We start from the raw sequence: 72089 nt of genomic DNA on the forward strand, positions 1-72089 counted from the left end.
ACCTCGACGGGATTGTCCCTGCCCGACTGGGCACTGAGGACACAATAGCATAAAGACTCCAGTCTTCATTCAGCCGTTGTCTTTCTAATTTACGTCAGGCAAATGCCGGGATGCTTTCTACTATAAGACCACGGGCGGTTACCAGTCTCATCCTTGACACACTAGACCTTTAAGTCTGCAAATGTCTGTATATGTGAATCACTTTATTTATGTTGTTCTTAGATTGCATTAGCAAGACATGTCAAGTATCTTTGTGAAAGAGATCTGCCGTTGAATAAAATTACTACTACTACCGTTTCTACTGTCTTTTGCGTTATCACATTAAAAACCATTTCCCCTACTTGTAAGCTCGGGTTCCGTTCTTTGGGCCAGTTCCACTGCCATTACATTAACTCCAGACTGTACAGAAATGGGTCACTTGAAGAGAACAGTGATCTTGCTTCGTATTTATACGAACGGCTCACAGTCTAGATTATTTAATTGGAATGATCGTTCCGTTCGAGGTAAGACATCACATTTATGAAATATGGCAGGATGAGCTATGCGCTATTGGCTTCTGTCTAGGAATCTTCGGCCGATGTTTCTTAAGCGATTTTTTTGACTTCTGCCAGCACGACTGGTTGATATTGTGAAGGGTCAGCTGGTAGACATCAACAATGCGGAGTGAGCCTTTGACAATTCCAGCCACACGTGCTCGCGAAACATTTGATAAATCTGTAAACAAAATCTGTCGCAGATCGTGAGACAGGAACCAACAGGCCATAGGTCGATAAGGAGACACGAAATTGTCAATAATTTTACATGGAGAGGATGTTTTCTCTCACCGGTGAAAGCTATTAGCCTTTACTTATCTTAATACATACATTGCTATAACAATACGTGAACTACACTGTACTTTGTTCATACACCCGACTATGTGCTTGCCATAGCTTAAAGTCAGCAAGTAACTGTCAGTATGACAGTAAAGTTTGTCTGACAGACAGGTACTCGTTTTTATACAGTCAGGTCGTTGTAGAAACATACCAAGGCTCGACAGAATAACGAGTTGTTACAATGAAATAAACAGAGAGCAAAAAGTGGCATTTATTTGGACTTTGACATGTAATTTTAGTAACATGACAAATTTAGCATCAGCTTCAGCTGTTAGAGTAAGGGTTGCAGGAGATGTACTTACAATAAATAAGAATTTTTAAGATTAAGACAGATGGGCTCTTGCGTAACCTGATACAGAAAGACACTTAGAGTCTAGATCTTCGACTGTTGAACAGAGAGTCGTCCGCATCAAACGCTGTGTTCACAACGCCCTTGTCATTCTTCGCTGTGGCTTCGTTCTCTGGAACAAAAATAGAAAATATTTGAGTACGTTAACTACTGTTTGTCGTTGAATACAAATTACTCACAGTTAACTGGAGAGCTTTATTTGAATTGCATTACAAATGTGATCAGTGTTGTGGTGTACAACCTTTAAGCGAATAAAGTGAATAATACTACTGTAATAAATTTCTTAGGACCATCCTATACATTAATTTATGTGGCGATGGATTTATTATGCTAACCTGCTAGAGACGTTTATTTACACTAATTTAATTTATTGGCTCAACAAACTGCATTCGAGTGTGACATTTGCAACTAATACCAAACAAAAGGGTTAGATACATCAGCTGCATGAAGATAATCGAAATATAATTGCTCTTACTGTTATAAAAATTATCTTATTCTGCACCACAGCTAAATTCAGTGTAGATGCCCTTTACATAACTTCCACAGAAACAGCTACGTCTTTCCATCACACATAAAGTTCGAAAAAAAAAATAAACTGTAAGCTCACTCAGTTAATTATCATCTTAGACACTTTTTCCTTGGTGTTAGTTACTACTTTGAGACAAACAAACATTGGCAAATGCACTTTTTTGGTACTGCAGGACTACAGTCCATTACCATTAATAGATTCTCCTAGAAACCGTAAGTGTTGAAACGTCTAGAAGTTGAGTGAGGATATATAAAAGGACGCGTAACCTGCGGAACATTTTTGTTCTACATCATTATCCCCCTATCTGTTACGTGACAATAAAAAGTATACATAGCAAAATTGAAATTTTCAATTTTTAATTCAGCTTTTATTGGAAAACTGTTGATTTGTAAAGTGAAACACGGGACAAAGAAAAAATACAGATCTACCATATAGCGCTAAAGAAAGCGATATTCTCAGAAAAAGATAAAAAAAATACGAAACAAAAATACATCAAACATCGCTTCAGTACTTCGCCGAACTTATACACGAGTAAAACATATTTCTGTTATTCATAAACAACTTTCGCATTTATCAATAATAACACGAAACTCTTGTCTCTCATCATAATGAAGAAAATTATATTGAGTGAAAATAACAAAAATAATTACCCAATTTTTTTATATCTGTGCATGTATACTGTACTTGCATAAAAATTAATTGCTTTAGTTACTTAAAATGGCCATTGATACGTGATCAACTAATTTTTATTCCTAATAAAATGCAATTTATGTTCAGTAAGGATATGAAATACACTAACACTGAATGATGGCGGTTCTAATTATGGCCGGCCGCGGTGATCTCGCGGTTCTAGGCGCGCAGTCCGGAACCGTGCGACTGCTACGGTCGCAGGTTCGAATCCTGCCTCGGGCATGGATGTGTGTGATGTCCTTAGGTTAGTTAGGTTTAAGTAGTTCTAAGTTCTAGGGGACCGATGACCACAGCAGTTGAGTCCCATAGTGCTCAGAGCCATTTTTTTCTAATTATGTGTAAAACAAACAACTAAAGAAACAAAAAAAAACAAAGACAAGTCATCAGCTCCGAGCTTCTCTTTTACACTTTCATTAAGGTATCTTTCCTTGCCAATGCTAACACTGCCACCGTTAATCCTGCCATTTACTAAGTATTTATGTACAGCACCACAACTACCGAACCGCAGCTTTGGTACAGCGCAACGCTAGCTATGATACATATCAGCAAAGGTGTCCTAGTAGGAATACCACTGAGACTCCTCTCTGCAATGGTGTTCTCGAAAATTTACCCGGATCGTTTTCTTTCACGCATACTTGACATCCTGAGGCCAGATGGCCATCCTCCTATATTGGGTGACGCCACCTGGCCATCCTCCTACTCTAGGTGACCAAGTGGCATTTAACAACCCGGATCAATACGCTACTGTCTAAATGTAGTACTGTAGAGCACGGGATAGTGCTGCTTGTGTGCACTGTTCACTTTGTTAACTTGTCTTGAAGGACTGTTTGTGGCTTAGGCCGGTCCCAAGTGCCACTTTACGGTAAGAATGGCTATCAACACGAGAAGTGGCATACACCACAGCGAGGTTAGCCTGACATTCAAGTGCACTCGTGAGACACAAAACGATGAAGACTTTGTTCTTACAAATATCCCGTGGTGAACTATACCAATTTTATCTCTACTTACAAATTATGTTTTGTAGATACCCCTAGAAGAACGCAAATAGAGCAATGACTGCCTTCTTGGGGGCAACTAGGAGGCCTGTGTAGAACTGACAATACGTAACTGTCTCAACGCGTTTAATTTGGCCTCTAAGTATCCAACAATAGAGAAATTAAGAACTCCATTCCCTCTCCCCCCCTTCCAATAGAACTGGGGTGTGCGGAGAAGCAAACACGTGTATCAGTGTAATTGGGTTCTCTTCACCGACGAGTGCACGATTTGTCAGTCTCTTGATGATGGTCGTAAAAGAACGTGGCGGCGGCTAGGTACCATAGCAGGTCTTAGGCTTACAGTCCCATGTTAGGTAGGTGGATCAGTCATGTTTCTGGCCTGTATACGTCCAAGTATGTGCAGTCTCTTGAAAGGATCCTGCATCCTATTCCTCATGCCTACATTCAACAATTCGGCGACCAGTCAGTCTTTCAATACAAGCACACCTCATCCAACTCATGTACGTATTTTCAGGGCGCAGGAATCTAAACAGAAACGGTTAGCGGAAGCTGCTAAAATGAGCGTGCCTGGGACCAGTTGAAACTTTCAATGTGTCATCGTAGGAACTCTCCTGACACACAATTTGACATCTGCAGGGCCGGCACAGAAGAGTGAAACAAGCTTATATAGCCTTCAGATCCGAGGCAGAGAGATCAAGCAGTGTGACGGCCAGCAGTGACGCGCTCTGATGTGGACTGCTAAGGTAGCCAGTCCACAGTGACGGGTAGCCGAAAGAAAGGTACGCATACACACACGCCGACTGGCGTGAAGTCTGGAACAGGATAACTATTGAATGTTAATAAGAAAAGTATGCAGCTCCTCGAATACTTAACTTTAATTCTTTGTTGGTTTACAACGTTCTTCTTGAGACATTTATACGATAATTATCAAACTATGTAAGGCGAATGGCGCCTTGCTAGGTCGTAGCCATGGACTTAGCAGAAGGCTATTCTAACTGTCTCTCGGCAAATGAGAGGAAGGCTTCGTCCGTATAGTCGCTAGCAATGTCGTCCGTACAACTGGGGTCGAGTGCTCTATCGTATCTCCAGACCTACCTTGTGGTGGCGCTCGGTCTGCGATCACACAGTGGCGACACGCGGGTCCGACATGTACTAAATGGACCGCGGCCGATTTAAGCTACCACCTAGCAAGTGTGGTGTCTGGCTGTGACACCACACGCTCTGTCGGTTGAGGCGGCGGAAAGCAGCCTCAAGCCCTCACCTGTGGATGGGACGTCCCAAGGCTGCTCCTCGGCGGTGGTGAAGACGGCGTAGAGGACGTAGCCGGCCGCCGCCACCGCTGCCGTCATGTAGAACACCAAGTTCCACGACGCCCGCGTCGGCTGTTGACATGAGAGAAGAATTCACATACTGATATCCAGTAGCTTTCATATATTGAGAGAAAACAAATCACGAAACCAAGAAGGAGTTGGGCCACATGAACGAAAGTTGGTAGGCTTGTTTCTACATCTAAAAGATGATGTCCACTCAAATTTTGCAACAGTTGCATAAGAGAGGCGGTAGTAGCGTCCAGATCAGATTTGCTTGAAATACTAGCTGGAACGGTCATGAAAGTATTTATCTTTGAGACAGGAATGGTAAGTTGATGTGAGTTTAAGGTGACGAAGACGCCATTATCAGGACTGAAATTAAGCGAGGTCGTTTACTAGAGCTCCGAGACGTTGGATGTTGTACTTGCTATGTTGCAGCAAGAGCTGGCAGGAACAGATCCATTGTACGTGATTGTTGGCAACGGTGGTCACGGGTGACTACGATCGCAAGAAGACCGGACTCCGGACGGTCACGTGGCACCACTAAGAGGGAAGATCATCGTGTTCGGCGCATCGTACTGCATTTCCAGCAGCAATCTGAACATCAATTGGCACCACAGTCAGACAACGAACTGGTGAAAATCGGTTACTTCATGGACAGCTCCCATACAGGCGATCTGTAGCGTGCTTTCCACTGAGCCCAAACTGTCGCTACCGTTAGCGACTTCACTGATGTCAAGCGAGAGCTCATTGGAGGCCAGGATGGTCGTCTGTTTGTTTTCTGATGAAAACTGGTTCTGCCTCGGTACCAGTGACTTGCACTCATTGGTTAGAAGGAGAGCGCTTTGGTTAGGAGGCCGGTTAAGGGCCTGCAAACAACCTGTCTGCGTGCTAGGAACACTGGACGTACACCTGCAGTTATGGTCTTGGGTGCGATTTCGTATGACAGGAGAAGAGCTCTCGTGGTTATCCCATGCGCCCTGCCTGCAGAATTGTACGTCAGTCTGGTGAATCGATCTGTTATGCTGCCATTCACTAACAGAATTCCAGTGGGTGTTTTCTAACGATAACGCTCGCCCACAAACCGCTGTTGTATCCGAACTTGCTCTACAAAGTCTCGAAAAGTTGCCTTAGCCTGCCCGATCAGCATATCTGTCTCCAATCGAGCACATATGGGACATCATCGAACGACACCTACAGTGCCACCCACAAATAGCATTAAACGTTCCTGCGTTGACCGACCAAGAGCCACAGTAGTAGAACTCCTTCCCACAAACGCATCCGACATCTGTAAAACGCAATGTATGCACGTTTGCATGCTTGCATTCAACTTTCTGGTAGTTACACGGGTTATTAATGTACCAGTATTTCACATTTGCAATGCCTTATCTCGTGCTTACATTAACCTGTGATCTTGCAACGTTAATCACATAAATCTGTTACCAAAACCAATGTATTGCCTCGAAATTAAATATTTTTTGAGGTTGCGATTTTTCTTTCAATGTATTCTCACCAGTCTTCAAGGCAAGAATTAAAAATCGTCTGTTGTCTTGACTGTAATCTCAGCTAAGGAATTGCAGATACAAAAATTTACTTATTTGCAGGAGCTTTGAAAATTTAATGTATTGCGCTGTCTTCACACCAAATGGTTCGGCTTCACTGCATTGTTAACGCTTGTCCACAAAGAAGAGAAGAAAGAAAATAGTAGCAGTTTAGTTGTGACAGGCTAAATGGATTTACTTTGTAATGTCACTCCGGCAGCTGCCTTCAAGCATCGGTATGTGGCTCTGAGCACTATGGGACTCAACTGCTGAGGTCATAAGTCCCCTAGAACTTAGAACTACTTAAACCCAACTAACCTAAGGACATCACACACTTCCATGCCCGAGGCAGGATTCGAACCTCCGACCGTAGCGGTCGCGCGGTTCCGGACTGTAGCGCCTAGAACCGCTTGGTCACTCCGGCCGCATCGGTATGTATTTATTATCGGCTGTTGAAACATTTATCAGCGAAATCTTCTAACAAGATCAAAGTAATCTAACAAGGAAATTTACGACATTCTTTTATCATTCACATCTTAGTAATTATTGAGGGAGTGTCCCATTTACAGCGGAGGAGATGTTAGCCGTGAAATAACGTGTGTGAAAATTGTAATGGTTAAAATACACTCCTGGAAATGGAAAAAAGAACACATTGACACCGGTGTGTCAGACCCACCATACTTGCTCCGGACACTGCGAGAGGGCTGTACAAGCAATGATCACACGCACGGCACAGCGGACACACCAGGAACCGCGGTGTTGGCCGTCGAATGGCGCTAGCTGCGCAGCATTTGTGCACCGCCGCCGTCAGTGTCAGCCAGTTTGCCGTGGCATACGGAGTTCCATCGCAGTCTTTAACACTGGTAGCATGCCGCGACAGCGTGGACGTGAACCGTATGTGCAGTTGATGGACTTTGAGCGAAGGCGTATAGTGGGCATGCGGGAGGCCGGGTGGACGTACCGCCGAATTGCTCAACACGTGGGGCGTGAGGTCTCCACAGTACATCGATGTTGTCGCCAGTGGTCGGCGGAAGGTGCACGTGCCCGTCGACCTGGGACCGGACCGCAGCGACGCACGGATGCACGCCAAGACCGTAGGATCCTACGCAGTGCCGTAGGGGACCGCACCGCCACTTCCCAGCAAATTAGGGACACTGTTGCTCCTGGGGTATCGGCGAGGACCATTCGCAACCGTCTCCATGAAGCTGGGCTACGGTCCCGCACACCGTTAGGCCGTCTTCCGCTCACGCCCCAACATCGTGCAGCCCGCCTCCAGTGGTGTCGCGACAGGCGTGAATGGAGGGACGAATGGAGACGTGTCGTCTTCAGCGATGAGAGTCGATTCTGCCTTGGTGCCAATGATGGTCGTATGCGTGTTTGGCGCCGTGCAGGTGAGCGCCACAATCAGGACTGCATACGACCGTGGCACACAGGGCCAACAGACGGCATCATGGTGTGGGGAGCGATCTCCTACACTGGCCGTACACCACTGGTGATCGTCGAGGGGACACTGAATAGTGCACGGTACATCCAAACCGTCATCGAACCCATCGTTCTACCATTCCTAGACCGGCAAGGGAACTTGCTGTTCCAACAGGACAATGGACGTCCGCATGTATCCCGTGCCACCCAACGTGCTCTAGAAGGTGTAAGTCAACTACCCTGGCCAGCAAGATCTCCGGATCTGTCCCCCATTGAGCATGTTTGGGACTGGATGAAGCGTCGTCTCACGCGGTCTGCACGTCCAGCACGAACGCTGGTCCAACTGAGGCGCCAGGTGGAAATGGCATGGCAATCCGTTCCACAGGACTACATCCAGCATCTCTACGATCGACTCCATGGGAGAATAGCAGCCTGCATTGCTGCGAAAGGTGGATATACACTGTACTAGTGCCGACATTGTGCATGCTCTGTTGCCTGTGTCTATGTGCCTGTGGTTCTGTCAGTGTGATCATGTGATGTATCTGACCCCAGGAATGTGTCAATAAAGTTTCCCCTTCCTGGGACAATGAATTCACGGTGTTCTTATTTCAATTTACAGGAGTGTAGTTCAGACGGCTCTGAGCACTATGGGACTTAACATCTGAGGTCATCAGTCCCCTAGACTAATTAAACGTAAATAACCTAAGGACATCACACACATCCATGCTCGAGGCAGGATTCGAACCTGCGACCGTAGCAGCAGCGCGGTTCCGGATTGAAGCGCCTAGAACCGCTCACCCACAACGGCCGGCGCCGAAAATTGTAAAACCCAGAAACAATGGCATGAGTGAATTCAGATTAACAGGATGTGTGGAAAAGTGAATGAATGATTAAGTTTGCAGAGAGAAGAGGTACATATTCTTTAAGGATTCACCTTTCTATTGGTCGCCTTTAATATTGAATGTTTTACCCATGTAATGAAGTTAAATAGCGATGAACGAAGCGCAGATGTCAAAAAGTGTGCCTGTATCAATCGTCAATGACGCAGTCCCTACGTATGAGTTACAACGTGACAGAATGTTCTGTCTGTGCGAAGTAGGTTGGTTCATTCTGACATTCCACCTCATTTAGTTCAGGAAATGCTGTTGTGCCAAACCAGGAACTTCAGACTCCTATGTCTCTAGGTAGACTTGGTACAGAAGACGAATAGCTCTCCATCTGTAGCGTCACTATGAGAATAATATTAATATACCATGCTTCATTTAGAACATATACAGGTTGATTATAGCCCGCATCTCGTGGTCGTGCGGTAGCGTTCTCGCTTCCCACGCTCGGGTTCCCGGGTTCGATTCCCGGCGGGGTCAGGGATTTTCTCTGCCTCGTGATGGCTGGGTGTTGTGTGCTGTCCTTAGGTTAGTTAGGTTTAAGTAGTTCTAAGTTCTAGGGGACTTATGACCACAGCAGTTGAGTCCCATAGTGCTCAGAGCCAGCCAGGTTGATTATAATTAAACTTTCGGCATTGTGGGTTTCCTGTACACTTTGGAGGCATGCGTACCACTTGCTTCGTGATGTTTAGATCAAAGGGTTGCACTTCATCGTTTCCTTTCTGTTCGACTGCGAGCTCAATTTTATCGTGTAAATCATTAAATTTACTTACAATTATCGTGACTTTCCCGACCTCTCTATCCGCCAAAAGCCCGAGGCGCTTGTAGTACAAGCTTTTTACCTACGGAGTATTAATGAGTATTTTTCTTTCTAGATGATAACCGCACGTCATATACAGAATTTTGAGTAAAAGTATTCCATATTTTGAGAGGTGGTAGTACGGACCAAAACAGGAAAGAAATGGCCAGTAAACATGGGCTCTAAAATGAATGCTTGATGATCTGTGAGCCCTTGTTCATTTGCGCTACTGTGAAACACTTCTCTTCCATTGCAAGCTCTTTGCTATTACGAACTACAGAATGCAGTAAACGCATGAGTAAACATATGAAAACATCTAATTCTCTTATCGTGAAACAGCAGAACTTCTGTCACAATTTGTTTGCTGCTTCATACGACCTGCACTTGTGAGACAACGATGAAGGATGTACTCAATTCTTTATCCATTCATTGTAAGGCATGCTTCTGTCCGACGTCTTAGGGAATCACATACTGTCTGGAAAATTCAAGATATGATGACGCTTTTCTGTAGTGTCTGAACGTCATCTTTTGGGCTTGCATACACCAAAGATTTCAAGTGGCTCAGCAACCAAAAAACCCAGGGATTAAGATCGGGTAGAACCATCTGCCGAACGTACTAAAACTCCCCGACCAATCCATTAAAATGTCCGAGGTGTTCTCAGACAATTCGGAGAAAATAGACTACTGCTCCATCACGTACGAGCCACATCTCCAGCCGTTGTTGTAATGGTACTACCTGTAGCAGGACAGCGAAGGCTTTTGACAGGAGCTGAACATATGTTCAAACCAGTCTTCTTGTGTTGCAGTACGTTAAGTCCTGTAAGTCTTGCAGTAGACCTGTTAGGTGACGATCAATTTCGCTTAAGGAGTCCTGACACTGCGCTTAGCAGTTGAAGCAAGGCTTATGAAAAGGCGGGTTCACAGAATTTCTGGACCTGGAAAAACGTTCGACAATGTAAAGTGTGCAAGATGTTCGAAAATAAGAGTGAGCTTTGAGTAAAGATTGGCGGTTTACAATGTGTAGTAAAACCAAGAGGAACCAATCAGATTGTAAGGCCAAGAACGAAGTGCTGTGGTTAAAAAGGATGTAAGAGAGGGGTGAAGTCTTTTGCCACTGCCGTACAGTCTACACACCCAAGTAATAATGATTGAAATTAAAAAAAGTGTTCAAGAGTAGGATTAAAGTTCAGGTAAAAGGATATCATGTTAGCTGATGACATTGATATTCTCAGCTGAGGCGAAGTAGTATTACAGAATCTGTTGAATGTAAAGAACAGTGTAGTGAGCCCAGAGTGTGGATTGGCAGTAAACCGAAGAAAGGTGAAATTAATGAGAAGTAGCAGAACTAAGAATAGCGAAAAGCTTAACATAAAAATTTGTGATCAAAAAGTAGATGAAGTTAAGAAATCCTGCTATTTTAGGAGCAAAACAGCCCATGACGGACGAAGCAAGTAGGACATAATAAACATACTTGCATAGGCAAAGAGGGAATTCCCGGATGGAAGACATTTACTAGGATGAAAAAAATGGTTCAAATGGCTCTAAGCACTATGGAACATAACATCCTAATATCATCAGTCCCCTAGACTTAGAACTACTTAAACCTAACTAACACACCTCCATGCCCCAGGCAGGATTCGAACCTGCGACTGTAGCAGCTGCGTGGTTCCGGACTGAAGCGCCTAGAACCGCTCTATCACAGCGGCCGGCACTAGTATGAACATAGGCCTTAATTTGAGGAAGAAATTTCTGAGGCTGTACATTTGGAGCACAGCGTTGTATGGTAGAGAAACATGCACAGCGAGAAAAGGGAAACAGAGATGAACCGAAGCGCTTGAAATGTGGTGCTTCAACAGAATGTTGAGAATTAGGTGGTCTCAGAAGGTAAGGAATGAGGAGATTGTAGGCGGAATCGACGAAGAAAGAAGCATACTGCAAACACTGACAGGAAGAAGGGGCATGACGCTATGAAAAGTGTTGACACATCAGGGAATAACTTTCATGATACTTGAGAGAGCTGTGGAGGGTAAAAACTGGAGAGGTAGACAGAGATTAGAACACATCCAACAAGTAACTGAAGACTTAGGGTGCAAGCGATTCTCTGAGATGAAAAGATTGGCACAGGAAAGGAATTCGTGACGGGCCGCATCATACCAGTCAGAAGACTGAATAATAAAAACAGAAAAGAGATACTGTTTCACTGTAGCGAAGATGAACAAGTGTTCGTAGCTCTCAAGGTACCCAATTTTAGACCCCACATTTATTAGACTTTTTTCTTTCTTTTATCCATACTACCAGTGCTTTTTTCTAAAAAAAAAAGTTTAAGGGTACTCCGACACGGGATATAATGCAGCGAAAAAAGCTATGACTGAAGCATGGGATACCACCCGTCTGCTTTTAGCCATGACGTCATCAACATATCGAACTAAAAAAAATGGTATCGGACTCTTCAGTTGAGTTTACAGCGCAAATGAAACAGGCGATACCGAGAAACACACAAACATACAAGAGAAAGTGGTATCGAACACTTCTGTTAACATCACCTCAAATGAAGCATGCGATTTGAGCGTACGCATATCCGTTTAGCACTACCATCGTCCACTATTAGCGGGCGAAGGCACTACATGCTTGTCGAACTGGCTGCCAGCGATTCAGTTGTCGAGAACGGTTGCTGCGGCTTCCAAATGCTTGAAACAGTCAATAACATCGATTTTCCCACCAAAAACTGCACTGGTATCGTTCGTATTGCAATTATCAACACGAAAAAATGAAATAAAAAATTTACGTCCGTGAAATAAATCTTTGGCACTCTTCCTACTTCTCAACATCGCAAAAAAATTACTTTGTCGACCAAAAAGTTTAGGGGTACGCATCCTTCAGCGTTCCCCCAGAAAAACAGCACTGCATACTACCACTTTTCAAAACATGAAACACTTTCTTGACACCGAGTATTTACTTTGTCGCTTGTTCTGGCCATCTCACTTTGTGTTTGGGACGCTACCAACCGTGTCCTACAACGGTACAAATGTTTTTGTACATTATCAGTAAAGTCGCTTCTTTTTATAATTTATTGGCTTTCGAGACATACCACACAGCCATGGAAATAGTGTATTGTCAGTTATACGTTCGTAAGGACATCAGAACACCAGGTCCCCAAGCGGAGAAAATCTCCTACCAGCCTGGCATTCGAACTCGGGCCCCTTCGGCTAGCAATCCGCCGCGTCGACCGTGCAGCTACCAAGGCGGACAGTAAAGTCAGTTTCCCACAGTCTTCACGTCTCGTTGCTTGAAGATATGATCTGATCCTAACATGACCGCTACCTCAATCGAAACCGACACTGTGATGCGCTGCACCCAATAAATGTACCCACACACAATTTCAGAAATACTCGTTCAACTGTTTCGTAGTCACTTGTATTATCAAAGTTTATTGTATTTTAATATGGTGTAAAAATTTCCACCTGGAGTCAGGTCTCGGTAACCGTAATTTACAGTGATTTGTCTCGTATAAATTCTTACTAAATTCGGAGTTCAAAGGCGTGAGAAAGCTAAGGGAGCTGTACTGTTGCAACTCATCGTATTGGTTCCACACAAAAAATGCTTTACACGGTTTAACATTATCCCCTACATAAATTGCATGTGTGGCGTTAATACACTCCTGGAAATGGAAAAAAGAACACATTGACACCGGTGTGTCAGACCAACCATACTTGCTCCGGACACTGCGAGAGGGCTGTACAAGCAATGATCACACGCACGGCACAACGGACACACCAGGAACCGCGGTGTTGGCCGTCGAATGGCGCTAGCTGCGCAGCATTTGTGCACCGCCGCCGTCAGTGTCAGCCAGTTTTCCGTGGCATACGGAGCTCCATCGCAGTCTTTAACACTGGTAGCATGCCGCGACAGCGTGGACGTGAACCGTATGTGCAGTTGACGGACTTTGAGCGAGGGCGTATAGTGGGCATGCGGGAGGCCGGGTGGACGTACCGCCGAATTGCTCAACACGTGGGGCGTGAGGTCTCCACAGTACATCGATGTTGTCGCCAGTGGTCGGCGGAAGATGCACGTGCCCGTCGACCTGGGACCGGACCGCAGCGACGCACGGATGCACGCCAAGACCGTAGGATCCTACGCAGTGCCGTAGGGGACCGCACCGCCACTTCCCAGCAAATTAGGGACACTGTTGCTCCTGGGGTATCGGCGAGGACCATACGCAACCGTCTCCATGAAGCTGGGCTACGGTCCCGCACACCGTTAGGCCGTCTTCCGCTCACGCCCCAACATCGTGCAGCCCGCCTCCAGTGGTGTCGCGACAGGCGTGAATGGAGGGACGAATGGAGACGTGTCGTCTTCAGCGATGAGAGTCGCTTCTGCCTTGGTGCCAATGATGGTCGTATGCGTGTTTGGCGCCGTGTAGGTGAGCGCCACAAGCAGGACTGCATACGACCGAGGCACACAGGGCCAACACCCGGCATCATGGTGTGGGGAGCGATCTCCTACACTGGCCGTACACCACTGGTGATCGTCGAGGGGACACTGAATAGTGCACGGTACATCCAAACCGTCATCGAACCCATCGTTCTACCATTCCTAGACCGGCAAGGGAACTTGCTGTTCCAACAGGACAATGCACGTCCGCATGTATCCCGTGCCACCCAACGTGCTCTAGAAGGTGTAAGTCAACTACCCTGGCCAGCAAGATCTCCGGATCTGTCCCCCATTGAGCATGTTTGGGACTGGATGAATCGTCGTCTCACGCGGTCTGCACGTCCAGCACGAACGCTGGTCCAACTGAGGCGCCAGGTGGAAATGGCATGGCAAGCCGTTCCACAGGACTACATCCAGCATCTCTACGATCGTCTCCATGGGAGAATAGCAGCTTGCATTGCTGCGAAAGGTGGATATACACTGTACTAGTGCCGACATTGTGCATGCTCTGTTGCCTGTGTCTATGTGCCTGTGGTTCTGTCAGTGTGATCATGTGATGTATCTGACCCCAGGAATGTGTCAATAAAGTTTCCCCATCCTGGGACAATGAATTCACGGTGTTCTTATTTCAATTTCCAGGAGTGTACATGAATTGAAACACACTCGCTTTCGTCGAGCTCTTTCTCACACGTTACATCAGAAACGCAAGCAGTCCACGCACGTGGAAGAAAAAGCGGGGTTACCTAGCGTATCGTCGAGATAATGATAGCGCCGAGCATTGCTTGTTCGGATCTTCTTGAAGATGCTTTCCACGCATGTGTCATTTTGCTAATTTCTCACGTTATCTTCTTGTTACGTAAAGATGTACGATTGTGACGTCACTAAGCAAACGCACAGGTAGAGTAATAATTCACGTAAACAGTGTTGCGTATCCCACATGTATTATGCGGCAGCTTTCTAAACGCATCGGCAGCAGGACACAGACATGCAGACGCAGTCGGTAAAACTAATTACTTTCAAAAATGAAGCAAACGTCAAGTGGTTCCCATGGGCCATTGCCTGGGCAGGGATCAGTTTCTGCGAAGCATCCTTCCCTATGTTTAAAACACCCCCTTCTTTGTTCATGAAGATGGATAGCGCATTGCTGTAAATTTGTAAACCGTTATTTGTAGAATTATTGGTACCGTGTCTTTGACCAAAAAAATAATGTCTTGTGTGTAGTAACGAACGTGTTAAGCTTTTTGCTTCCAAAAGTATCAGTAGCGGCCTGATAGTATCGCACGCTCGTAAATATCTTTTTCTGATAATTTTACGTAATTTGTTTCGTATCTTCATGTAGTATGTTACATCAGCGCTTTATCGATCTTACACAAACATGTTAAACAGTAAACCAGAAGATATTGTCCCCCTCCTTGGCCGACTGGTCAGCGCGTCTGATTGCCATACGACGGGCCCGGATTCGATTCCCGGATGGATCGGAGATTTTCTCCACTCGGGGACTGGGTGTTGTATTGTTCTCCTTATCATCGACACACAAGTTTCCCGAAGTGGCGTCAGCTGAAAAGACTTGTAACTCGGCGGCCCTACTTCCTCAGGTGGGGACTCCTGGCAGTCAATGCCACAGAATCATTTCATTTACAATATTTCCGTAAGAAAGGTATGTCTGACCACAATGGATTACCGGCTAACGTCGTTCTTCAGATGTCTTTTACGGAATGGAAGATATTATGTCACTCTGCAAGAAAAAATATGCAGATGGAAAGCACAAAATAATGTGCTACCCTACAAAGTCTCCTTCCATACAACATCTGTACTAATAATCAGCCGGTTTTTGTCGACAACAAATGGCTCTAAGCACTATGGCACTTAACATCTGGCCGGCCGGAGTGGCCGTGCGGTTCTAGGCGCTACAGTCTGGAGCCGCGTGACCGCTACGGTCACAGGTTCGAATACTGCCTCGGGCATGGATGTGTGTGATGTCCTTAGGTTAGTTAGGTTTAAGTAGTTCTAAGTTCTAGGGGACTGATGACCACAGCAGTTAAGTCCCATAGTGCTCAGAGCCATTTTGAACTTAACGTCTGTGGTCATCAGTCCCCTAGACTTAGAACTACTTAAACCTAACCAACCTAAGGGTATCACACACATCCATGCCCGAGGCAGGATTCGAACCTGCGACCATAGCAGCAGCGCGGTTCCGCAGTGAAGCGCCTAGAACCGCTCGGCCACAGTGGTCGCCTGTCGACAACACGGTATTTATCTATAGGCATGATGCTGCAGTAACTTTCGGGGAGGTAGAAAATAACGTCGATCGTAATGTTGCAGAATTATCCAGTTATAGAGGGTCGCCCCTACTCGTCATCACCGAACTCGTCGAGATTTACCGTATTTGGAAAAAGGGAGGCAGAAATGAAATTATATGTTACCTGTAACGTCTAACACGTTCCCCCATTGCCAGAACCTAAAGCAGCTGGGTGTAAAATTGGACTACATTCTGGCTTTTAAGCACTACTGCGAGGATACTGAGTAATAAGAAATACCAATTGGGGAGTACATACCAATATCTTTTGCACATCAGACCTAGCACTGCGTTTTTCAGCCGCTGAGTACGTCGCAACAAACTGGAGAAACTGATTCCATATTCATCTAACATTTAATGAGACGACTATTAATATTAATACTAACGGATGGATATTAACGAAACTTCCTGGCAGATTAAAACTGTCTGCCGGATCGAAACTCGAACTCGGGACCTTTGCCGTTCGCAGGCAAGTGCCGTACCGACTCAGCTACCCAAATACGACTCACGACCGTCCTTACAGTTTAATTGCGCCAGTACCTCATCTCCTACCTTCCAACTTCACAGAAGCTTTCCTGCTTACTTTGTAAAACCAGCACTCCTGGAAGAAAGGACATACCATTCTGAATATGAAAGGCTTTCTTAAGACAAACCCCAGACAGAAAAACCTGCCCATTTACTGGCATTAAAGTTCCACATATCAGGAGAACTGTAGCAGAAAAACTGGAAAAGCAGGAGAGAGATTCACAATAGTTAATATTGGAAGGCCGCCGTAATTCAGAGACGCCTGAAGAGTCTCCTAGAGAAATCGGCACCAATTCCACCGTCTTTTTCGCCTGAATCTCATCATATCGACTTGTGGAATAGCAGAACACCTGGTCGATTCTGCATTACCATGGATACTCCGAAAACTGGTTACCACATTTCAGTTGGGACATGGGAGGCGCTCAAACTAACTGAGAATAGGAATGAAGAGGCACAAAACCAACATGTAGAAGAGCGTCTACACTGAAGAAGGCGAAGTATGTGACTACGATGAAGCGCAGAATTCCAAACACTCTTAGTCTGCAGCGACGTGCAGAAAAATGTTCTGTAGGGGGTTTGTTTCTGCAAATGACAAGATGCAGCCCAACTTTGGATATAATCAATGTAATTTAACTATAACTGTAGTTATAGTTGTGTTTTCAGTTGTCCATCCGTGTTTCAGTCTAACGTAAAAGAAAAAAAATGGTATGTTAATTAGCGAACGATGTCAAATTTCCGGTGGTATCACTCGCTTTACAAAAATGGTCAGTTCTTCTCCCCTACGGTGTCTACTTTTAGTCCCGTGTATATTACGTGATCAACATCGCGTATGTGAACACTTATGACCATGTCCTCCCTAGAGTGGCCCTTCACAAATCGAAGAGGCCTAATTTTAGTGGACTCCACCATTGTTGCTTCTTTTGTTCTATCTGTCCCCGTTTCGTTTCGTAGAGAAGGCCACAGTGCGATTTCAGTGTCAGGGATTATATACAGTTCTACCCTTGTCAATGGTGTAAGATCGTGTGCGTCATCTATAGAGACTTCATATCGCGTACTTCATCTATAGACTTCTTTGTTATAACGACGTGAACAAACTTTCGTGTACATACAGCTTACGATGGCTAATTTATTCACTAGCATTATGAGTTATAAGATTTTACAGTGACTACAACATTCAGGGAAAATGTAGTAAGAATGCGTCAATGTCTGAAACTATACATCGTTTACTAATTGAATAAGCGTGGAATAGTTTCTGTATATTCGATTCGTCGTGGGAATTTTAGCAACCACGCTGAAGACATAAAATGTTGGTGTGATTTTACCTGAACGCATTCACAATGTCAGGTACAAATTTCGGCACACAAACAGTTAATGAGTTGAACTTTAAGGCCAGAGCTTCTAATTCAACTCTTTATATATTATGCTACTATTCTATCTTCTTCGTTCTTCTTTGATGTGGCCTTCCGAAACGTCATCTCTTGCATCAACATCTTCATTGAAGAGTAGCATTTGCATCCAATGTCCTCGATTAATTGTTCGATATATTGAAATCTCTGTCTTCCCTCACAGTGTTTGCTCTCTTTCACTCCCTCTAGTTTGACTGAAGATATTCCCTGATATCTTAACACATACCCTGTCACCGTGTCCCTGTTTTTAGCCAGTCTTTCCCGTACAGAATGTAATGGATAAAAGTGCAGATATTTTTTGTAGTGACTGAGAATAATGTACTGAAAAACATTACATCAACATTTACTTCACTTTCAACCTAATAATTACACCTATTACGATTAGTGTGTTTTTAGGTTGGTTAGTACACCAAGTACATGATGTAAGAGCAAGCCATTAATATTTATTTTCCCCTGGGCAGAGGATGAAGTGTTGAAATGTGGAAGTGTGGACGACGTAAAATGGTTGCCTATACTGACAGGAATACCCACTCAGTGATGCAGTTACGATCATGTATATTCCTTTCCTCGTTGATCCTACAGAGAACTTCTCCTTTTCTTATTTTATTAGTCCTACTAATTTTCAACATTCTTCTATAGCAACATATCTAAAACGCTTCTCTTCTCTTTGTTTCTGCTTTACCACAGTTCATGTTTCACTTTCAAACAATGTCGACCTACATGCTGAGAAATTTCTTTCTCAAACTAAGGCTTAAGTTTGGAACTAACAAACTTCTTTTTACAATTTGGAACATGGCTGTTCTTCAGCAATGGTGCACGTTGAAACTTGGTAGGATTGAAAAATAACAGTCAACAAGTTGTAGAAATGCACTGAAAAAATGGTTCAAATGGCTCTGAGCACTATGGGACTCAACTGCTGAGGTCATTAGTCCCCTAGAACTTAGAACTAGTTAAACCTAACTAACCTAAGGACATCACAAACATCCATGCCCGAGGCAGGATTCGAACCTGCGACCGTAGCGGTCTTGCGGTTCCAGACTGCAGCGCCTTTAACCGCACGGCCACTTCGGCCGGCAAATGCACTGAAGCGCCAAAGAAACTGGTATAGGCATGCGTAATTAAATACGGTGCTGCGGTCGGCAAATGTAAGACAACAAGTGTCTGGTGCAGTTGTAAGGTCGGTTACTGCTGCTACAATGGCAAGTTCTCAAGATTTAGGTAAGTTTGAGCGTGATGTTACAGTCGGCGCACGAGCGGTGGGACACAGCGTCTCCGAAGTAGCGATGAAGTGGGGATTTTCCAGTGCAACCGTTTCACAAGTGCACCGTGAATATCAGGAATCCGGTAAAACATCAAATCTTCGACATCGCCGCGGGCGGAAAAAGTTCCTGCAAAGACGGGCCCAACGACGACCGAAGAGAATCGTTCAACGTGATAGAAGTGCAACCCTTCCGCAAATTGCTAAAGATTTCGATGCTGGGCCATGAACAACTGTCAGCGTGCGAACCATTCAAGGAAACATCGTGTACCTTTGATGACAGCTCGACGCATAGCTTTGCGTCTCGCATGAGCCCTTCAACACAGACATTGGACTGTTGATGACTGAAAATATGGTCGGACGAGTCTCGTTTCAAATTGTATCGAGCAGATGGACGTGTACGGGGATGCAAACAACCTCATGTATACATGGACCTAGCATGTCAGCAAGGAACAGTTCAAGCTGGTGTAGGCTCAGTAATGGTGTGGGACGTGTGAAGTTGGAGTCGTATGGGATCCCTGTACAGGCGCACTGTACGTTCACCAGTGATGGCGAAGGGGTGGGTTACGTCAGTAGTCATGGCAATAGAATGTCTGCATGGGTCTCTTCGGTAGCAGTTCCACCGCAAACAGCATTCCAGCCAAATGAGCCTACTCTTTCAAGATTATTCATAAGTATCTTACAGTTTCAGGAGACAAGTGAGCAGAAACTACGAAATAAGCAGAAAATAACCTTGTGTCAGTGGATAGAGACTCTCTCCAAGATCTTAACTCACGTTACAGGTGCTCATTATGGGCAAAATTTGTGATGCACCAAACGTCAGTGCGTTGTGCAGTTCACTGAAGTCGCTGATACGAATTGCTCAGGAAGGTGCGACAGCAGCCCACTTTGGATATCTGTTCACTGGATTGCCTATCTGCAGACATGAAGTGATTTGATGCATAGCAGATGATTTCTCTAGATTTTCTGACATGTCTTTCCCATAATGCAACTATGTCATGTCGTAAATTACGAATCGAAGTTTGGAGAGATCTCCTATCCAATGACATGTTCCATTTTTCTGTATGTCTCGCAGTTGTCTCACACTCATCTTCTGAAACTCTGGAGGTGCTCATGAATAGCTACTGTACATCCACCGACGGCTACATGTTGGTTTCCTTCCCAGTAGCGACCTTTACATTGGTGTTGGGAGACAATGAATCTTAACAAACATGCGTTTATCGTAGTACTATTATGTAAGAGTTAATGAGCTTGCTGATGCACTAGTAATGTAGAAAGAAGCGTGGGAAGAAGTTGCTCCCAAATGCCTGCTGCAGTGTACTGGAAAAGAAGGTACACAGTTAATAAATTGTCTCTGTTCGGAAGTTATTTAGGTTTCACGTTAAAAAATGTGACAGTTAGGTAAGAGAGAACTAAGGCATCTCATTTTTAACAAAATTTGCCACATCGCTGTAGATCAGGCATGAAACGTTGCATAAGTTCGGCTATTTAACACCAGCCAATCAACGACGACTGCATAGAAGTCAACATTTTTCACGAACGAGATGCAAGAATTTTCGAGACAACGATCGTTTATGACAAGCTGTTAATTTTTTTCGAGGATTACATCAAAATTTCTCTAAAGATCTACTTTTTAGCAGTGTCTGGAGCAGATATTTCGAGCATTTACTGTGAAAACAATTAGTTTCAGAATAATAAGAGAGTTCAGATCTAATCCCTTTTTGCTTTCCATCAGTAGCTTACTCCATTGTTGTAATCCTTAGAATAAAAATTAGTTACTGATATACTTGTTAGAAATTGATGTTCTCCACACATTAACACAAATTGAACACTCGGCTTTAAGATTCCATCATCAAAACCAGCAGACCTCCGAGCAACTCATGTCGAAGAGCTTACTGCAATAATGCATGTATAGTGCAGCTTAATACTGCAACAATTTAGTGGCGTTACAGTAATTTATTTAGTAGTCAAGCTTTTGTCTGTAAACAAAGCGGAAAACTCGCATGCATGGAAGCAACTGTGGATATCAATTGAAACTTTGCCTAGATTTTTACTGTTCAGCTTAAGCAACTACCTCGACCTGGTTTAATCAGTAACTGCACTGTCACTAAATTTTTCTGGGTCAATGTGCAAAAGTTCCGACCTCTCAGCCACTATTGCAAGTGCTAATGCTGAATGAGTAAGGTTTGGTTCTTATGTACTGGCGGAAGAGGCTGTTATCGAACTCTGATAGGCCTCTGAACGTGAGGAGGAGGGGTATTAAACGCCCTTTATTGGTGTTTTCATTATCTCTTTTCATTGGTGGAAACAGACGTTCTTGATTAGTGTTTGCCTTATTGTTTGCCACTGGTGGAAGAAAGCTAATGGGAAACTGGCGGTCGTTGTGACGTAGTGCTGTTTACTGGCTGCGTAGTGCCGGCTGAAGTGTGCCAGTACTTTCGCACTTACGGCGGCTGTGGTCTCACGTGTGCCTGTGTGTGTGTTGCTTCTAGTGAGCAGCCGTTCCATAGTGCTGTTACTGCTGACAGCCAAGACGCTGGAAATCGGCGGTACCTGTGCTCTTCATCATGCTGACAGATCGCTTGGCTATTTCTTTCGCCTCTCTAGTCTTCCTCCTGAACATAAGAGGCTGTTTCGCCAGTACACAGGCTTCTCGAAATTCTATCTGTTTGCCGCTCTCATCCTAGTATTCTTCACTGCTGACTTGACATGCTGTCTTAGTTGGATAAATCTTTCATGTTCAGATACACGTGTGCTAATGGGTCACCCCGTCTCGTCTGCATAAACTAGTCCACACTCGCATCCGATTTCGTAAATTCCAGCAGCATGTAGCCTTTCAAATGCATATTCCGCCAGTATACAAGAACCAAACTGTTCTCACTCAGCAGTTAGCAAAAAATAAAAACGAGAGAGAGGAAACGCCCTGAGAAAGGCGACTTACCATAGTGCCCGAAACGTTGGCCGTCGTACACAAACGGTCACAAATCCAGAAGAATTTTATTAACTGTGACAATTAGAGATGGGCCAACTCGTTCATCCTTGGGAACTAGTTCACTGGCGATCGCTCTTTTTTGGGAACCGTTCATTTTTACTCGTTCACCGTTCATTTGTGCTTGTTATATGGTTCTTATGAAAAATTAGTAGCACAGGTGACTGAGATGGAAGGCGCCAAGAGGGGGCACTTGCCTCCCCCCTGGAATACAGAATTTTTATTGATAACAGAATTCTCACACACTTGTAATTTTCGTGATTCTGCAAAACCTCTCGTTTAGCCAGCTGTAGCGTTATGTGGCTGATCGTAGTGAAATAATATAAGATGGCACACGAAAAACCGGTTCCGAGTACAGACTGCTCGCCAGTTACGCACGATTTGTTGACCGCTACGATCACAATAGATAAACATGTAATAATTAGGCAGAGAAGAAATAACAAAAAAGCTAATGCAAACAACTTACAAGCAATAGATGATGACTGGTGGGTGACAATGAGAGTCTAGTACTCGGGGCCGATTTTTCGTGCGCCACCCTGTACCACTGAAATAATATTGTAGAAGCAATCATATTCTCTTTACAAAATGTGACACCATACATTCGATTATGGAGCGCGGGCTTCATTCGGTTGTAAGTCGGTCTGCCATCCATAACAATGAAAATGCCCTTTTACCTTGGATCAAAAAAAGACGGAAAATGGCCACTCTTGTATGCCGTGCTGACTTCCTTTGCATGTGTAATAACAAAAAAAATCTTGCCTTTTTACAAGTATTTCTTCTGCCATTTATCGAAATAGTGAAGTAAGCTGATATGCTGTTTTGTTACCCGAAAAAATGTATCTATACATACCATGAAATTTTTTTTGTAATTTACGTAATTACAAAATACATTTTAATGACCGGTCATGGGCGCTAAATCGAATACGAAAAGAACCAGAAGATCAGAGTTCAAAAAAGGTTTGAAACGGATCTAGAATGGACGAGCGCAGCGAACGAAACGAACAACAACTCGATACTGAACTACGAGCAGACGGCAGTGGAACTGCGACGAGTTGCCACGCGAAGGACGAGTCCGCCAGAGCGAGACCGAGACCGAGACAGACGGGAAAGGGACCGATGTTGGAATGAGACCGGCCGACGTGCCGTTGCGGGAACGAGACCGACCGTTTCCCGTTCCCGGGAACTATTAGTAGAAATCCGCGACCGAAGTGAACTATGAAAGACCGTTCCTTAGAATTCGTTCCTCTCTCCTTTCGTTCATCTTAGTGAACCGTTCCTTTGGACCCATTAGTTCGCGAACGACCCATCTCTAGTGACAATGGCCACAGAAGCCTATGCTTACAGGAACTGAATTCTACAGTATAACATTTTCGTGCTCTCCTCGTTGGGTGCCGCTGTGTCATAGCCATAGCACCACTAAACTACTAAACTTCATCCGAACAGGCCATGAAGGCCCAACGGTACCGACCGGCAGCCGTGTCGTCCTCAACCACAGGCGTCACTAGATGCGAGTATGGAGGGGCATGTGGTCAGCACAGGCAATTTGGCAAATAATGCTCGATTCGACTTCTACATTTCTTAAGCTGCTCTGAGATTCAAAGTGGTATTTTTTTTAATCACTTCTACACTGTGGACTAGGTGTCAAGCTGCTTCTACTTGCCACAAGTGATGATGATATGACGTACATTTTCATTGGTGACAGCTCCGACTACATAAGGGACAATGATGCCCGATATGTTGGCGAAGGTGTTGACAAAGCCGACGAGAGTGCCGGCGAAGTTGGGCGCTATGGCCTGCATGTTCATATAGAAGGCGGAGCAGTGCGCGGCCATGCAGAAACCGCCGAACCCCAGCATCGCCACGATGGCGGCCGAGTCGCAGCCCACCAGCGCCACCACCACCAGCGCCACCGCGGGACCCAGCAGCCCTGTGTGCAAGAGGGCGTAGCAGTCGGCTCAGCTCTTCTGCTAGTCACAGGACACAGCATCCAGCGCAAACACAGTTGCAGTACACCTGTAATGGCTGCAAGTGCGGCTACTAAAATGTACACTGTACACGGTCCCTTCATAGTTACTTCATTCATCACTTCGATATCAGTAGGAAATTGATATTGAAAGTAGCCTGGCTGTGTAGTTGCAAGTCCAATTTCAATTATTAGAAATTCGTCAACCTGAGAACATTACTCTTGAACGTAAAAAGATTCATGCCTGTGCTGAACATTGCCAACACACTGGAAAGACTGTCATAATATTCAGTCTCGGTTTTAAAAATTCCATTTTCTACAAAACTCAAAGTATTTATTTTTCTTTTCTTAGCCAAAACAAGTGTCAGCACTATGTGGTTTTAATAAAATGTCTAGAAGAGTACATGGACGATTAAATACCTGTGACCTGTGTCAAAAATCTGAAGTAACCAATTAAGAAGTAGAGGTCTCATGTGGTTCATGTATCCAATGAAGTATTAGAACTGGTAGCATTAGATTTGTTTGGCCGATTATCAAGAACACCAAGAGGTTTGCATTATGTCCTAGTAGCCCTTGAACTAAATTCATTAAATTATACTTCATGAGAAAAGGCAAAGGTAAAGCTCTGTGTGATAAAATGATAAAGTATTGTTTTGTAAAAAGAGGCAAAGCTAAAGCTATATTATCTGAAAATGGGTGAGAATTTATATCAAAGAAATCGGAAGATAGTATGCTGATTCAGAAAGTCGAATTAAAGTACATGGCCACTTACTATGCAGAATGCTATACAAGAGAGAGATAGGGAAATTTTGTCAGACTTTTGCCATGATAAGCATAGAAATTATGGAAGACATTGAAAGTATATTAATTTTGGGCTCAAAAGTACAGGATGTACAACTACTCAAATTATGGAAGGAATAAAAGAGCCTAATGTCAAATTCCCTTCCAACAGTGATGTCTCATTAATAGAAAAGCAATGGTTAGCAAAGACCATATACAACAGCAAACCTGTAAGAAAAGTCATGGGAAAAGTGAAAACTAAGATACAGGTAGGAGAACTGGTGTTTCAGTTTTGTTAGAAATTCAACCAACACCACTCATCCTTGACTGGATCAATTCGATTTTTCACTCCAACCTATTTGGCATTTTCGTCACAAGATTGAATTTGTGTGCGGTTACTTGAAAGGTGAACTGCTGTACATATGTGTACAATGGTTATAAATTATGAATCATATGAAGAGTTTAGGTACTTACTCTTGTCTGGATATTGGTCTGAGGCAGCCCAGGATAGGGTCAAATATACTATTCTATTATGCAAAATTTTAGCAGTTCTGGATTTAGTGGTCTGGCAAAATCCTTTGAATACACATTGTTTAAAAAAATCGATTCCTATATAATTCTTGCGGCCCAGCTTATTTCATTCATATTTGTCTTATGAAACTTCCTACACATTTACATCCAAATATTCTTGCTGGTTAAGTGAAATATGACTTGGAGGGTTTTCATAGTTTGTTACAGGAGCTGAAGATTAACAGTGGGGATGAGAATGCCATGATGGGAACAATAATCGTTTATTCTGATCCTAGGACGCAACAAAATAGAAATTACCGTCATCAGTGATATGATTCACATTGGGACAGGGATGGCAATGACAGGTGGAGGCATCAGGACAACAGATCATATTGCAATGTGAAAAGTGATTATAGGAGTAGCAGTAGTAATTGGAATGCTAGACTTTAAAGTAATTACAGAAATGGTCATGGAATGACAGAGATTTAAGCCTACACATGGTGTAGGTGTGATCATCTGAGCCATGGAATAATGTGTGTGCTGTGAGCCCCCCCGCCCCCCCCCCCCCCCCCCCCATGACTGACAAATGCATTCAGCAACTGATTGGGTGCTGTAAATATGGTGAACACTAGTTATGAACAGTGGAATGTATTGAAATTTTAAGATGTGAGGGAGGTTTTCCATTAAGAGAGTGTGCAAATTCTACAGTGGGTCCAATGATCCAAATACATATTTATGCAATTGTGATATGTTGTATTTTTTGTATGGATAGCCAGGGATCCATGATGAGTGATGTGGCGTTTCAGAGATGTAATGGTGTAGGTTCATGGCATACTCTTCGTTTATGGAGGACCAAGTTGAAGGGGGCAATCCCTGGAAGGAGTGTTGAAGTGAAGAGTGATGGATTTTTGTGTCACATTAAGAAGGATCACGCAGATTTTGTGGTTGCGCCTAGATTGGCTATTTAAGTTATATTGACAGTTTATTTTTTGTCTACATGCCAAGATATGATGGACTTGGGTCATAGTAAAGTGTTGTTGAAGTGTAATGCATCTACACTGAAGTTAAGTGTTTTTGAGGGTGTGATTAGCGAGAAGAGCTCAAATGACTGTCTTAAATTTCTTACATGGGCTACATTGTCTTTTGTTTTGAGGTCTGTTGTAAATGAGAGTATAGGTAATGCAGTTCTATTACTAGATTGCCAAAGATGCGTTGGTACTGTATAAGACAGTATGAACTGGGATGACTGTATTTAGGAATCAGATAAGGAAGTAAATTGAAATATGTTAGAGGTACTGCATCATCATTCTTCAGTGTTTTCTGAACACCCTGGTGCTATTAATGGATTTTTATACCAGTTCAAATTTAAGGAACAAAAGATATTCTTTGTCAGACAGTTTCGTACACCAGTAATCTACAAAGACAGAGTTGGAGCAGAAATTGAGAAAATGTTGCAGCGAGGGGTGACTGAATCTTATGTCATTTCATATAATAATCCATTGTTAGTTGTGCCGAAGAAGGGAAATAGTTTTGAGTTGATGGTGGATTCCAAGCACATTAATACAATTGTTGTGCCAGAAACATGACCATTTATGCGAGATGAGTTACTGGATAAATTTCAGGATATTAAGGTCCTATCTTCAATTGACCTATGAACTAGCTACTGGCAAATTTAACTGCATCCTCCATGTTGAATGTTCACAGCATTCTTATGATATGGCTGTTACTATTAGTTTTGCAAGTTACCCATGGGTTGAATCTCATTTCAGCTGCATTTACTGGAGGTTTAAATAGGACTTTTTCATCATATCTCAGAAAGACATTGACCATATAAGTTGATGAAGAGTGAATGGTAGAAGAGAATTGGGGGGAAATATAATAAAAAGTTCTGGATATCTTGTTGAGTGTCTACAAACAGTTTGGTGTAACAGTAAATTTGGAGAAGTTATAATTCAGAAAGAGACAATTAAATTATTATGAAACTTTGTGACTGCATGAAAGATTTCACCTGTAATTAGAGATTTTCCCATTATGACAAAGAAGCAGCTTCATCGATTTTTGGGATCTATCTGTTTTTATAATAGGTCTGAATATTACAGTTCTGGCTATGCCAGATTTGTGTACATTGCTGGGTAAGAAAACTACTTTTGAGTGGTATGCCCAAACACTGACAGTATAAAACAGGTTCTTTTGGAGGCTCCTCTCCTTTCTCATCCAGAGTTGAGTAAGGATTTTTACCTAAGCAAGGACATCTCTAAGATGGTTTTTGGTTCTGAACTATTCCAGGAATTTGAGGTAGATGGAGTTGTGTAGTAGCATACAATCGCTTTTTCAAGCCGGGTGCACATGAAGTGTGAACTATTGATTAACTGGAGTTGAGACTTTATCGATTGTATTGGCCATAGCTGCTACTTATTTGGTGGATCAACCAAGGTTTGTACTGAGCACAGAGTGTTGGAACTTTTAATGAGTGTGAAACTGACTCATGGTCACTCTGTCAGATGGTTACTGTGTCCTCAAGAGTTCAGTTACACGCTGTCTGCATTCATGCTCGATATAACGTGGTTTCTGAAGTGTTTTTGAGGTCCTTTATAGGATCTCAAAGAAAAAAATTTCATTATCATGTATTTGGAGAACGTCGCATTTAGTAATGTCACTATGACTTCTCTTGAAAACATTGCCAAGGGGCAAGAGAAGGATATGACATGGAAGGAGATAAAAGCAAAGTAGAGAGATCACAACAATGTTCCATTTGGCACTTACACCTTGCTCAAGCAGAGAGTTGGAGATCATTCACAGTGGACTGTGTGCATTCCTAATGAGTTGGTCAATAATTTGATTCCGCATACTCTTTCAAACTATACTTGCAGTCATATTAAATAAACAAATCAATAGACAGTGTGCTCCCCAGTCGATAACCGAAAACCCAATTGGAAATCTAGAAATTGTTAAACAGACCCTGAGAGCATTCTGGAAAGTGAAATAATGTGTAAAAATAATTATTATTATCGCCTTTCTTAATATAACGTGTCATTTTCTGCTTTCACTCATTAACTAGCACACTAGGTAAAAACTCTCGCAAAGAGGGTCTAAACACAAAAATGCTTATACTTACCTATTCCATTTATGATACGGAAGCCACTAATTTTTGACACGCATCCCTTCCGGTAAATGAAGTCAACCAACCATCCAAACAGCAAATTGCCAACTGAGCCGGTGATTTGAGGAACAGAAGACAGGATAGCATTCTGTGTAAAATACAGGTACTACGATCATTTTTGCAATACTTTTCAGAGTATAAACAACTAGATGGATTAGTAACAATTGTTGTCACATCTGTTTATTTGTACTGCATATACTCTACAACATTTATTAATACTAACAAGGGGAAGGCCTTAGATACTGCCAACAGATTTGGCTCATATTAGGCAGGTTGCTTCTGCATTAACTAAAACGAAGGACTGCAAGATATTTTGGCTCAACAACCGCTAGCTCTGAGGTGCAATCGACTTAGAATTGATGCGACTGATACATAATTGAAAACTGAGCACTTTTCATCAACATATAATGCGTCCGCAAACGCCTAGTTTCACAGAAGTCGAGGAAAGAAACTCTTTCGGTTGCCGCTTACGTACCTATAAGCTAGGAAGTGTTAAATGTAAGAGCCGCTGGCGTAGCGACCAAGTTATCTGGCTGCTGAGCAGAAACCTGTGTTCGGTTGCCAGTTTTATTCTACAGTTGTTCTATTTGTATTTTTTCCATTTCGAAATTGATAGGTACAGATGGTTAATGAGGTAAGTAAAATAATGAGTAATAACAAGGTAGGCAAATAAATCTGTCAAATGACTTGGATTAGAAAAGAATTAAAAATTTAGTCCCGGTCGCTTTACAATTACTTTGTCTCTCACTCTGTTACATGTCCTCAGTTTCCTTCGAACAACTAGATGGATGGTAGGCCTACTTGCCTTGTACGCATTCGATGAACATATACTTTCGGCACCAAGAACATCTAAGGAACGCAATCTTCGCACATGTACATCATTCCTTTCGAAGATTAGGAGGAAAACAAACGTGATTTAATTTTAAAATATCTCTTTTTCGGAAATTAATTTTTGAAGCAAACAATTCATACTATAATAATGCCCGAAAAATAGTTGCTGTAAGTTGATCATAAATTATACTGTGGATTGTTATTGCATCCACTCTGTTGCGGAATTCCCACTGGATTTCCAGAAACAGACTGCAATTTTGAATCCTGGGGAAAAAGTTTTCAACTCTGCGATAAAAATAAACATCACATAGCTGGCACATAAGGGCGCAGTTTGGCGGTATTACTTCTACCGTGCGTCGGTTGACTCTCGTCATCTATAAGCATGCTATCACACATGGCGGTGTTAGTTTGTCCGCGCCAAGAATTCAATATCGGACAAAAACTTTTATAAGCAGCGTATGGTATTAAAATGGCGTCAGGATATGTTTTCTAAATTGTGTTTGTCAATTTCTCAGATTTTGAGCTGGTAACGTACACATTTTTTAACGATGGAAAATCTAGGATGGAATGTAACAATATCATGAAAAGGATAGTTGCTACTCACTATATAGCGAAGATGCAGAAAGGTCAACATGGTCTCTGTCAAAAGTAGACACCATACACACACGCACACACGCACATGACCACAGTCTCTCGCAGCTAGAGCCAGACTGACAGGCTAACTCTAACTGCCAGAGATTGTGGTCATATGTGTGTGAGTTGCGTTTGCGTGAGTGTGTGCGTGTGTGTATGTTGTCTGCTTCTGACAAAGGCCGAGTTGGCCGAGAACTAACTCTCCAACAGTCTTTTTGTTGCTCATTTTTTTAACGAGTTGGTTAAACAATTGACCTCTGCTATACGAGAACCAAATTAATCACCAGTCTTATAAGCAAGTGGAAATTTTAGGCAACAGTTTTCCAGACGCTATGATACAATACTGCGCCCTGTACGAATGCGTTATTTTATGTATACTACCAACTGCGACAAGGCTTAGTTTTTCCTTACGAGAAAAAGTCCGTCTAATGCTCGCCTTCGCAGAAATCCTTCGTTTTCTTACACCAAGGATTGTAAGTTCCTTACTAGACCACGTCGTTATACCCTACTGACCAACTTATCTAGTTAATCATCCTAGTCCTATCAAAGAATACAAATGAAAAAAACTGCGGACTACAACTGCGAACACAGATTCTCTAGTTCCCTGCCAGATGTCTTGATCGCTACTCCAGCTGCACTTTCGTTTAACAACGCATACCTTGTCGGTTCATGAGCGGCAGTCGAAAAAAATCCTTTCTTCGATTTCTAGGAAAATACGCTTTTGCGGACCGCTATCTACGTTGATGAAAAAAATCTCAGTTTTCAATTATATGTCAATTCGGATTCGAAAGCGTGTCATGAACTTTAGGGGTACTTTTCTCATAAACGGGGTTATAGGGCCAAAATATATTGCAGTCTTTCACTTTAGGCTGTACGCAAGCGACCTGCCAAATATGAGCCGAATCTGTTGACCGTGTCCGAGGCCTTCCCTTCTGTGTGTAAAGACGAGCTACCAGAGGTCTAAATCGTCGTAAATAAATAAAAATTACAAAAATTGTTTGACATAAAAACACTTAAATTAAACTTCTTTAACAATCGTACATTGTCACGGTTGTGAATAGTTTCTTTCTGGATACAAAATATTTCGTTTTCTGTGACATCTAAGACACTGTTTTGCATAAGGAGTTAGTAAATTAGTCAACATTTGCTTTAGTTTCTTCATCTTCACGATGAAGTGTTGTGGGTCCGCAGCTGTATAAACTTGAATGTATAGCATATTTATTTTCCAATCTGTTATCTTTATTAACTCGTCGTCTATAGTAAAAAAGCGTCAGAAAATATAACTCCATTATCAAATGCAAACAGTCAGTTTTAATGTATCTATAAAAAGTTACACTCTTATGAAAAAGACTGTAACATATTCTTTTGCATTAAAGACTGTGGAAATCGCATGATAATCGAACCGTACGTTCAGAAACCAGTCACTATCCATTACGTGAAATAGTAGACAGCTGTTTGGAAACAGTTTTTCTAATACTAGTATATTCATATTTAGCATTTGCTCATATTCAGTGATTCTTAAAGGCGAAAATAAATTTTAGATCTGTCAACTAGACAGAAGTAACTGATGAAAAGCATATTGAAGGAAGTAGGTCAAAATTTTTCATTATACTACGGGTGTATACCGTATTCACAAATTTGAGACCCTATGTGGCATGTCACGCTGCCTTTGTGTGAACAGTGAGGGACAGTAGTAAGCCCAATGGATACGGGTTGTTCACAAAAGAACTCAAATCCCCAATTGGATTTCCTGATTTAGGTTTCCCTCAGTCATCTGAGGCGAATCCGCGATGGTCGCTGTAAAAACACTACAAAATATTTCCTGCCCTAACCCTTTTCTTACTCCATCTGAGTTCAATTTCTACTGACAGCTAAACAGACAGCACACCAGAGCAATACAGGATGTTCTTAGAACCTTGCTATCATTTCAAAAGATAATAACTTGGAAACTGTTACAGATGGACAGTCTTGGTTTATTGTGAAACGTTTACAACTCTCAGTGCTCTTTTTTCCCGTTTGAACTTTCCTGCAGATTTGATTTGGAATATATGAAAATGGTGGGAGGAGGACATTACAATTTGCGGCTCCTAAAACTCAAACAGCGAGCTTGAATACAACAGTGATAGCCCGAATTTTAATGTTAGGTGCGGGGTAATGCACGATGCGGTGATGGGCTCATTGTTCTTCACAGAGAAACCGTAACGGGAAATGTTTACCTGGATATGTTCGAATAGTTGCTGCTACCGCTGATTGAAGAGCTGCAGCCGTCTATAATCTTCGGGTGTGATGGCGGCCCCGTACTGCGGGACGTACTGAATGACACATTTCCTGAGAGATGGATGGGTCGTGATGATTTTATCACATGGCCCCCGCCCTCTCCCGATGCGACTCCATTACACATTGCTTTGTGGGGCTACTTCAAGGATTACGTGTACACAGCAACAATGGTTGACATTGGTTCCGTTCGGCACTAGTCAATGAAGCAATCAGAAATGATACTTCAGCAGCGACCCCTTCTTGGGCAGAACTCAATATCGCCTTGATGTTCTACGAGTGGCGAGTAGGACGCACATTGAAATTCTGAAAATAGCTTTGAGAGCTGATAAATGTTTTACAGCAAACCATGATGCTCTAAATCTAATAGTTTCCGAGTCAACATTTTATTGAAATGATAGCGGATCTTCAAGGACACTCTGCAGTTCTTCCTTTCTCCAAAAACAAGGGCTAGGAAAATATTATTTTTCTTAGTAGAGGAATGGCCCTGTTCCCAAAAATTTTATTTGTGTTGTAAAGTGAGCCAAGTGTCGACTTGACAAATGAAAAAGTTCGTTTATACGGTTTTTCAAAGTACGTTTTCGTTCGAATGCGTAATAAGAAATACAATGCTGTGACAAATTTCTTTCTTTGACGCATATTATATACAACGAATATTCATACAAATTTCTTTTAGTTGCGTAAGAACGCTATTTTCGACAGATACAAAAAAAGGAAAGAAACTGAGCAGTCAGAAAGTCTAACTGCCGTGCGGAGGTCCGAGGTTGATCTCCCGGTGTTGCCAGTGATTGTTTCGTAGGTGAGGCGACTGGAATGGGGTGCATTTATTCTCGTGAGCCCAGCTGAAGGGATACTTGAATGAGAAGCAGCAGTCTGGAAAGTTGACAACAGCTTCGAGAGTGGCACGTTAAACCTTCATCTTTAAATGATGTCAGAATGATACAGAGGCCGGTAAAAATCGCATGGTCCTCTAGGCCTGATCACGGGATTATTTTATTTTCAGAAACGAAAAATTTAATAGTAATGTGTCCATATTTCTCTTGAAAACGACGAAAACATCGAGAAAATGTCCTATATAGAACTGAATGATTTATGATGAGGATGAATGAAACAGCGGGCGTCATATGTACACCATTAAGCGAGGATGGACGAGGATGGACTTCGTTTCCGCAAATGCGGAAGCGAAGATTTCTACGATGTATGGATACTTTTCAAAAATAAATTGATTTTACGCTACGATTTGTTATTTTGGGTGAGATCTGGGATCCATTACCTAACGCAGAAATAGCGTTCATCCACCTAATCCCTAAAATCATTTGAAGAATCCTGAATGGAATCTCGGCAGAGTTCGAAACGTCATGTTGTTGTAGCCGCTGAAGAAAGTGGCGTAGCTTAATCGCCAGGATCATTTTACTTTCATCATCTTGATTGCAAAAGATATTCTTTATATTTATTATATTATAGGGGGCGGGGACGGGGGGGGGGGGAGGGGGGAGACCAGTAGCTGACCAATACTACGTAAGTGTTTTGGATCAATCAGACGACAAGATAAAGGATGCGACAACATAATTAGATCGTAAAAGAAAAATCTAGACAATGCTTCTGTTCACCAAGTTATTATGTCAATGGGAAAAATGGAATGTACCAAGTTCGAATCTGTAGTTCAACTTTGTCAGCCCACACTGGCAAGCTACTGTGTATAGTCGTACAACTCCTATTAAGGTCACTTTGAGTACCTTGTTTTTATAGCGGTGGGTATATTGTACAACCTAGCTTTAGAAATAATATTACATGTATTAAACGTGAAAACTGCACTTGCGCGCGGCATTTGCATTGAACATTAGGTGAAAAGATTAGGTGCATCAATTGCAAAAATGTAACTAATTATTTTATAACTGCATTTATTTCCATAAAATTTGTTTCATTCTAGTCTGTAGCTAAAATGATCGCAGTCATCCCGTTACAAAACTTATTCTGAAAAATTTGCAACCTCCATCACACATTATGATTAAAGATACAGTAAAAATATGCTCATTGTATTAATTATCATCTCAGGGTCAGTTCCTTTGGCGTTATTTATTACTTCCAGATAAACAAAACATTGGCAGGTGGACTCTTATGGGAGAGATGTCGGGCGTTTCAGTGTTAGAAGGCAGGATCCACACAGTACTGCCCCACTTGTGGCACTTCGTTCTGTGTTTCTCCTTTGGCACTAGAACATTGCACAGATCCACCAATTGTCAGCGTACCTTGGAACTAGCGGGGTTGTGTGAAAGCGTTTCCATGGCCTAGGTAAACACTTCCTGCTGGAAAGGAGGAGTAGCTACCTGGTAGGCGACTCGCCACGACCTCTTTAAATTCGCCGTGTGGTGGACGGTTTCCTTACATGAAAATCTGCCATCATTCAGATGATTTTTGGTCCTGACAAAAATTCTGTAATACCTTGATTTCGCCAAAGTCAAACTTCATTTCGAACTGAACATATGGTGGTTCATTGGAGGAAAGTTGGCTGAGAAATTAAATGGCACATTTGAAGTTTAATCGAATCTGTCTCAGCGCATTTTTTAAACAATTTAAGCATGAGAATGAAGGGGAAAAGGAAATATTTGTCCTTCTCACATTCGTCATGTTGAGAAGTTCGGTTCTGTTGCAGTCTTTATTTTGGCAAACTGTAACAACACAGTTAACCATCAAAAGTCAAGTACATTGTTTTCCATATGCCTTGGATGACTCGTTTGCTTATATTTTTCCTCAATACGTAAGCACCAGTTCCTACCTGTATAACGGAATTCTTGTTTTCTTCGATTGTTTCCAACTTACGCATCGCAAACTCATTTATGAGTGCTGAAATGCTAGCACTACTACCTATGGATATGTATAGAGACTCAAGTAGTAATGACAGAAATCCACAATGATTAGCATGGACAGATCGTAATACGTGGAGTTGCACTTCGTTTTAGTTGTGTTTATGTAGTTACTGATCAAAAGTTTTATGAATTATAATATCTTTTGCTCATCCTTATGATGGATGCTGTTACCATATCTGTTGCTTTCTGAATAAAAATAATCAATTGTCCCAGATGCACAATCAGAATAAGTAATATATTGCTGATAAGTGCTGCATGCAAAATTATATTCGCCAAGTACGAGTTTAAAGTTGAGAATTAACAGTTTATTAAACTTTTTCAGAAATGAAATATCAGACTTATGGTTAATCTATTCACTGTTGCTAATTGGGTCTAAAGTTTTATTTTACTGGTCCGTATTGATCACATAAACTTTCACATTTCACTATTACCGGTCTCGGCTGCTCCCATTTTCAGATCTGTCACAAACAAAACAGATCTGAACATGGTAGTAGCCGAAACCGTAGTAGTGAAGTGTGAAAGTTTGTGTGATTAAGAAAGATCTGTAAAATAAAGTGCCAAAATACGATCACCGACTCGTTTTCAGACTTTAAATATGTCTTCAATTGATAGATCTAAAGTAGCGTGAGTCCCGATATCGTTATTAGAAACTCACTATAAATTTAAAATAAAACCAGTAATAAAGCATGTGTTCACAGACCAAAACGTTAGGTATTCAGATCATTCCTAATCACAGTAAATGATTGCCCATACGTCACTCGACATAATAATTCTATGTGTCAAGTACTGCTAGAAACCACACTAAAGAGTCTGAGTTAAGAGTCCAACTCAGTAGGATATTACTCTTATTCCGACTCTGTTCTACACACGAAAATCACCAGTTCCACCTAACCTGAGACAAAATAATTGTAAGTGACTGCTGTGAAATTTTCAGAGCCCAAAGTGAAGCGCCACGAAAGTAATTCTAAGTGTAGTGCCTAACGTCCCGAAAAAACTCCACAGTTCATAAAAGCCTGCGGCAAAATCAACGCCCAGACCAACACAGAACCTGCGTCTTCAACTGTGTCCGATTCATTACGGAAGTGACAATACGGAAGTCCCCACTTATAAGTGGGTTTCCCCAGATCCCGTTAATTCCATAAATTAATGTTAGAGTAACCACTAGTCCAGATTACACCTTTTTGTGCGGAAGTTCAGTCTTAAGGTTACGTCCGTCGTTAGAAGCGCGATGAAAACCTAACTGATGTGATATATTTACTTAATAATACATCAAGTAGTTCGCCCACAAATCTAATTCGAATGATTGTAGAGTTCAAAAGAATTGATCATTTCTTAGCATGCCTCTAATCATTACAGTACACACTTGAATGACACACCTGTCTTGAAGGGAATGACCTGCTCTTTGCACTTCTGCAGTTCAAATTTCGTAACGACGTTTAAATCACGGGCGAAAGTACGAAAAAGTGTGCTTAAATAACTGAAATATATAATTAAACATATAAAACTTACAATCTAAATGTTGTATGAGAAACATGTTTACTTTCATCAACACACATGGGCACGCTGATCGTGAATCTGTCTCGGTTCATTAATTAAGCTCAGTTTTACCATCACTTTGTTAAACACCCTCTTACTTTCCATTTAAAAATGAAAGAAAATATGTAGATCATTCATTCAATGCGTCTCGATGAGGGCTTTAATCTGATGAGTCGACCTCTCTTATAGTTAAGTACTTCCAATTTTTATTAAATATTTAGGGAAAAGTCCGTTACAGATACCTTTCCGACTCTATGACAAATTACGCATGTCATTTGCGTAGTCCAAGTGTCAACTAAATCTCTTGCTCTGCTCTCGAAACTGATGTATCTCAACACGCCGTAAGTTTTATGATCTATGAAGCACGTAAACGTTTACAAAACTGTCTAGTCTTCGTGCGAGTCGTATCTGCTCGTGTGACGTCACCTCTGGACGGTGTGGGCTGAGCGGTCACTACCTGGCCTAACCATCAGGCGTCCTTCGCTTTCAGTCAAACCTCAAAGCAGAGGCCCACCGACGGGCTGCCATACTCAAATCAAATTAAAGCACCTCCGATCTCGTGAGTGCTAGTCATGTTACAAACGCAATACTTAAGTAATATGCCTCGAGAACATTGGAGGGTGAGTTTGTCCCTGACGCATTACCCAGCTCTTGTACTACGCACGGGAATCTCACGGAGGTGCACCGATCTTCAGTTGACGTTGTGAGTCCCCATTACTGGGCAGCTGGTCGTTGTTTACACAGAGGGTGCGGCGGAGAAAGACTAGACCAGATTTCTACCGCGACTGATCGGCACTGCTTACGCTCAGGGTTAAAGTCTTGAGCGACCTCCCAGCAGCAGATGGGGTGCCTCAAATAACGTCCAGCAGCAAAGTGTTCCACAGCAGCGGGCTCTCCAAACCGCTTCTCTCCCAGAGCGTCCTGGTGACTTGTCGTGTCCGATAAGCCAGTGAGGATTCTTCGTCCTGCTGGTTCGTTTATTTGTTAATGACTATAGTTACACTTACGTTAAACGTATTCACGACTGCAAATATGGACAACCATCATCTGTAGATTGGAGTGAGTATAATGCAAATTTGTGTTAGACCGGGACTCGAACCCGGGTTTCCCGCTTATCACGAGCGATCGCCTTACCATTTAGCTATCCCTGTACGACTCGTAGACAGACTCAAACTTCCAAATGCCGTCAACCCTGTGTCTGCAACCTGTATTCATACATCCATTACGTCTATTCCCGTACAGGCGAGACATTTTCTGCAAGTGCTTGCATGGTGTTGGCGGATAAATACGATTTTGCAGTGCCTATGTTGACGACATATGGAAGTTTGAGTCTGGCCGTGAGTCACTCGCGGATAGCCAAATACTAAGGCGACCTCTCGCGATAAGCGGTATATACGGACTCGCTCAGGTCCGGCAGAAATTTTTATTGTCGTCATTCCATTCTACAGCAGATGGTTGTCGAAATTCGCAATTGCTGATAAATTTAACGTATTTTATAACGGCTGTAGTCACCGCAGCGGCTGTAATTCGGAATAACACACTCACTCTAAAGTCATAGTTACACTTAGTTCACACCACCTGTTCCCTCGCTAAATGAGACGCTCACTTGTCCAAAGAGGATATATTGCAGAATAAATATTATTTTGATGACATTTGTCTCTAGATCTGCAAACCCTATCTCGTGTTGAGCTGCGAACGTAGTGCACAGGTTACAAAATTGTTTGAGGGAGCTCAGTTACAGGTTCCTTGTGTAGTGACGTAACGTCTCCTTGAATCTACTCATTGAAATATCTTTGAACGGTGTAGATTGATTGATAAGGAGACTACGTAGAGAAATGTAGCTGTCAAGTGGAGAACTTTTCTCCTTTTCCCTCAGCAATGAAATTCAAACGAGTGACCCTAACCTCGTTAGTGATGTAACAAAATAAATTTAATGTCTTCATCGCAAAAATGAACCAGTCACCAAGCGAAGCTACACGAACAAGTGTCGCTGTATGTGTCATAAGGATTTGTTTCCGCTGGTAACATTGGTACGCAAAAGTTTTTCTACACTTACACTTTCCACGTCAAAGTGCAAGATGTCGGCAATGTAGAGCGGCAGCGAAGACAGTAGCAGGCACAGAGTAATGTCCGAGGCCATGAGGTAGACGACCAGGGCCCAGATAGCTGGCGTCGACAGCAGGCTCCTCCACGGCACAGGCAGTTTTTGCTGCAACATCAGAAACGTAGTGCACAGGTTACAACTGCTGACTACTCTATATTGTCCGAGGGCTAGTGCACAGATTGCCAAAACAGACGAGAAGTGAAACGACAGTCAAGAGAGAAATTATGGCCCTGTCTCTTAGGCCTTATCCTTGAACTGGCGCGTAATAGTGAAATTATGGAAGTATTCGGAAAGTAATCACATAATTATCATCATTACAGAGCAGTCACAATTAAAACTGCAACATGAACACAATGAAAATCTTACTTCGGTACATATGCAACAAATAAGACAGTATTGCACTAAAAGGAAAAATGCCTTTTGGATTCACAATTTTTTATTTTCTTTATGCTATACCGCTAGAGGCGCTGGTCTGACTGGACTGGTGATTGGTTGTTGCTTTGTTGAATTCTTTGGGTGTTGCACTCTGGAGGTAGGGACCTTAAATTCGTTGCCACCCTTCAACGAAGACTGATAAAATGGATTCTAAGTTGATGGCCTAAAATTCCATAGAGCGTTTACGGTACGACTGTAAGTAAAGCGAGACCAAATCAGTACCAACTAACAAAGCCAGAACCGACTTATACGACAAACAACGTTCCTAATCAACTTTACGTGCATTAAAGCAATGTAACAGTTGCATTCGAGGCGTGAATTGCCGATGCTTGCGAAGGAGGGAGAATTTACTGTTTGTCATTGTGTTCTAGGGGTAGGTTCTTTGACCTCTATTCAAAACTACCTAGCTCCCGGAGCCGACCCTACTCACCGCTAAATTCTAAATAAAACTCTTCTTTTTCTTTCTGCATGTCTTCGTAAAGATCTTTTGCCCACTGGGTAATATTTCTTTATTAATTTTGGTATTCTGTCGTCTTCCATTCTTGTAACATTGTCCTTCCAGCTGTTCCTGTATTCATTGATCTGCTCATTGAAGATTTTCAGTGCTAGTTCTTCTCTGATGTCAGCATTCCTCCTCCAGTCGGGTTGTGTACCCACCTACTCTTCTTAGGAATCGCATCTCCGATGAGTGTATTCTTTTTCATTTCTTTTTGTCACATTTCACTAGTGACTTCCATATGTCACAGTTGGTACCGACATCGTTATACAGAACTTGAGCAGATTTTCCTTTCTTACTTTAATGCTGAGGGTGCTGCATATTGAACATTAATATAATTAAATGTTAGTACTTCCCTTTGTACGTTCATTTCTGTCATAAAGTAGTTAAGAACTGGAGCGAATTTACTCTTCCTAATTTATGATTATTTTCTGAAATTCTGCTGGGATTGCTCCCGCCCTCTGAAAGTCATACTTTTGTTTTATTTGAAGACACTAGCAGATTATGTAACTTAACTGTTGTGGATAAAATATGAGCAGCACTTTAGGATGTGCTTGGTTGGGTTGTTTGGGGGGAAGAGACCAAACTGCGATGTCATCGGTCTCATCGGATTAGGGAAGGACGGGGAAGGAAGTCGGCCGTGCCCTTTCAAGGGAACCATCCCAGCATTTGCCTGGAGCGATTTAGGGAAACCACGGAAAACCTAAATCAGGATGGCCAGACGCGGGATTAAACCGTCGTCCTCCCGAATTTTAGGATATGCACTCGCTGTCAGTAATCACGATTTTATCATCAGTAAAGGGTAGTTTCACACAGAAGTTCCTTTTGTTGAATTCATAAGCATAAAAGCTTAATTTTACTTATCCATTGCCTCAGCATGTCGTCAGTATAAATGTTAAGAAGAATCGGAGAGAGACTGCATCTTTGTCTTACTCTCAAATTTGTCCTCGTCAAGGATTTTCGATTTCCTGCAATTTCGCTTTCTGATTCTTGGTACATGCTTTCTACTTGCAGAGGTAACTCACAAAAGCTTTTCTCTGTTAACTTTATGGAAAGCTTTCCCATAGTCTAGAAAGAGTAGATGTATCATTCTATTGAACTCTTTGTGTTCTGCCGGCCAGAGTGGCCGTGCGGTTCTAGGCGCAGCAGTCTGGAACCGAGCGACCGCTACGGTCGCAGGTTCGAATCCTGCCTCGGGCATGGATGTGTGTGATGTCCTTAGGTTAGTTAGTTAATTAGTTCTAAATTCTAGGCGACTGGTGACCTCAGAAGTTAAGTCGCATAGTGCTCAGAGCCAAAAATACGTCTTTGTGTTCTCAAAGATTTGGCTTCTGGCTAACGCCATGTCTATGCACGATCTGTCTTTTCTAAAGCCTGTTTGCTCTTCTAACATAATGTTTTCAACAATTAGTGCTGTTCTCTACTTTAGAATATATTTTATACCCAGCGCTTAGCACAGAAATGAACCTATTGTTTTCCCAATTACTTTTGTCTCCTTACTTGAAATAACTACTGTAAATACCTGATATATTCAGTATGGTATTATTGTTGCTTATTTCCAGTTCTCTGGAAGGGTTGCACTTCTGTCACGTTGAAAGATTCTCTTCAGTCGTCGTTGATACCGTTCCTGCAGCAGTTTTTTCCAGCCACAGCGATGTCGGTGATTTGATGTTTTACCGGAATACTGATATTCGCGGTACACTCGTGAAATGGTCGTACGGGAAAATGCCCACTTCATCGTTACCTCGGAGATGCTATATCCCATCGCTCGAGCGCTGACTGTAACACCACGTTCAAAGTCACTTAAATCTTGATAACCTGCCATTGTAGCAGCAGTAACCGATCTAACAACTGCGTCAGACACTTGTTGTCTTATATGGGCGTTGCCGACCGCAGCGCCATATTCTGGCTGTATAAATATCTCTATATTTGAATGCTCTTGGCCAGTTTCTTTGGCGTTTCGGTGTACAAATCGTGCAAGAACGAAGTGGCAACAATAGGAGTGAGAGACCAAGAACGAAGTGCACTGATTACAAAGAGTATACGACAGGGAAAATAGTACTTCATTCCTGCTGTTGTGCCGGCCGGGATGGCTGAACAGTTCTAGGCGCTACAGTCTGGAACCGCGCGACCGCTACGGTCGCAGGTACGAATCCTGCCTCGGGCCTGGACGTGTGTGATGTTCTTATATTAGGTTTAAGTAGTTCTATGTTCTAGGGGACTGATGACCTCAGAAGTTAAGTGCCATAGTGTTCAGAGTCATTTGAACCATTTTGGACCTGCTGTTGAATTTACACATCGAAGAAGGAATGATGGAAATAAAAGAAACATTCAGGTATTGGATTGAAATTCCAAATGAAACGACATCAATAATTAGGCACGGTTATGACCTTTCTTTTCTCAGTGAATGTGAGAAGGAATTAAGGGGTTTTTTGGAAGGTTTATAGAGTCTGATGAGTACAGAATATTGACAGTATACCAAAGAAAGACGAAAGTAATTTGTGGCAGAAATGGGAATAGCGACAAACTTGCGTAATACCTAGGGGCAACATACAGGGCGTTGATAAAGATACGAAGACTCCACAAACCCAATGAATTACCATGACTAAACCATTCGACTTCAAAACAGCTTCCAGTCGTTTCGTTTTGGATAAATACAGTTCCTATAGGGTTTTCAGGGGAATCTTATATCATTTTCTTGCAAAATAGTGGCAAGTTCAGATAACGACAATGGAGGTGAATAGCGATCACGCACCCTTCTTTCCAAAGTAGACCACAAAGGCTCAATAGTATTGAGAACTGGTGGTTGTGGTGCCCAGGCGAGATGCGACAGTTGATACTTGTGCTAAAAAAATTAGTCCTGGATGAGGCGAGCTGTATCACAGGGGCCCTGTCAAGTTGGAACACACCACCACCATTGGGAAATAAACATTTTATCATGGAATGGATCTCATCAGCTAAATCCTTGAAAGTAATGCGACCTCGCAGAGTAACCACGGGGCCCATGGAATACCACGATATAGCTCCCTCAATCAGCACAGAGCCTCTACCTCATTCTTTCACTCCTGGGCTGTAAATTCGGCCAAAAGTAGTAAACAGTGTGAATCAACACTCATCCGACCAAATGACATTCTTCCCTTCCATTGCTCCACAGTCCCGGTTTTGTGGCTTAGCACCGCGTGTTTTCTACTGAGGGTATTTAGACACTGGTGAGAGGTTTTGGAATTCCATCTCGGCCTGCAGTTCCGAGTTTATGGAGCTGCCGTCGTCTTAGTGCTGACAGGGTTCGCGAGAGCGATATTCAGTTCTCTAGTACTTTTGCAGCTGTCAGCTTTCTACTTCTCGTCACAATCCTCTCCACTTGACATAAGCCACGATCACTCGTAACACACTTCCGGGCATGTTTTAGCAGATGATATTTTTCTGCTTTCCCTGCAAGCGGTGTATGTCTTCGATAGGGTGCTTCTTGGACCACCACCAAACACCTTGGCAACCTTGCTCACGGAAGCACCCACCAAGGGAACACCAGCAGTTTACTTAGTTCCGATATAATGTCCTCACGACTACTGAATACTGTTCTGACCACAACTGACACTTATAGTGCCTTGAGGATATTGCGCAGGTGTCATATATGACAGGTGAGCCGTGGTAAAAATTGCTGTTTTGAAGAGCGCGCCGCAGCGCGAAGCGTGAAGCAGTCGGCCTCCGTTTCTGGCGGTGGCGCTGCTGTGGCAATCGCAGCTTTGGTGTCTGCCTGTGGTGGGAAATGGGAAAGGTTGCCTGTTCACGTGCGTTTAAGGGGCGCTATGAGCTCGCCAGTTGGTGAGCCTGGGTCAGTCTCTCGTCCCCAGCTTGCTCGTCTGTCTCTCGTCCGCATTTGTTAGGCAGTTGGTGTCTGTCTGTCTTTCTGTCGGTCTGCCGTACGTTAATAGCTGCCTCTGTCATGCTTGTCGGATCCGGTGTTAACGAATTTTTGCTTGAAGTGTAACGGCCCAATTCCTGAAATATGTTTTTATCTTGCCTATCATCTTGAGAGGCGATATATGTGTAATGTAGAGCATGTGTGGTCAACCTTGTATATTTTCTGTAAGACTGCATTTCACGGGTTTTTATTTAAATGGTCATTTTAGTATATGAAGTTGCCACCCTTCCACCGTAAGATTTTAATGTTAGTGTTTTGTACCATTTCCATCCCTCCTACGGGGTGCATAGTTTATGTGCTTGTGTGAGTTGTTAAAATTTTTAGTTTAAAGTAATCTGGTGTATTGCAGATTTGCACCAGTGTAGTCTTTCAGAGGTTGTTGTGAGCTGTCGTGACAACGGCCATGTCAAAATGGAGCGGAAAGGTTCTCAGCCCGAAAGCACATACAGTCAAAATTTCTTCTTTCTGCCTCTGAATAAATTGTAACTTGATATTTAGAGGGTGCTTTCTGATTATAATTTTTAATCTGTTTAAAGAAATAGGCTTTTAGGAATAAAATTTTCATTTGTTGAAAGAAATTTGATTTGTTTTCATCAGTTTCCCACTGGAACTACTTCCACGCTCACATAGTGTGATTAAATGTGTTAATGTTCTTGATGAATCGCTAGTAAATCAAGCAAATTCTTAAGAAAAAGTTTTGAAAGTAAATTCACGGTTCAACAGGGCAACGTGCAGGCTTGACTAGCATCTGTATTTATGTTCAAGCATGTATTTCACGTAGTTTATTTCATAATTTTGTCCAACCCCTGCAGTCGAAAGTTAAGCACTTCCGCTTCCTTGTAAACAAAATAAAACGACGGACAAAGCAGAAAGCAAGGAGGATGTAAGAAGCAGATTAGGTTGCCAAAGAGGGAATTACTCACAAAGAGGAATCTGTTGCTATCGAACGTAGCCCTTAATTTGAGAAAGAAATTTCTGAAAATCACGTTGAAGCACAATATGGACTGTGGAAAAATCGAAAAATAATAAAAATCTTTTGAATCATAATATTACAGGATGTTGAAAATTACGTGGATTCGGAAGATAAGACATGAGTATGTCGCCGACAGCATGAGCGAGGAAGAAGGAAATACAGGATACTTGGACATAGGTTAAGACAGCAGGCAACAACTTTCATTCTACTAGAGGCAGCTGTAGAGGGCAAAACTGGTAGAAAAGAAAGAGATTGGAACATATCCAATAAATAACTGAGTATGTTGGGTGTAAGTGCTACTCTGAGAGGAAGAAGTTGACTTGGGAGAGGAAGCGATGATGGGACGCGTGCAACCTGTCGGTAGACTGACAACGCAAAAAAGAAGACACTGCACCTTGGCACTCGATTGTATAGTGGCCTCGATGTATCGACGCTCAGCCGGGTCGTTGTTCCTGTGCAGCGCCGGCGAGTCGGCAGCTAGCAGCCACCATGGCAGGCACCATAGCAGCCCGACGCCGCCAAACACGTAGAAGGTCAGCGGCCAGCGTACCGACGTCGCGCATAGAGCGCCCGTTGCCGCCATCGAGATCACCATACCACCGTACATCCCTGCACGACAAACAAGTTGCGCTTTTCAATTAAATCTTGGGGAGAAAACACTCCAGCATTCATGTGGCGCTGGTATTGTTCACAGGGATTACATACACGTATCACTTCTTCGTTTGGACTCCAATGTATATGGTTGACTCTAGTGGCCCAGATGTCATATTCTAAATATACTTTTTCCAGCGTGTATACGGTGAAACGCCTCTAACAAAGCATTGCACTTTGTTATACGTATATGTTTGTTATCTCGACATGATTCCTATATTTTGGGAAATACCGTTTTGACTATCTGGATGATTTGAAAAGATCTCCCGACCCAAAACTAGTCATCAAGTAAATAAAAGTGAAATTTGGAACTTTGGCTGTTTTTCCATTGTACTGATTAACACAAGCTGCTGTCCTGTAATTACTCCAGCATGCTGGAAGTTCATCTTTAGACTATGTTAACTGGAATATAGTCTTTGAAATTTGGAAGGTAGCAACGATAAAAAATAGGGAGCTAATGGTTATTCATAACTTGTACAGAAACAATATTGCAGTTATAAAAGTCGAAGGGCACAAAAGGGAAGGAGTAGGTGAGAAGAAAGTGAGGCAGGGGCCCCAACGTGATTCAGACTGTGCATTAAACAACCAGTAAAGAAAACCAAGGACAAAATTGGTTGGTACATAAGTACATGGCATTTTTCTGTAAATTTAACAAAAACAACAGGTACACATAACAGAGACATTAGTCGTCATATATTCTCTTTCACTACTTACAACAGTCTGCCAATGCTGGGGTAACTTTCGGATTCCGTGACTGTAGAAATCACGTGGTTTTGAGGCTAAGAACTCGTGAGGCATGTTAGTACATTTTCATTCTGACAGGAAATTCCTTGAATGATGTTCGATAGAGAGCGGAAAACGTGAAAGTCTGGCCGCTTAAGTTCAGCTGAAAAAATGGGTGTGGCATGACTTCTCAATCCAACTCCTGTATAGTGTTTTTTGTCTGTCTAGCAGAATGCTGGCGGGAGCTATCGTGGAATAGCATAACTTCATGAAGTCTTATGTGCGTCGTTCTTGGACTGCTCTGCAAGAGTCTCAGTCGTTGACAATAAATGTCAATAAATGTAGTGATGGCTACACCTATCCACAAGGTGCATAACACTGTCTTTTTTTTTTTTTGGATGCGCGCAAGTCTTTGTACAGGAAATTGCTGCTTTGTTTGTGCTCAGTCAGTCTTTCTTTTTCTGATGTTATCGCTAAGAGAACATTTCGTCAGCGGTAACGATACAGGATGGTCGGTTTTGTTCACGAGCCAACTGATGACGGGCTAGCAGAGATGCACATACGGCCATCCGCTAATTTTTGTTGCAAGAAAATGTCGCACGATGGTGAAATAATCACAGTTCATCACATTTCTCATTTCTCAAGAACAGAGACGTGAATCATAGCTGATTAAAGCGTTTAAACGATCTTCATCATACCCCAAAATCTTCTTGAACGTGGAGAGTCACTAATGTCAAAACGATCCTCCTCAAAACGAGAAAACCATTTCCTTGCCGTGCTCTGTCCAATGACATTATCCCCATATATGATGCAGATGTTTCTGGTTACATTCGCTGTTGTTTCCCCTCTTTCGGACTCGAGCAGAACAATATTCCGGAACTGTTCCGATTTCTCCACTTGTCACTCCATTTTCTAGCGTCCACAACTCCACTCACTATCTCCAAATGACACAATGCCAATATGTAAAATCAAAGAGCAACAGTGAAATACAAACAGAAAATGACAATCGATAAATAAGTGCACAGAAACCAATAACAACATGCAAAACAAAAACGCTACCAACTAATATTTGGATTGACAAGTATGGTGCTGCCACGACACGCACTGGTGAGTCACCCATTTGACTTGAGCTGAGCCATCCTCTCACTACAAGTGCAATTTATATGTTTTAGGCCTTAAACTTACAGCTATTGCAACAATAGTAAATGTGATGAAGGTACGTAAGAAATTGTGAATATAATTGGAAGGAGAAACAGTATTGGTCGTATTTTTTTGTTTTATTAGCCGCAAAATCGATTTTCGGTCACTTAGTGACCATCCTCAGTGCTGTAATATACAATTAAAATTTGTAGACACTGGTATCAACAAGCTTAGAGCTTAGAGCCTGTTGATACCAGTGTCTACCAATTTTAATTGTATATTACAGCACTGAGTATGGTCACTAAGTGACCAAAAATCGAATTTGCGGATAATAAAACAAAAAAATACGACCAATGCTGTTTCTCCTTCCAATTATATCCATTATCTGGTCGTGGTGCACAGAACACTCCATGGAGTCGCCAATCAATAAAATTGTGAATATGTTTATTATATATATGTGGCATAAGGTTCAAATGGTTCAAATGGCTCTACGCACTATGGGACTTAACATCTGAGGTCATCAGTCCCCTAGACTTAGAACTACTTAAACCTAAAGACATCACACACACCCATGTCCGAGGCAGGACTCGAACCTGCGACCGTAGCGGTCGCGCGGTTCTAGACTGAAGCGCCTAGAACCGCTCGGTCACACCGGCCCGCAAACTGACTAACTTGGTTAGTGTACTGAGAGTTGCTAGATTTGAGAGGTTGGAAAGTGTATTGTTTGGATGTTAAGAAGTATATATATAAAAAAACTTAGTGTTGTCATTCATGCGCATATTTCATGTTTTACCAACCTTTCCCTTACAATTTTTTTAATCGGCCGTGGAACCAAGTGTGTTCGGAAAATACTTGCATTTGCAACTAACAGAGAATTTCCGAGCACCCTGTATTTTTGAGTGTGGATAGATGTTCTCATGCGTAGTTGATGATTACTGTAGTACGAACTTGAACCACAGCGTACGAAACGTTCCCTACTGCTCTGCCTGCTGCTCATTGTGTTATTTACTTTATGTCATTGATGTAGAAGCTCTTAACAGTAACAGAACTGTACGACCACATTCTGTACACGATTTCATTGGTTTTCCTTGCCTGTGATAAACATTGTAAGTTAACATTAATTCAGTGCTTCCTCAACATTGTCTATCCCTGGGTTTCCTTTTTGCTTTACCATTATTTTTTAATTCTTTAACTTTGTAATTTTCATAGTGTTACGTGGGTCAAAATGCGACCCCCACACTGCACCAAACGCCCCCCCCCCCTCTACTAAGTAACGAGTTACGCTTGTCCAGTTGGCGGGGTGGGGGTGGGGGGGGTGGGGGGGCGGGAAGAGGGGGAAGAGGGGCAGAGGATGGGGAGAGTGGCTTCAAGATTTGCTTTGCGTTACAGTTTACCGTATAAATTAAATATATAAAGAACAGATACCATCTTCATATAGATAAGAATTACCAGCAAACGATCTTCTTCAGTGCCGATACACTCACATTGCTCAAACTCTTACGGGAATCGGTGATTGACTGCCGCGATTAATGAGCATAGTCGGCAGGGGCATTACAAGTGTAGTATGTGAACAGTAAGTTGGAAGTGTGGGTCCCACGGGGAGCGTACCAAAGATAAGTCCCTGCAGTCGCACTAACTTCTGTGTCCTCAATGGCTCAGTCGGATAGAGCGTCTGCCACGTAAGCAGGAAATCCCGGGGTCGAATCTCGGTCGCGGCACGTATTTTCAACTGTCCCCGTTGATATTCATCAACTTCTTTAAGCAGCTAATGGTCATATAAATTTAAAGTCAAGCTCCTCCCAATGTACCATAACAACATGCCATGCACAGGTATGTATGGTATGGTCGTCAGTATACAGGGTGATCAGAAACAGTCTGTTAAGCTTGTAAGAGTGTTGCACGGGAGGTTGCGCTGGTAATAATTAGTAAGAAAAATATCGATTTGTTGCTCCGTCTCTGAGTTACTTAGCATTGAATTTAGTCAATCAGGTCGTCACTTTTCTTTGTTATGGTTTTAGGGCGCAAAACTGCTACGGTCATTAGCGCTCGGTCTGTGACTTAGGAAAAGGTAAAAAAACCAAACTGAAAACCAGCAGCAATGGGAGCGAAACTGAAAAAAAGTGGGGAAACTAATAACAGAAGGAAAGCTTAAAAAAACACTATAGAAGAAGGGATGTTTGTCCCCAAAAAGAGCTTCAAATGACTGACGTCATCTCACTGACACTAATAAACTCGAGAACGCTATCGGCTGAGCGCGTGTCATCTGCTAGAATGGACGACATATCAGGCGACAGCTGTAGACGGGCGCGTAACGGAGTGAAATAGCGGCACTCAAGTAAAACGTGTCTCACCGTCCACAGTTGAGAGCAGTGAGGACAAAGAGAAGGGGGGGGGGGGGGGAGGGGAACGCCACTTAAAAGATGTCGATGGTTAAAAAGACAGTGTCCTATCCGGAGTCTAGTTAAAATTACCTCCTCCCGACGACGAGTTCGGGAGGAAGAGGTCCAAGCACAGGGAAGGGCTTTCACGTCCCGCTATTTATTATTGGGAAATGTCGACCAATGTTCGTGCCATAAAAGAGCAACACGACGACATAAAACACTCCGAAGATCGGCGAAGGGAACCATGCGAACAGCAGGCTGAAGAAGAGAGACTGCAGCCTTGGCCGCTATATCGGCCGCCTCGTTTCCACATATACCAACATGTCCTGAGATCCAGAGGAACGCCACAGAGACGCCCCCCCCCCCCCCCCCCCCCCCCCAAGTGGAGCAAGTGGAGACAGTCCTGAATCCGGTGGACCAGAGGGTGGACAGGGTAGAGAGCTTTGAGACTGAGGAGAGAGCTGAGCGAATGTGAGCAAATAATATACTGTACCCGCTGATGGCGACGGATGTATTGGACAGCCTGGAGAACAGCGTAAAGCTCCGCAGTAAAAACCGAACACCGGTCGGTAAGCCGAAATCGATTAGGGCTGTCGCCAACAATATAGGCACTCCCAACACCAAATGATGTTTTTGAGCCATCAGTGTAAATAAATGTGGCATCCTTCATTTGTGCGCATAGAGCAGCAAATGCCCGACGATAAACAAGAGAAGGGGTACCATCCTTGGGAAACTGACAAAGGTCATGGAGCAGGCAGGTCCGGGGCAGGAGCCAAGGCGGTGCTGTACCCCAGGTTGTCAAGAAAGTCTTAGGAAAGTGGAAGGAAAGAGAACGTAGCAGTTGACGGAAGCGGACTCCCGGTGGTAGTAGAGAGGAAGGCTGGCCTGCATACTCTAAATCCAAGGAGGCGTCGAAAGAAATGTCATGGGCCGGATTAGCAGGCATGGAAGACAGATGGCTAGCATAACGACTCAGAAGGACAGCTCGCCGATTGGACAGCGGAGGTTCAGCAGTCTCAGCATAAAGTCTTTCCACAGGGCTGGTGTAAAAAGCTCCAGACGCTAAATGTAATCCACGGTGGTGGACAGAGTCGAGACGCCGAAGAATAGACGGCCGAGCAGAGGAGTAAACTATGTTTCCATAGTCCAGTTTCGAGTGCGATAGAGGCGGAGAAGGACCACTCGGTCCGCTCCCCAGGAGGTATCATTCAGGACACGGAGGGTGTTGAGGGATCGCAGACAACGAGCCAAAAGATAGGAAACGTGAGAGGACCAGCACAGTTTTCTGTCAAACATAAGACTCAAGAATTTAGCGACGTCCGCGAACGGAAGGTGGACAGGGCCTAGACGTAAGGAAGGCGGAAGAAACTCCGTACGAGGCCAAAAATTGACACAAACGGTCTTACTGGGAGAAAAGCAGAAGTCGGTTTCGATGCTCCAAGAGTGGAGGCGTTCAAGACATCCTTGAGGACTTCGTTCGAGAAGGCAGGTCCGTTGAGAGCTGTAGTAGATCGCAAAATCCACAGTGAGGGAGCCCGAGACATCGGGTAGGAGACAATCCATAACTGGATTTATGGCAATGGCAAACAGTACAACACTTAGCACGGAGCCCTGGGGTACCCCGTTTTCTTGGGAGAAAGTTGTGTTCACCCGCACTTTAAATGTGCGCTCTGCCATAAATTCACGAAGAAAAAGGGGCAGCCGACCTCGAAAGCCCCAAGAGAACAGTGTGCGGAAGATGCCTGTTCTCCAACAGGTATCGTATGCTCTCTCCAGATCAAACAATACTGCTACCGTTTGGCGTTTCCTGAGAAAATTGTTCATGTTATAAGTGGAGAGAGCAACAAGATGGTCAACGGCAGATCGATGCTTTCGGAAACCGCATTGGGCAGGTGTTAAGAGACTTAGGGACTCCAGCCACCAGGCTAAACGGCAGTTCACCATACGCTCCAAAACCTAACATACACTACTCGAGAGAGAAATGGGGCGATAGCTAGAGGGGAGATGTTTGTCAAAAATGTTCAAATGTGTGTGAAATCTTATGGGACTTAACTGCTAAGGTCATCAGTCCCTAAGCTTACACACTACTTAACCTAAACTATCCTAAGGACAAACACACACACCCACGGCCAAGGGAGGACTCGAACCTCCGCCGGGACCAGCCACACAGTCCACGACAGATGTTTGTCCTTTCCAGGTTTCGGAACAGGAACGACGATAGCTTCCCGCCATCTTCTCGGAAAAGAACTGTCGGTCCAAATTCGATTATAAAGGCGAAGGAGGTAGTGCAGACTATGGTATGATAAATGCAGCAACATTTGGATGTGGATACCATACGGTCCTGGGGCGGAAGAGTGAGAAGAAGAGAGTGCGTGTTGGAGTTCCCGCATGGAGAAAACAGTATTATAGCTTTAGCGATTATGAGAGGAGAAAGCAAGAGGTCGCACTTCCTTTGCACGTTTCTTCGGGAGAAACCTGGCGGGTAATATGAAGAGCTCAAAATCTCAGCAAAGTTTTGACCTAATGAGTTAGAATTTGCGACGGGGTCCACTAAGGTATCATGCGCGACAGTGAGCCCAGAGACCGGGGAGAAACTAGGCCCGCCAGATAACCGTCGAATCCGACTCCAAACTTCCGAGGAGGGAGTGAAGGTGTTAAATGAGCAAGTAAAGAAGTCCCATCTTGCCTTCTTGCTATCGCGGAAGACCCGACGGCATCGCGCATGGAACTGCTTATAGCGGATACGGTTAGCCAAAGGGGGATGGTGGCGAAAAACGCGAGGAGCACGTCGCCGCTCACGTATTGCGCCACGGCATGCCTCGTTCCACCAAGGAACTGGGAGGCGTCGGGGCAAATCGAAGGTGCGAGGTATTGAATGTTCCGCAGCTGTAAGAATAACTTCTGTAATAGGAGTGACCTCATCGTCGACGCTAGGAAAGTGAAGGTCATCGAATGTCGCTAGAGATGAAAAAAGTGTCTAATCGGCTTGGGCAAACTTCCAGCGTCTCGGGCATATATGGCAGTTGTGGCTGCAACCTAAGGTGATGAATTTCATGTGCGGTGTGCTTCCACCCGCTTAGGGAAGGTGTACAGCAGTGAAGCACGCAGCAATTTTTGTGCCTGGAGGGCACTGACTATTTCTAACAACAAGATGCATTTCGTAATCGGGAACAAGACTTTACAGGACCTGCAATTGCGTCGACACCTTTCTGAATAACGAAAGGGTTGACTGTGGAGAAGTCTTGATCTTTGTCCGACCGAGAAACAACACGGAACTGTGGCACTGATGGAAGAATTGTCCGTGGCTGAGACTCATTTAACTTCCGCTTGTGAGCAGACATAGTAGATGATGAGGAAACCATTGCAGAGGTACCCCCACGATTACCGGAGTCTCCGATGGCGCGGTCCTTCCTTGTGGGGCCCTCTCTGAGGGCATACCTGCCTTAGGTGATTGTTCACATTTCAGGTCACACCTCACAAGAAACGGACGGAGGGACCAATCGGCACTTTCAGAAGGTACCAACCCGAGTAATCACCCCTCCCTGGGCCTGGCCATTACAAGGGAGTACGTACGTGTCCTACCTGTCTACCCGGGGTGGGGAATTACGCGGTACCCCGTCACCGGCTACAGGTGGGAATGCGTGGGTCGGCCTTCAGACATGCACAGGGAGGAAAAAAGAGAAAGGGAGGAACAAAGAAAAGGAAATGAAAGAAGAGAGGTCTCAAACGCCGCAGAAGAGAAGAGGGGAAAGAGAAGAGGGGAAAGAGAAGAGGTAAGGAAAAGAGAAGGACAAAGGAAGGACAGAGACTTCCCAGCAGAGAAAGAGAAGAAGAGAGACTGTTTTACGGTTTCAAGCGTCCGTCTCCAGACGTAGGCACTAAACATACCCCCAGAGGGGGAGAAAGGGAAGGGAAGAGGTGGAGGTGAGGGGGGGGGGAGGGGAAGATGGAGGATGGGGAAGGATGTGGAAAAGGAAGGTATGCAGCCCGGAAAGGAAAGAGAGCCACACTAGCTCGGGGTCCCGTGCTCCCTACGCACGTATCCAGAAAAGAGTTGAACCCCTGGGGGGCAGGTCGTCGAGTGGACAAATTCAAGGAGCCTGCCAGAGATTGCGTCGCTAAACTTGTTCTTCGTTTGCTTTCCTCAAAATGAACAAATGTAGCTTTCGCTCACCTAGTTTAAATATATCACTTCCGAAAAAGGGATATTTTGACTGGTGGTAATCATTTGAACAAAAAGAAATTCAGAGACCCACAGATGTCTTTGCATTGTCGCCGCATTTTAACTCGTGCAAATGCTTAAATTTGTGGGGGCAACGATCTGATTTTCTACCTTCAATGCTAAATAACTTGAAAGCGGTGCAATGTATCGAATTTTTTTTCTTAACATTTATTTCTCAGCACAGCCTCGCTGCAAGACCCTTCCAAATTTTAAGTCTGCTTCTGCCCACCACGTATGTACACTACATGGGATTGTCTATCCACTAACTGCACTTACATCAGTAGTTTACAGTTCCACCACACAACTACGATGAAATACAATTATTGCCATCGACTTATAGGAATCTTTAGTTTTTCTAAGAGTAGAACTAACAGTGCCAACAGCCTTGCCGCAGTGGTAACACCATTTCCCATCAGATCTCTGAAATTAAGTGCTGGGGGGCTTGGCTAATACTGGGCTGGGTGAGTGTCATGTGAGGACAATTGAGGAGTTACTTGACTGCGAAGCAGCAGCTCCGGTCACGAAAGCTGACAAAGGCCGGGAGAGAGGTTTGCTGACCACATGCCTCCACATGTTCGCCTCCTGAGGTCCATCGACTGAGTGGGAGACCTCGATCGGTCAATGCAGTTGGGCTTTCCGAGAACGCTTCGGACTGAGTCAGTCAGTTCTTGGATTATCGGGCTGCTTTTTTAATTAGAGGACCAAGGCCTAAACACAAAGAAAACTAAAGGTTTTGTGCTGTTTGGCTAATTGCTGAATGGTATACATAAAAAATATTAAGCAAATCTGAGTTACTTGGTAAGGATTATTTCTCCACTGCGTATGGAAATGTACTCTTTCCAGAGACGGACGTTATAAGTACAAAATCGTAATGCAGATCTGCATGGCCTCAAACTTCCGTTATACCTCCGGCACGCGTAAGTAATGTATAACTGGAGCCACTACACACAAACGTTGCTTGTAAAATAATGACCGGAAGAAGAACAGAGCAGATTAACAGCATAGAGTTATCTTGCTTACGCAGTACCATGAAAATGAGAACAGAACAACGAGATCGGTGTAATTATCGATTCTATCGGCAAGGAGTGTCGTCTTTAGGGAACAGAAGGATCTGTACCATCTAGGTTAGCTACATTGCAGCACCGACAAATTTCACGTCTTACCTACAAATATTGTAGAGAATTTGCTTCTTTCGTGGTCTGGCGCCCATCTGCAGACAAGAGTTTGTACGGCTGGTACTATTCCAGCCTGAAACAAAGAGATCATGTTAACTGCACTTATTAGTCGGAATTGTAATTATGGAATATATATAATTGAAACTTAGCTGCAAGTGAAATGCATGTTGCTTGACGAAAGGTTATTTTTGGAACATCGATTATGAAACTTACATCATGTATGTACCAATGCCTGGACTCCAAATTACATTTTAGAAAAAAAATTAAAACAAATGTCAGCTTACAGAATTAACAAAAAGTAAAAAAAATGCAGTTACGGTCTTCAATTGGAAAGCAGCTGCACTTTTGGCGTACGTCGTATTTGCTGATTCGTTCTCTTTAACTTCTCTGAAGACATTTGTTTCGTTTATTCATAGCTTAAATATATACATGTTACATCGCTTTCTCATCTAACGCCTTATCACCAATGGCACAAATGTTCTATCAGTAATTTATGTCGTGTGACTAGGGCCTCCCGTCGGGTAGACCGTTCGCTGGGTACAAGTCTTTCGATTTGACGCCACTTCGGCGTCTTGTAATTTATGTAAATGGAAAGTGTATACAACGAAGTTTATGATTATTACTGCTTGCCAACGAATCAGTGTCGTAGGGCGCTTTCACTTGCACTTTAATTCATAAGTGTTCAGAGAGGAAAGAAACATGGGAGCGCAAGACGTACCTGCACCAACCCCTGTGCGACTCTGTTGGCGAACAGGACGTAATCACCAGCCCACACTGAAGCCGGAGTAAGAATAGAGAGCAGAGACGAAACAAAGATGCCAACTGCGAACACCATCTTCCCTCCAAAGTAATCTGCTAGCATGCCGCCCGGGAAGTGTCCGATTACATAGCCATAGTAATAGGCGGCCAGGATTTCGCCCTGCTTCTGCTTGTCCCACGCGAAGTCACCGTCCTGCAACAAACAAAAACAGGAAATTCGTTTACTCTTTCTTTCAGCTATACCTGCCGACTTCACAGGCTTGTGACTTGGAGGTGTGGAGAGTATGACAGGGAACCGAAAGGATAATTCAGTACGTAAAGGGAGATGATATTCTAGAAGCCATTAGGAGTTGGTATGCTATAGTAGGGGAAGGAATAAAAAACAAGGACATGAGAGAATTGGGGCTTTGTACTTGGAATGTGAGAGGAGAACGACGCCAGCAGCTCTGCAGTAAATTTCAGCTTGTAATAGCGAATACATTGTTCAAGACTCATAGGAGCAGAAGGTATACTTGGAGAAGGCCTGCGGTTGTGGGAAACAGAGTGCGCACAGAATAATGTGGCCGGCAGATGCACAGTCGGCGGAGCATACGTGGAGAGTGGTACTGATGGGGGTTGCAGGCAGACCGTCAGCGGGCTACATGGGAAAAATCGAACGCTAGAAGAAAAATACCCGTTATAAACGAAGCCTACATGCATAGTTCTTCTAAATAGTAAGTGTGCCCTTTCCATGCCCACATTTGCATAGTGACATCAAAATTCTGTTGAAAATGCAACAAAAGTGGCGGTTTATTTAGGCCGGACTTGTTAACCATTTGTAACTTTCAGACAAGCGTCATGAGTGGTGAATTTCGAATGAAACTTGCATTTCTCTTGTTATCACGTTAAAATTTGTGTATTTTGCCAAGAAACAGCGGAGTTTACGCAATGCTACCTCACTAACATACTGGGCAGACGCGACTGCGAGACAATTATGAAAAAGTGGTTTGTTAAGTGAGGAACTTAGGACAAGTAAAGTTAACAGCTTATGAAAAAGCACATCCGGGGTACATTCTTTCATCAAAAAAATCTGTAGCAGTGGAATACCACATACAAAACCGTATGACATAATACTCTCTTCTTTGTGTGCTATTAGAGGCCAAAATCTCTTTTCGATATCTCAAACCGTTTATGGTATATGAAGAATGGTGTGGATATTTCTTTCTGGCGCCCATGACCGCAGATCACCCACCCAAGTCTAAAGAAAAATTCAACGTGTTACCTACACTTCATGCACAGTAAAGTATTATCTAATATGCACCACATGCAAAATCATAGCGACCCTTGTTTTTCATTGCAAACTTTTTCCAATTTCGCGAAGTGTCTTACTTAAATTCAAATATCACAATAACTATTACCATCAACGAAATGATGGGCACGTAATCATGAAGCTGATATATGAGGCTATAAGTAACGCAAAATGATTTTTTTCTTACCGATTAGTTTCTCTAAAATACACTGGTGTCCAAAATTAAAGCAACAAACCGCTATTTCCCTGTTTTGTGTCTAATTCACATTTTAATCATACAAACTCCGGTCAACGGACAACCAGGCCAACAATGACGTCAGGGTACCTATGAAACGGGGTAGTGTTTGCCATGTAGACCCTCATCCACAATGCCTCTGTAGACAGTGACAGATGGAGCAGTATGGCACAGAGGAGACGCCTATCGGACTCCCTGCGGTGGTGGGCCATAGGAAGAATGGAAGCAGGACAGTCACAAACTGGTGTGGCCTCATAGCTTATTCTAAATCGTTCTTTTGTTTCTCGGATGCGTCTACAGTTTAAAGAGAGTCTGAAATCGTAGGGCCGCTCATATGTGACATCACAAAGAAAGGACCGTTATTGCCTGTAAGGACATGACGATACTGTCTTAGTACCGCATGTCAACTGGCATCTAACCCCGCAACATCCGCTGGACCTGTTGTCTTGAGGCAAACGATGTACAGAAGGCTCCAGCAGAGTGGCCTTTATTGTCTGAGACCTGCTGTCTGAGTACCTGTGACGCGTCTTCACTGAAGGGAATGTCTAGAGCGGAATCGTCAGCATGTCACTTAGGCGGTCGAACAGTGGGCCAATGTTCTTTTCACAGATGAGTCCCGATTTGGTATGGAGAGTGATTCTCGACGGATTCGCATTTGGAGGAAACATGGAACTCGATTTCTGGATCCAAACAGTGTGGAAAGAGATCGATACCGAGAAGTATCCTTAATGATGTGGCCGGGAATTATGCTGACCACTCGAACAGCTCTTCATGAAATTGTATGGGTGAATCGGCAAGGTTTAACTGCTGTCAGGTATCATGACAAGATCTTGGGACCTCACGTGCAGTTGTTGCGAGGTGCTGTGGGCCCAGACTAGGTACTTATGGATGGTAATGCTCGACCTCATAGAGCACAGGTCGTTGATGTTCTCCTGGAAACGGAAAATATTGCACCCTGACCTAATAGCTCTCCAGATTTGAATCCCATAGAGAATGTATGGGATGGAATTCACGGGGAGACAGGCTGCATCACGTCAGCTTCCACCAACCACTCTCCAAGACTTGCGAGCAGCTCTGCAGGAGGAATGCGCGTTATTGCCTCAACATGAGATTGTTGATATCATTCACAACATTTCCCGTCGTTGTCACGCCTCTATTGCTGCCAGAGGTGATCACATCCTATACTGAGCACATTAACCAGTTGTCAGAATATGTGTGCAAATCCGTTAAGTTGGGAAAAACGAAGAACATTTTTGTCTACCGTTATGCACATTGCAGTTGTTTACGTTATGTAATCTTTACATTGTTTCTACTTTACTACCACCTGTTCCTGCTGTTTTCTGGCAAAATAAACGAAACCTTGCAAAATTTCCGTTTGTTACTTTAATTCTGGTCACCAGTGTGGTTTGAGACAGAGAATGTGTGCCTCGATTCTGTCATAGTAGCGTATCGCTAAACATCTGAAAGTGGGAAAACAATGTCGACCTCCCCTTCGAAGCAAACGAATGAACTCGCCCTGCGCTTCGGACGAAAATTAGTTACTGTGCACCGTCCACCATATCATATGTGGACTACTACCAGCTGGTTTACGTCATGGCAAGTCAGAGACTCTGAAAGCAGATACTAGATTGCAAGGCATACCTGGATGCTGAGAGGTAGCGTCCGTCCAAAAAATTGTGGAATTTATTTTATTACTGGCATATAAGCGACGCCAGCGCAGTAACTACGGTGGTAACTTGAACTAACAAATGTAGACGAAACAATAGGTGTGTATTCAACCAGTCAGTCGTGAACAGGCAGTGTCAAACAGTGGACATGTAACTATAGGACCTAAACTTCATTGTGCCATAAATCGTTTTGAAAACACATACCTAAATCAAATGTTTAAGAAATTCTCCAGAATGAAGGGGAGAAAGGTGCGTGCAAACACTATTGACGTCTGCCACGACTCAATCGAAATGTTAAATGTGGAAACATTTTTCAAAAATAAATCGTGGTGGATGATGTCATCAGTACTAACCTAATACAGAACGACAAAGTGCAGAAATACACATTCGACATAGCTGACATTCAAGCCAATGTGACAAGCGAGTTGAATAATACCGCAAAGGAGGACATTTCTGGCAGTTTCACGTGGTTTTATGAACGTTCTGTGCGTCGCATTCAACTTTGTGAGGGGAGGGGGGGAGTAGAGCCTGCGTAGAACACTGGGAGCATTAAAATCACCATTTTAACTTTTCTCTCTTGTTTCTGTTTCTTTTTATTAAGTCTGGAAACTTTTTGTACTGACTGGGTAAATTCAGATCACAATTCGGGTATGACGAAGACTAGACGAGTTTAGGAAACTCGTCAAAAAGTATCAATGTGTAAGGAAGTGAGATGAGTACTGTGAAATGATGATATACGTCTGACATTATCTGAGGGTGTAAATCAGGCGCTACTGACAGTTAAAGTCCGAGGCGGAGCTGCCCCAACAGAGAGAGTAAAATATGTTTTCTGTTATGTATTAAAGAACTGAAATTTTAGTGACTCAATTTGAATATCTTCCACACGGTTTTAAATTATGACCGTTGCCTTTTTCAGAACTGTTGACGCGAAGCGATGCTTTTCCTAGCCTTAAGGCTGCGCCTTGATATGTCAGTCGGCTCCAGGCAGCGGAGGTGTGGAACATGACTGCTATGTAGTACAACTCTTATGGACTGCTAGGAAACTCAACTACCTGTGCCTAAGGGAGCCGTACTAGACTACACACGTTCCACTCCTTATAACGAAGCGGACTGAAAGGAATGGCTGAACCTTTACACACTCATCCCTGTGTCTTTATTTCATTGATGCAGTAATCGACGTTCAACATTAATGTTCTGATAGCGTGTAGAATATACGAGGCTATGGATTTCGGAAGAATCCAGAGCGCTGCCATATCTGTTTTTGGGAACATCATCTACGTGAGTTTCACAGAGTACAGACAGCAGGAAACCATACACGCCGATTCACTAAGATAATCCAAGAGAGGGTCAACTTAACTAGTCCAGTCTCAAGTGGGAAGACTTGGCTAGTATACCGTGCGTCACGTGTACCCCTTTCTAAGGAACAGTGACTGACCTGAGAAGCGTGTATGAAGATTCAAATATGTGAGTGGAGTTTGCACTCCATGTTCTTTACACTGATCACTCAACATCTGACAGTGTTAACATCCTAACATGCCTGATAACAATACTAAACAGAAACAATATTAACGCCGACCGCTGAGGCCGAGCGGTTCTGGGCGCTTCAGTCCGATAGCGCGCTGCTGCTATGGTCGCAGGTTCGAATCCTGCCTCGGGCATGGATGTGTGTGATGTCCTTAGATTAGATAGGTTTAAGTAGTTCTAAGTCTAAGGGACTCATGCCCTCAGGTGTTAAATCCCATAGTGCTTAGAGCCATTTGAATCATTTGAACAATAGTAATGCAATCTCGCGGCTATTCTACCTAAGGAATTGCAACTTTAGCCGTGTACGAAGTTACTTTGATTTCAGACCTTGTCTTCTGTGTGCTTTACGTCTTATGTCGTGTGGTGTGATTAATTAAGATTAAATATGAAATTGTCGAGGCCAACGGCCTTGCTACAGTGGTAACATCGCTTACCGTCAGATCACCGAAGTGAAGTGCCGTTGGGTTTGGCTACTACTTGGATGGACGACCATCCGGGTCTGCTGAGCCCTGTTGGCAAGCGGGATGCACTCAACCCATGTGAGGACAATTGAGGAGCTACCTGACTCAGAACTAGCGGCTCTGGTGGCAAAAACTTGCAATGGCAGGGAGGATGATGTGCTGACCACATGCCCTTAGACACACACATCCAATGACGCCTATCGGCTGAGGATGACACTGGCGTCAGTCGGTACCGATGGGCCTTCCGAGACCAGTTCGGATGGAGTTTCGGATGAAACTATCGAGAGCTTATCAATAAAAGAAGAATACATTAATAGAAGATGGTCACTTGTTAAGTACAGCCGCGCGGGATTAGCCGAGCGGTCTTGGGCGCTGCAGTCATGGACTGTTCAGCTGGTCCCGGCGGAGGTTCGAGTCCTCCCTCGGGCATGAGTGTGTGTGTTTGTCCTTAGGATAATTTAGGTTAAGTAATGTGTAAGCTTAGGGACTGATGACCTTAGCAGTTAAGTCCCATAAGATTTCACACACATTTGAACATTTTTGTTAAGTACACGAGTCCCCGTTCAGAGGCCTTCTGCAAACATTATGAAAATTTCGGAAGTCATTTCTGAGGAAAAGATACATGACACAGTTTTCACTATAGGAGAGACTCGCTCACTTTGCGACCACCCGGACCCCTGACCGCCAGCTCCCCCGGACTGGCGTCAGGGTCGAAGAAGACGAGGGCGCTGCCGTTGGAGTCCCGTTCGCGCACGGCCGTCTCGTTGACCATGTCCACAATGGCCACCGACAAGTTGACACGCATCGCCAGGCTGATGCTCAGACCCAGCAGGCACAGCAGCGCCATCATGTAGCGCGTCTTCCACAGACCTGAGCACACAGGCACGCCGCAGTCACCAAATCAACTCTAGCAACTTTGAATCATCAGGTGACAGAAGTGCATTAATTTAGCTACCGTGCAAACGAGTCTTGTGGAATTTAAAGGCTTACATACTCGTGTTAAAACAATATAATGATATTAACTCGTAGCCCTGTGACACCACCCGCTTTACATGGCCCTGTTCAGAGTCAAATCTCATCCCTGTTTGTTGTCACTGGAGGGGAACCTTCTGCTTCCTACTTTCCGACTGTGAAATGCATCGTTGCTGAACTCTCCGCTAACCCCTTAATGTTTATTATCCAGAAGTATTGCGTAGTCCACAGAATCGAAGGTTTATGTTCCAGTAAGCACAGGAGACGGAAGGTCGAGTTATTAAAAACTGCTGCACATGCAAGACATAAGGTAATTAACTGCCTGATGTCACTGTCGATTTTCAGTCATCTGAGAACGCTACGCACATCATTGCCGTCTGGTAAATCACTAGCGGGTTTGCTGCACCTCTCAGTAGGATAAAACAGTCTAGGTTGCAATGCCAACAGAAGCTTTATTGAGGCATATAGTTCTTTTGAGGCATCTTCAAAACTCGTTTAGGAAGTTAACTCAAAAAATGTTGAAACTTCCTGGAAGATTAAATCTGAGTGCCGGACCGAGATTCCAACTCGGGACCTTTGCCTTTCGCGGGCAAGTGCTCTACCGTCTGAGCTACCGTCTGAGCCAGTATCTCGTCTCCTACCTTCCAAACTTTACAGAAGCTCTCCTGCGAAACCTGGCAGAACTAGCACTCCTGGCAGAAAGGATATTGCGGAGACATGGCTTAGCCATAGCATGGAGAATGTTTCCAGAATGAGATTTTCACTCCGCAGAGGAGTGTACGCACACTTCGCTGCAGAGTGAAAATCTCATTCTCAAAAAATGTTGCTATACCGTTGTCATTAAGTTGGAGGATTTACATAACCATCGTCAAGAGGTCGAGCAGCCGCCAATACAATGCCTAATAGCTTTAAGGAGTGTGAAGATACATTCTCGTAAAGTTATGGAAAAGAAGTACAGTATTTAAATCCAACAAAAGTGTCGAACACCTAGTAGCAAGTACAGTACAATCTTTGTGCAACACCAACAACATGATGCATTTCAATTCCGTACGTTTACCTCGCATAAAGTGACGTTGCCCCGGCGCAGAAAAGCATTCTCTATTTCAGTACTAGGCGACTCAATACAGTCAAATGAAAACGAGATACCTGGAAAAGAAGCAAGTAAATTGTTTATTATTTCAAAAGTAAATCCTGTAAAGTGTCTATATGTGCCCAAGTTATTTCGGCTACGCTGCAGAAGTTTCGCTAGGAAGCCCTTACACATCCTCAATACAGTCCCGATCTCTCCCCTCGCGATTTCCGTATTTTTGGAGCCCTGAAGAAAGGCATTCGTAGCGTCAGATATGCTTCGGAAGAACAGGTGCACTCCTGGTTACAATCATGGCTCCAAAGGCAACGGCAAACGTTTTTCCATGAAGATTTTTACCATCTTATCGCAGTGTGATAAATTTATTAACAAATTTGGCGATTACTTTTGAAATAATAAACAATTTACTTACTTTTTAGGGTTCCGTGCCTCAGTCTACAAAAACGGAACGCTTATAGGCTCGCTTTGTCGTCCGTCTCCCCGTCTGTTTGTCTATCTGCCTGTTCGTCTGCCCCTCTGTTCAGACCCTTTTTCTCTGGAAGAGGTTGGCGTGTTAAGTTCAAATGTATGTCACATACTAGGGTCTATAATCACTTGGCTGTGTAAGACTTTTAAGCTTCTAAGTCTACGCTGTCAAAAGATACAACCATTTATGTCACATATTTTGATACTCTAAAACTCACGCGTCAAAATCTAATGTGCTTCCCGTTGTCCTAGAATCATGAAATTTGACAAAAAGCAGGTTTCACAGTACAAGTAAAGGGAAAAATCCCAAATCGTTGATTTGTAATTTCTTTTGTCATTTGTTATCCGATTTCAGTCTTGAAACTGAAACATTCTATAAAAGTAAATTCAGACAACATTGTCCATGGAGCGCAGCGATCTAGTGCTAACTTTGGTTAAAACGACAGTCGAGATCGCAGTAACATTTGTTTATTATGACCGGTTTCGGCTTATGTTAAAGCCATCCTTTTCTTTTTTTGCCCACTTATGTCTGGTGCTGGTAGCTCCTCAGATTATTCACGAAACACCACGATGATACACTGTCAGTGTACGATTGTGGTGTCACGTGAAACAAGCTGAGGAGCCGCCAGCACCAGACATAGGAGGGGGGGGGGGGGGCAAAAGAATCTGAGGATGGCTTTAACACAAGCCGTAACCGGTCGTAATGAACAACTGTTACTGCGATCTCGACTGTTGCTTTAACGAAAATTCTAAAAAGTCTTTGAATACCTGGGACCGATATCTTGCCAGTATCAATTTCGATAATTGGTAAAACTCGTCAGTATCCTCGATTCCCGGAATGGATAAACTGCCTTTATACATAACTAAGCTTGTGTAGAACCATCACTGCAGGAGTCCTACACGCACCTGGCTAATTTTTTCCCCATCTGTCTCCATTTGACTGGCCATTATATAGGATATTCAAAACAAAATGTCGAACACTTTGAGAAGTGGAGGTACGCATCAAAACAAGAAAAATAAGTATAATAAACATGGATCCGGAAATGAATACTTTCTGAGGTAAGTCTAGTTAACACTGGTCCAGAAATGCGTATTTTCTGCGATATACACGTTTTACGGGAGGTGTTCAACGCAGCGTCCATTCATGACAATGCACCCCTCAACCCTCCGGCGTAAGGAATGACGCACCCTTTGAAGTATACACGGTTGTTGTTGTACCCGCTGGCACGCATTGAATACGTGACCGTGTATTGTCCGCACATCGTTGTTTGGCGTAACGTTAACCAATTCCTTCAAGAGTCCGCATTACCAAAAGTCTAGGGGATTGAGGTGTGAGGAACGAGCAAGCCAAGGTATGCCCAAATCCTGCCCACTCTGCCTCCTACCAATCCGGCGGTCCTGAAATGTCTGCGTCGGACGTTCGCACACATTGTGACGAAAGTGTGCTGGTGGGCCATCGTGCTTAAACCACATTTGTGTTCGTTTCTGCAATGGCACAGCCTCCAGCAAGGTATCCAATACGTTAATGAGAAAGTCCAGATAATGCACCCCAGTCAATCTTTGTGGTAGCACGTTAGGTCCTATTAATTTATCGCCAAGTACGCCTGCCCATACGTTGACTGAGAATCGGTGCTGATGCCCTCTTTACTGAATTGCTCTGGGATTTACATCTGCCCATATATGCTGGTTATGGAAATTCACATACCATCTCTTTTGAACTGTCCATCACAGGTAAATCAAATCTTGGATGTGAATAGTGGATCTGCGACGCACTTCTGAAACAGCCATTGACAGCCGCTTGCCATGATGATCCTGTGACATTACGGCCTGGGTCCGGAATGCGCTGTAGATCATACGGGTACAGTAATTGTTCATGAGGTACCCCCTGCCCCTCCCCCACATGAGAGAGTGAGACACGCCTTCCGCTGCTGCTAAACTTCGCACACTGGTCCCAGGGGTTTCTTCCACCGAACCTAGCACACCTTCCTCCACGTCAGGTTTGCGGACTGTGCGGGGCCTTCCGCTGTCAGTCTTCCGAGATGCAAGAGTACCTGCGTCCCTCAGATGCTCGAAAAGTCTGCCGAACAGCTTATCACAGAGCACTCTGCGCTGTGGGTATTTTTCAGCGTAGAGGGCAGGGCTCTCAGGCTATGTCCATTTGCTAAACCATGGCAGAATATCATATCCGCCATTTCACTTGTCGAGTAGTAGGTTTCCATTGCTAACAAGTGATGGAACAGAGAAAATGTAAAAATACTACACCATTTGTACGTAAAAACAAGGCCATAACAGAAAACACATAAGCGAATCAGCGTTTGGAAGAAGGTAAAATACCATGATACGTACTCAGGGTTGAGAATACTGTACAATAAGGCAAACAAATACGACGAAGCCGATCGAAGTGGCCGTGCGGTTAAAGGCGCTGCAGTCTGGAACCGCAAGATCGCTACGGTCGCAGGTTCGAATCCTGCCTCGGGCATGGATGTTTGTGATGTCCTTAGGTTAGTTAGGTTTAAATAGTTCTAAGTTCTAGGGGACTAATGACCTCGGAAGTTGAGTCCCATAGTGCTCAGAGCCATTTGAACCATTTTAAATACGACGAAAAGTAACGTAGCCTACAACACGACACGAACCACACAACTGATTGCAGACCACCTAATGGCAAGTACAGTACTGTCAGTAAGGCATCGTAAAACCCAGCTGACACATTTGACGTAGCGCCAATGCAACGACTGTGCTTAATATCCACAACAAAGCGTCGCGCAGCCCTTCCTATAAACACTTGTTTATCTCGGAAAGTATGTGTTTCTGGACCAATGTTTATTACACTTATTTTTCTTGTTTCGATGAGTACGACCACCTCTCAAAGTATTCGACACTTTTTTGAACACGCTGTATACTGCCCGCAACGAAATCCACGTTAACGTGTCGCCGTGGAAAAAAAATGATTTCCTTTTGTGCATCCGTAGTATCAACATATTATCTCTGGCGTACAGAGCTCAGAGAAATCTTCAAATCATCCGTTTCTACGAGAGAGTAGCTCCTCCACAAACGTACAGGGCGAACACATAACAGAAAAGGAGCGTCACAGAAGCCATATCCTATCCCCGCATGCGGAAAATGAATACCTGTTTACAATGACGGTGGAACTCTAGCTTTTCGCGAAGACCCTTTGCAACAGCCAGTAGATGGTTCAAATGGCTCTGAGCACTATGGGACTTAACATCTGAGGTCATCAGTCCCCTAGAACTTAGAACTACTTAAACCTAACTAACCTAAGGACATCACACACATCCATGCCCGAGGCAGGATTCGAACCGGCGATCGTCGCAGCAGCGTGGTTCCGGACTGAAGCGCCTAGAACCACTCGGTTACAACGGCCGGCCAGCCAGTAGAACACTTGCAAAGTATTCATGGGCCCACATGCAGTAATTAACGTAAAACAGATTTTCCATAGGAAATGATCCTCCCAAGCCAATAACTCTGAGGTGTTTAAACACTTTGTTGCACTGGAAATGCATGCTGTAAACATGGGACGCAAACTCTGTATTGACCATTGTGTAAGAACCAACCACTGTTTGAGAACCAGCAGTGTGGAGACCAGGTGCGATCGCCGCATATGCTCCTACCTGTTCCATATGCTCCTACCCGTTCGTCTATCTTAGACTGTGGTGTTGTCCCACAGCGAGGTGCCATAGCAAGAGTGGTACCTCGCAACGCAACTACAAGAGAAGATAGTCGCTGCAAACTGCATCAGCATTGAGCGATGCCGGGGTAGCCACGACCAGAAGAGTTTCGCTACGCTACCTCATCGGGTCTTCCGCTTAGGGACGAGAACAGTACCGCTCAACCCCATTCCGCGATCATGGAGTAAGACGACAGCATCGTCTTCTAGTAGGCCAGTTGTGTGATTAATGAATAAGGCAGAACTCTAGGTGAAAGTTATTGTTAAATGTACTCTGAGTGAGAGATCTGTATTTTGTCTTTGTCGAGTGATACTTTAATGTCCAGAGACAGTTGTAAATATACATGACATTCCTGTGGAAATGGATTGTACAAAGTAATTCTTGTTACCTGTAGTATAACAGAGTGAACTAATACACACACCAAAAAAAGTATTGCATCACCACAGTTCCCAGATCTCCTGAAGATAGATGTTGACTGTGGATATTGTATCACAGACACAGGCCCTTTGATTGTTCATAGATGTCACTAAACACGCCCAAAGATGTAAACAACTATGCATGAGCAGCGCCTATTAGACGAAGGGGGCCCGACAGCCGATCAGTTCCAGTCATTCCACCAGGAAGGAGGTACACGGCTGGTTTGTCTGTAGTTCAAGCATTGTTACTTTGTGCCAGGTAGGTCTCTCAACGAGGGAAGTGTCCAGGCGTCTCGGAGTGAATCAAAGCAATGTTGTTCGGACATGGAGGTGGTACAGACAGGAACTGTTGATGACAAGCGTCTCACAGGCCGCCAAAGGGTTACTATTGTAGTGCATGACCGCTACCTACCGATTATGGCTCGGAGGAACCCTGACGGCAACGCCACCATTTTGAATAATGCTTTTCGTGAAGCCACGGTACGTCGTGTAACGGTTCAAACTGTGCGCAGTAGGCTGCATGATGCGCAATTTTGCACTCAACGTCCATGGCGAGGTCCATCTTTGCAACCACGTCACCATGCAGCGCGGTACAGACGGGCCCAACAACATGCCGAATGGACCGCTCAGGATTGGCATCTCGTTCTCTTCACCAATGAGTGTCGGATATGCCTTCAACCAGACAGTCGTCGGAGACATGTTTGGAAGCAACCCGGTCAGGCTGAACTCCTTAGACACGCTATCGAGCGAGTGCAGCGAGATGGAGGTTCCCTGCTGTTTTGAGGTGGCATTACGTGGGGCCGACGTACGCCGCTGCTGGTCATGGAAGGCACCGTGACGGCTGTTATGATACGTGAGCGCCATCCTCTGACTGATAGTGCGACCACATCGGCAGCATATTGGTGAAGCAATCGTCTTCATGGACGACAATTCGCGCCCCCATCGTGCACATGTTTTGAAGATTTCCTTTAGGATAACGACATCGCTCGAAGAGATTGGTCAGCATGTTCTCCAGACATGAACATTATCGAACATGACTGGCAGAATGGCGTCGATAAACGTATATTTAGCGATGTCCTTTGTAGTGATTACCACGTGTTATAGCACTGTTCCTGAGTCAGACGCTGCTCCTTAGTGACGTCAAAGCTTCAGCCAAAAGCAGTTCATTACGCTTACCACCCAATCTTATTCTACTACCGACCTTAGCAGGCAATTCTTGTGGCTGGTAACGCAAAAATTTTGAGTCGTTCTCGTTTGTTCCTGCGTCGTGTTTCTTTTACCTGACAGAATATCCTAAACTAGCTGCAAAATATAAGAGTTGTCACCCTAATACGTAAGCACAACGTTATCGAAATATAGTCACTCTGCGTATTCTATTTCAGTAACGGTGGCCATGACTCCATTGAGTTTATCTGATTAATGCAGAAAGACTGTTGTTCGGTGCCGGCCGCGGTGGCCGTGCGGTTCTAGGCGCTGCAGTCCGGAACCGCAGGACTGCTACGGTCGCAGGTTCGAATCCTGCCTCGGGCATGGATGTGTGTGATGTCCTTAGGTTAGTTATGTTTAAGTAGTTCTAAGTTCTAGGGGACTTATGACCTAAGATGTTAAGTCCCATAGTGCTCAGAGCCATTTTTTTGTTGTTGTTGTTGTTCGGTGCTTTTCAAGTTATGTTTGAATAACTCAGAAGCAACATGGGCAAATATTAAATTTGTTAGACATAGCAGACGCAATTTTCGAAGAGATGCCCTATCAAGACGCAAAATTTATATTCAGTATATTGAAATGCTGACGATTAGAATAGTGTAAGCAGTAACAGCGGGAAAGTTGTTACATTATTGAAAGGATGATAACTTTCAATTAAAAATTACAAGTTTGTAAACCACCACCCGATGTCAAAACTACAATAACAGCCGCAGAAGAAATGTATGCAGTAGCCCATGTATCTGTGGATACGTTGATAGGGTCAGTAATTTCTCCTTGGTCTGGAATTTCAAACGAGCATGCCTCATGTGAAACACGATGTGCGACTTTCAGTTTGCATTTCCTGCAACTGTTGTATATATGCTGCCATTCAGCAGAGCAAATCTACTGATCTGGTTGACATGACAAGAGTTTTTGCGTATTTCACTGAATTGAGAACTCTCATTAGGAAACTGATGTATGCATTCTGACGGGAATCTTGCATTTCAGACGTAATGCTGCTTAAATGTGTCGTCGTCTGATTCCTTCTACAGATATTCTAGACCTATGCAGTAAATTTGTTCGCAGTTCAGTTAAATAAGCAACACGTTTTGTCCCTACTTTCTTTCACTTCTCACATAATACTAGACTAAATGTTTCAGAGATTATTTACCATGGAAAGCGATATTTACCACAATTTGCCGAAAACAGAAAAATTTCAGCTTTCAAAAGAATATTATACATAGTGCCCCAGGAGGAATGGTCAATACTCGGGGATCTGGCAGGAAAGATCATTTGAAGTAGAAAAATTCATATGGACATGTGCACTATTCTGAATGCTTTCCGGGATAGAACACATTCTATGTACATTGTTTTCTATTTACAATGCAGAGAACTGTTTTTAAAGCGGGAGATTAATCTACTGCGATATTGTGGTTTTATCGATATGCATTAGCAGTAAAATAGGAAGCCACACGGAGTAGCTGCGCTGTTTGAGGCACCATGTCACGGATCGCGCGGCACCGTCCGCCGGAGGTTCGAGTCCTCCCTCGGGCATGGGTGTGTATGTTGTCCTTAGCATAAGTTAGTTTACGTTAGTTTATGGAGTGTGTAAGTCTAGGGACCGATGGCCTCAGCAGTTTGGTCCCTTAGGAATTCACACACATTTGAACTTTTTTTTTTTTTTTTAATAGGAAGAATAACCAAGACTGCTGCAGCGACTGCACCTCCCTGGCCCGCACTGACTACTGTCGCCGTATTTTATTGTCCTTGCTGATAACTTGTTTCCGAGGCGGCAATCTCCTGACTGATTTGATGCGATAGCCACGAATTCCTTTCCTGTCCCAACCTTTTCATCTCAAAATAGCAGTTGCAACCTACGTCCTCTATTACTTGTTGGTTATCTTACCCTACAGTTTTACCCTCTAGAGCATCAATACCAAGAAAGTTATTCCCTGATGACTTAACGGATGTCATATCATGCTGTCCCTGCTTCTTGTCAGTGTTTTTCTTATATTCCTTTCCTTGGTGATTCTTCGGAAACCCTCCTCATTCCTTATCTTATCAGTCACCTCAACTTTCAGCATTCTTCTATAGCATCACACCTCAATTGCCTCGATTCTCTTTTGTTCCTGTTTTCCCAAAGACCATGTGACCGAGCGGTTCTAGGCGCTTCAGTCCGGAACCGCGCGACTGCTACGGTCGCAGGTTCGAATCTTGCTTCGGGCATGGATGTGTGTGATTTCCTTAGGTTAGTTAGGTTTAAGTAGTTCTAAGTTCTAGGGGACTGATGACCACAGATGTTAAGTCCCTTAGTGCTCAGATGCATTTGAACCGTATTTCACAACTGTACAATGCTGTAGTCCAAACGTAAATTCTCAGAAATTTCATCTTCAGATTAAAGCCTTTGTTGGATACTAGTAGACTTCTCTTGGCCATATTGCCCTCTTTGCCAGCGCTATTCTTCTTTTGATGGCCTCCTTCCTCCATCCGTCATGGGCTATCTTGCAGTGAGCACCATTTTAGACTCTTGCTAATCATATGTGGCCGCACTCGGTTCCGGCCCGTGCCTGAGTGTTTGCGGTAAAAGTTTAACATAGTTGCCCACATACGAGGCCACATTCACATTCGTCCCGCGCCTGGGTCTCTTTCTGAGAAAAACCCAGATTTTTTACTCACTCTTAGATACACAGCTGCTCACCGTTCCAGCCCAGGCTTGAGTGTCTTCTGCCACCACAACACTGTTTCTGTTTCGAGCGTTCCAACCAATTACCATCCAGGAAATTCGTGCTACCCTCTACCGCCGAGCTTTGCTCAGCCAATAGCAAGCTACAACGCTGTTTCCAGACAGTTTGCGAGGCCGTAACTACGGGAGCCACCATAATGCCGCCACTGACCTCTGCTCAGACAGTAGGTCTTGTAACACGTGGCACCGTATTGCGGTTTGCTCAACACCAGTTTAATATCAATGTTACAACTGTTCCTTCTTTTTTACGCAGATACGTTTCGCTGAAGTTAACCCACCACCAGTGTGCTTCTTTATTTGCTTTCTATTAAATATTCATATACCCTGTTAAAACGTGCTGTGGTTTCTGTGGCTTCCCGAACTTTGCATTACAGCTGTTTTTTGTTTTACAGTTTGTCATCCGTACAATGTTCACTTTATGTACATACAGTAATAAGTTTTGACATTTAATTAAAAAACAACGAAAAAACCACTGATAATGCTGTAACTTTAGCGAAACATTTCTGGATAAAAAATATAAAAAAATGTGCCC

General features: G+C 43.6%; 1 protein-coding gene across 1 annotated transcript; it reads right to left on the minus strand.

The window, feature by feature from the left end:
* Positions 1 to 1238: 1238 nt before the first annotated feature.
* On the minus strand, positions 1239 to 45387 carry LOC124788617 (sialin-like). Its single transcript, XM_047255887.1, has 6 exons — positions 45175 to 45387; positions 38907 to 39059; positions 28665 to 28797; positions 23982 to 24223; positions 4697 to 4817; positions 1239 to 1333 (listed from the first exon to the last, which is right to left on the minus strand). Exons 1-6 carry the CDS (start codon positions 45385 to 45387, stop codon positions 1239 to 1241), a joined length of 957 nt encoding a protein of 318 aa, XP_047111843.1.
* Between the last annotated feature and the right edge of the window lie 26702 nt (positions 45388 to 72089).

The sequence above is a fragment of the Schistocerca piceifrons genome, chromosome 3 (assembly GCF_021461385.2).
Source record: "Schistocerca piceifrons isolate TAMUIC-IGC-003096 chromosome 3, iqSchPice1.1, whole genome shotgun sequence".
In the NCBI taxonomy this organism is placed as follows: Eukaryota; Metazoa; Arthropoda; class Insecta; order Orthoptera; family Acrididae; genus Schistocerca; species Schistocerca piceifrons.

Coding starts and splice junctions, on each gene's coding strand:
- LOC124788617 (XM_047255887.1), bottom strand. CDS start 45,387: ATGTACGGTGGTATGGTGATCTCGATGGCGGCAACGGGCGCTCTATGC. Junction 28,798..38,906: donor TGCACTTTGACGTGGAAAGT/GTAAGTGTAGAA, acceptor TATTTTACACAG/AATGCTATCCTGTCTTCTGT. Junction 1,334..4,696: donor TTGGGACGTCCCATCCACAG/GTGAGGGCTTGA, acceptor TTTTTGTTCCAG/AGAACGAAGCCACAGCGAAG.